The 62142-nt window shown below is 40.8% G+C and overlaps 2 protein-coding genes across 3 annotated transcripts; one reads left to right on the plus strand and one right to left on the minus strand.

Annotated features, from left to right (window-relative positions):
* Positions 1-16305: 16305 nt before the first annotated feature.
* LOC145781055 (uncharacterized) lies at positions 16306-40763 on the plus strand. 2 transcript variants are annotated; one of them, XM_082592776.1, is made up of 17 exons: positions 16306-16583; positions 17235-17454; positions 18340-18450; positions 27455-27524; positions 29066-29189; positions 29981-30030; positions 30523-30684; positions 30919-31001; positions 31352-31449; positions 31803-32065; positions 32789-32917; positions 33318-33518; positions 34358-34588; positions 35281-35493; positions 35973-36076; positions 36379-36534; positions 39974-40763. In XM_082592776.1, the coding sequence occupies exons 1-17, from the start codon at positions 16327-16329 to the stop codon at positions 40238-40240; spliced, it is 2739 nt and encodes a 912-aa protein (XP_082448902.1). In that variant the 5' UTR covers positions 16306-16326; the 3' UTR covers positions 40241-40763. The 2 variants fall into 2 exon arrangements, with proteins under 2 accessions (XP_082448902.1, XP_082448903.1); XM_082592777.1 differs by lacking the exons at positions 16306-16583; positions 29066-29189 and having other exon boundaries at positions 17300-17454.
* A 170-nt stretch (positions 40764-40933) lies between these two features.
* Positions 40934-52680, minus strand: LOC145781057 (NADH-ubiquinone oxidoreductase 49 kDa subunit-like). Its single transcript, XM_082592780.1, has 14 exons — positions 52480-52680; positions 50486-50598; positions 49543-49661; positions 49331-49411; positions 48570-48690; positions 47795-47907; positions 47204-47356; positions 46167-46252; positions 45781-45900; positions 45123-45252; positions 44728-44823; positions 44088-44171; positions 43506-43563; positions 40934-42579 (listed from the first exon to the last, which is right to left on the minus strand). The coding sequence occupies exons 1-14, from the start codon at positions 52575-52577 to the stop codon at positions 42542-42544; spliced, it is 1410 nt and encodes a 469-aa protein (XP_082448906.1). The 5' UTR covers positions 52578-52680; the 3' UTR covers positions 40934-42541.
* Between the last annotated feature and the right edge of the window lie 9462 nt (positions 52681-62142).

The raw sequence follows: 62142 nt of genomic DNA on the forward strand, positions 1-62142 counted from the left end.
ACCTTGCCCAATGCGATTATAGCCTTTTATGAATTAAGTTTGACTTCCCAGTATCGAACCATGACCGGTGGAGAAAGCTGTCACTCCACTAACCGCTACGCCACTCCTTGCCCAATGAGATTGTTGCCTTTCATGAGTTAAGTTAGACTTTCCGTGACATCACTCAGTGTCAAACCCTGGCCGGTGGAATGAGGCGCCACTCCACTAACCGCTACGCCACTCCTTGCCCAATGCCTCGTGCGTGACAGCACCGAGTATCGAACCCGGGTCGGTGGAGTGAGGTGCCACTCCACTAACCGCTACGCCACTCATTGCCCCATGCGATTGTAGCATTTTATGAGTTAAGTTAGACTTTCCGTGACATCACTCAGTATCGAACCCTGGCCGGTGGAGTGAAGCGCCACTCCACTAACCGCTACGCTACTCCTTGCCCAATGCCGAGATTTGCACTCGAGCCTTGACAGCACCGAGATTTGCACCTGGGCCGGTGGAGTGAGGTGCCACTCCACTCCTTGTCTATAACGCGATTGTAGCATTTCGTGAGTTAAGTTACACTTTCCGTGACATCACTCAGTATCGAACCCTGGCCGGTGGAGTGACGCGCCACTCCACTACCGCTACTCCTTGCCCAATCCCTCTTGACAGCACTCAATATCGAACCCGGGTGGGTGGAGTGAGGTGCCACTCCATTAACCGCTACGCCACTCCTTGCCCAATGCGATTATAGCCTTTTATGAGTTAAGTTAGACTTCCCCACTCTTTGCCCAATGCCCCGTGACAGCACCAAGAATCGAACCGGGGCCGGTGGAGTGAAGTGCCACTCCACTAACAGCTACGCCACTCATTGCCCAATGCCCCGTGACAGCACCGAGAATCGAACCGGGGCAGGTGGAGTGAGGTGCCACTCCACTAACAGCTACGCTACTCTTTGCCCAATGCCCCGTGACAGCACTGAGAATCGAACCTGGGCCGGTGGAGTGAGGTGCCGCTTCACTAACCGCTACACCACTCCTTGCCCAATGCGATTGTAGCCTTTTATGAGTTAAGTTAGACTTCCCGTGAAAGCACCGAATATCGAACCCGGGCCGATGGAGTGAGGTGCCACTCCACTAACCGCTACGCGACTTCTTGCCCAATGCCCCGTGACAGCACCGAGAATTGAACCCGGGTCGGTGGTGTGAGGTGCCACTCCACTAACCGCTACACCACTCCTTGCCCAATGCGATTGTAGCCTTTTATGAGTTAAGTTAGACTTTCCGTGATATGACTCAGTATCGAACCCGGGCCGGTGGAGTGAGGTGCCACTCCACTAACCGCTACGCCACTCCTTTCCCAATCCCTCGTGACAGCACTTAGTATCGAACCCGGGTCGGTGGAGTGAGGTGCCACTCCCCTAACCGCTACGCCATTCCTTGCCCAATGCGATTGTAGCCTTTTATGAGTTAAGTTAGACTTCCCAGTATCGAACCTCGGCCATTGGAGTGCCACTCCACTAACCGCTACGCCACTCCTTGCCCAATGCGATTGTAGCCTTTTATGAGTTAAGTTAGACGTTCTGTGACAGCACCGAGTATCGAACCCTGACCGGTGGAGTAAGGTGCCACTCCACTAACCGCTACGCCACTCCTTGCCCAATGCGATTGTACCTTTTTATGAGTTAAGTTCGACTTCCCAGAATCGAACCCTGACCAGTGGAGTGAGCTGTCACTCCACTAACCGCTACGCCACTCCTTGCCCAACGCGATTGTAGCATTTTATGAGTTAAGTTAGACTTTCCGTGACATCACTCAGTATCGAACCCGGGCCGGTGGAGTGAGGTGCCACTCCACTAACCGCTACGCCACTCCTTGCCCAATCCCTCGTGACAGCACGGAGTATCGAACCCGGGTCGGTGGAGTGAGGTGCCACTCCACTAACCGCTACGCCATTCCTTGCCCAATGCGATTGTAGCCTTTTATGAGTTAAGTTAGACTTCCCAGTATCGAACCTCGGCCGTTGGAGTGCCACTCCACTAACCGCTACGCCACTCCATGCCCAATGCGATTGTAGCCTTTTATGAGTTAAGTTAGACGTTCTGTGACAGCACCGAGTATCGAACCCTGACCGGTGGAGTGAGGTTGCACTCCACTAACCGCTACGCCACTCCTTGCCCAATGCGATTGTAGCTTTTTATGAGTTAAGTTCGACTTCCCAGTATCGAACCCTGACCGGTGGAGTGAGCTGTCACTCCACTAACCGCTACGCCACTCCTTGCCCAACGCGATTGTAGCATTTTATGAGTTAAGTTAGACTTTCCCTGAAAGCACCGAATATCGAACCCGGGTCGGTGGAATGAGCTGTCACTCCACTAACCGCTACGCCACTCTTTGCCCAATGCCCCGTGACAGCACCGAGAATTGAACCCGGGCCGGTGGAGTGAGCTGTCACTCCACTAACCGCTACGCCACTCCTTGCCCAATGCGATTGTAGCCTTTTATGAGTTAAGTTAAACTTCCCGTGAAAGCACCGAATATCGAACCCTGGCCGGTGGAGTGAGGCGCCACTCCACTATTCGCTACGCCACTCCTTGCCCAATCCCTTGTGACAGCACCGAATATCGAACCCGGGTGGGTGGAGTGAGGTGCCACTCCACTAACCGCTACGCCACTCCTTGCCCAATGCGATTGTAGCTTTTTATGAGTTAAGTTAGACTTCCCGTAGAAGCACTCAGTATGGAACCTTGGCCGGTGGTGTGAGGTGCCACTCCACTAACCGTTACGCCACTAGGGTTGCCAGATTTTGTTCCTCAAAATAGTGAACATTTTGAAAGCGCGCGACCGCATCCTCAAAGTTCTCAAAGCAGTTGCGTAGCCAGGAATTGTGGAAGGGGGGGGGGGGGGGTTGACGGCCGTCGGATTTCGTCCGCCGGCGTCTTCGCTCAAGACGACACCCAGTGACGGGGGGGTCTGGGGGGCTTCCCCCAGAAAATTTTGAAAAATTACTTTGAATTTGGTGCATTCTGAGAGTATTTTCAACAAAAATGTGGGTATAAATATTCCTGTAAAATGGTGCTGTCTGGTGGCATAGCAAAAGAATAAGATCATGTTTTCTTGGGCATTTTTCGGTAATAGAGCTATGTCTCTATGTTTTCTTGTTGCTAATTCCTGGCTGAGATATTTGAATGTTTGGTATTGGTAAAACTCGCTCTTTTAATGTAGTTTCGTTTAAAATTAGGTAAACTTTGTTTTAAAGACATAGAGACTGAAAGCATCATTCTCAATATAGTGACGTCACACGCGTGCCAAAGGGGGGGTTGTAACCCCCTTCTTGGCCACGCCACTGTCTCAAACACATGCCAAAGCCCAAAATACGCGCAATTGCACCCTTTAACGCATGCCACACGCCTAAATGAGTGCAACCACGCCCAAATATGCAAAGAATTATTGCATAAATAACATGCAAAAATTGTTGCAATACAATATGTGATGTTGTCTGACACAACAATTTGGTTCATAAGTGATACCACAGATGAAAATTAATAAAATTTTACTTTCTTGATCTTCTTTAGCAAGTATGGTGCTCTACTTATCACAGGTTGAATCCAGGTAATTGGCTAGCTAGTATTTTGCAGTGTAGCCTACACAGCATATACCTACTGATGCTAAAATGGCAAGAAAAGAGGCCCACGATTAGAAGCGCGAATTAGAACACTCCTACTTGCTTACGTAACTTAGTTTAGGGGAAGGTGGGGTTAGTTGAGTCATGTTTTACATTTTTCCTTATATTTTTTTACCTATTGTAGATACACCTATGAAACTCTAAGTGAAACAAAGGTAATGAAGTATGCTTGCTACTACCCATTTATCAAAATGTTATCTCATGTTTAATTGCCATTTTTATTACCTTAAACATAGAGCACCATTTGACTCAACCAACCCCGCAGGCAGGGTTAGTTGAGTCAGTGGGTGGGGTTAGTTGAGGCGCAATGGCATTCATGAGAAGCATAACTTTTTGGGTCTATATTGGGCACCGCTCTCATCTGGCACCTCTGATCTATACCATCAATGAACGTTTATTGTATTCAGGAGTGGGGAATAACCTACTTTGTAGCCTACTGTGGGCCACAAAAATTATTAACAATACCAGGCGGGCCACATGGCCTCAAATTCGCCCGTTTTCTCAGTCTTTCCCTGAAAAAAGAGTCTTCACTGCAACCAGACCCAAATTTTCCTCGGTTATTTTACCCGATGTTTCGTTTCTCGTTTCTCTAAGAAAATAAAAATAGGTCTTTACTGCAACCAGGCCCTAATTTCTCTCGATTTCGCCCTACTTCATGCCATTTCTCTAAAAAAAGTTTTCATACCGCCTAGACCCAAATTTCACACATTCTATCGAAATTAGTGACGTAAAATCTAATACTTTTCATGCTTTTTCCGCGGCCACATTGTATTGCTTCACGAACCAAATTTGGCAAAATTGGAAGTATTTCCATTGGTGACACATAAGTGGTCTCTGATCTAGCTGAATTCCGAACAGAAGTTACGCTGGAACAAGTTTGATGTGCAGCACTAATGTTGGGTGTTTCGAAGGTTGCGGACAACTGATCCGTGTGTTCATTGATTTCTGAAGCACAGTTTTCATCTTGAATCCCAACACGTAACTCTAACGGTTTCGCACTTTCGCTCATCTGTCCATATGTTACCCATAACACTGAAAATTTTCTCAACATTGGCATTAGATACAGGGATAGACATTGCATACTGGACAAATTTTAACAATTTAGGTGCAGTTTCTTTCTGAAAGAAGTTAGTCCACTTTTTCCAGCGATGATCTTAACTTATTAGCCACATCCTGGTTTTTTTTTTCGTTGAGACTTTTCGGTCATTTGTCCGAAATGACTTGAAAAAATTCGGTCATTTTTTATTTATTTTGGTCATTTTTTCTGATGAAAATATTTCCTTTTAAGTAGCTGATACAAACCAAAATTTGCACATAATCAATTCGGACATTTTGACCGAATTGACTATATATTTTTTTGGACATTTTGACCGAATTACCTATATTTTTTTCGGACATTTTGCTAAAAAATCGGTCAATGACCGATAAACAACCAAAAAAAAAAAAAAAACCCAGCCCACATCACACATGATTGAGTAGCTGGCCTACACAGTCTATAAACAAACAGTTAAATGGCCAAACTTCTAGGCTGTTAGTTGCTCAGGCTAGTGGCTTTCAGTTTGTCAGCTACCTAGGCTGTACAGTGTACACTCTCCACTGTTGGACTTCGTGCTGGCCAAGCCTGGCTTTGACGAAATTACACTGGGGTAGCATATTAGGGGTTTTTCCTCAAAGCACCAGACTCATGTGCTTTTACTCTCTAAGCAGCAGAAGTGGATAGTCACTTGTTAATCCATAGCTATTGGCTAAAATATATTGCCAGAATTGTAGACAAAAATTAATTGTCAAAATAGTGAACATGTTCACTATCACTATTAGCAAAATAGTTTACAGTGAACATTTACTTAAAATAGTGATTTGTTCACTAAAATAGTGAACATCTGGCAACCCTAAACGCCACACCTTGCCCAATGCGATTGTAGCCTTTTATGAGTTAAGTTAGACTTTCCGTGACATCACTCAGTATCGAACCAGGGTTAGTGGAGTGAGGTGCCACTCCACTAACCGCTACGCCACTCCTTGCCCAATGCGATTGTAGCCTTTTATGAGTTAAGTTAGACTTCCCGTGACAGCATCGAGTATCGAACCCTGACCGGTGGAGTGAGGTACCACTCCACTAACCGCTACGCCACTCCTTGCCCAACGCGATTGTAGCATTTCATGAGTTAAGTTAGACTTTCCGTGAAAGCACCGAATATCGAACCCTGGCCGGTGGAGTGAGGCGCCACTCCACTATTCGCTACGCCACTCCTTGCCCAATCCCTTGTGACAGCACCGAATATCGAACTCGGGTGGGTGGAGTGAGGTGCCACTCCACTAACCGCTACGCCACTCCTTGCCCAATGCGATTGTAGTTTTTTATGAGTTAAGTTAGACTTCCCGTAGAAGCACTCAGTATGGAACCTTGGCCGGTGGTGTGAGGTGCCACTCCACTAACCGTTACGCCACTAGGGTTGCCAGATTTTGTTCCTCAAAATAGTGAACATTTTGAAAGCGCGCGACCGCATCCTCAAAGTTCTCAAAGCAGTTGCGTAGCCAGGAATTGTGGAAGGGGGGGGGGGGGGTTGACGGCCGTCGGATTTCGTCCGCCGGCGTCTTCGCTCAAGACGACACCCAGTGACGGGGGGTCTGGGGGGCTTCCCCCAGAAAATTTTGAAAAATTACTTTGAATTTGGTGCATTCTGAGAGTATTTTCAACAAAAATGTGGGTATAAATATTCCTGTAAAATGGTGCTGTCTGGTGGCATAGCAAAAGAATAAGATCATGTTTTCTTGGGCATTTTTCGGTAATAGAGCTATGTCTCTATGTTTTCTTGTTGCTAATTCCTGGCTGAGATATTTGAATGTTTGGTATTGGTAAAACTCGCTCTTTTAATGTAGTTTCGTTTAAAATTAGGTAAACTTTGTTTTAAAGACATAGAGACTGAAAGCATCATTCTCAATATAGTGACGTCACACGCGTGCCAAAGGGGGGGTTGTAACCCCCTTCTTGGCCACGCCACTGTCTCAAACACATGCCAAAGCCCAAAATACGCGCAATTGCACCCTTTAACGCATGCCACACGCCTAAATGAGTGCAACCACGCCCAAATATGCAAAGAATTATTGCATAAATAACATGCAAAAATTGTTGCAATACAATATGTGATGTTGTCTGACACAACAATTTGGTTCATAAGTGATACCACAGATGAAAATTAATAAAATTTTACTTTCTTGATCTTCTTTAGCAAGTATGGTGCTCTACTTATCACAGGTTGAATCCAGGTAATTGGCTAGCTAGTATTTTGCAGTGTAGCCTACACAGCATATACCTACTGATGCTAAAATGGCAAGAAAAGAGGCCCACGATTAGAAGCGCGAATTAGAACACTCCTACTTGCTTACGTAACTTAGTTTAGGGGAAGGTGGGGTTAGTTGAGTCATGTTTTACATTTTTCCTTATATTTTTTTACCTATTGTAGATACACCTATGAAACTCTAAGTGAAACAAAGGTAATGAAGTATGCTTGCTACTACCCATTTATCAAAATGTTATCTCATGTTTAATTGCCATTTTTATTACCTTAAACATAGAGCACCATTTGACTCAACCAACCCCGCAGGCAGGGTTAGTTGAGTCAGTGGGTGGGGTTAGTTGAGGCGCAATGGCATTCATGAGAAGCATAACTTTTTGGGTCTATATTGGGCACCGCTCTCATCTGGCACCTCTGATCTATACCATCAATGAACGTTTATTGTATTCAGGAGTGGGGAATAACCTACTTTGTAGCCTACTGTGGGCCACAAAAATTATTAACAATACCAGGCGGGCCACATGGCCTCAAATTCGCCCGTTTTCTCAGTCTTTCCCTGAAAAAAGAGTCTTCACTGCAACCAGACCCAAATTTTCCTCGGTTATTTTACCCGATGTTTCGTTTCTCGTTTCTCTAAGAAAATAAAAATAGGTCTTTACTGCAACCAGGCCCTAATTTCTCTCGATTTCGCCCTACTTCATGCCATTTCTCTAAAAAAAGTTTTCATACCGCCTAGACCCAAATTTCACACATTCTATCGAAATTAGTGACGTAAAATCTAATACTTTTCATGCTTTTTCCGCGGCCACATTGTATTGCTTCACGAACCAAATTTGGCAAAATTGGAAGTATTTCCATTGGTGACACATAAGTGGTCTCTGATCTAGCTGAATTCCGAACAGAAGTTACGCTGGAACAAGTTTGATGTGCAGCACTAATGTTGGGTGTTTCGAAGGTTGCGGACAACTGATCCGTGTGTTCATTGATTTCTGAAGCACAGTTTTCATCATGAATCCCAACACGTAACTCTAACGGTTTCGCACTTTCGCTCATCTGTCCATATGTTACCCATAACACTGAAAATTTTCTCAACATTGGCATTAGATACAGGGATAGACATTGCATACTGGACAAATTTTAACAATTTAGGTGCAGTTTCTTTCTGAAAGAAGTTAGTCCACTTTTTCCAGCGATGATCTTAACTTATTAGCCACATCCTGGTTTTTTTTTTCGTTGAGACTTTTCGGTCATTTGTCCGAAATGACTTGAAAAAATTCGGTCATTTTTTATTTATTTTGGTCATTTTTTCTGATGAAAATATTTCCTTTTAAGTAGCTGATACAAACCAAAATTTGCACATAATCAGTTCGGACATTTTGACCGAATTGACTATATATTTTTTTGGACATTTTGACCGAATTACCTATATTTTTTTCGGACATTTTGCTAAAAAATCGGTCAATGACCGATAAACAACCAAAAAAAAAAAAAACCCAGCCCACATCACACATGATTGAGTAGCTGGCCTACACAGTCTATAAACAAACAGTTAAATGGCCAAACTTCTAGGCTGTTAGTTGCTCAGGCTAGTGGCTTTCAGTTTGTCAGCTACCTAGGCTGTACAGTGTACACTCTCCACTGTTGGACTTCGTGCTGGCCAAGCCTGGCTTTGACGAAATTACACTGGGGTAGCATATTAGGGGTTTTTCCTCAAAGCACCAGACTCATGTGCTTTTACTCTCTAAGCAGCAGAAGTGGATAGTCACTTGTTAATCCATAGCTATTGGCTAAAATATATTGCCAGAATTGTAGACAAAAATTAATTGTCAAAATAGTGAACATGTTCACTATCACTATTAGCAAAATAGTTTACAGTGAACATTTACTTAAAATAGTGATTTGTTCACTAAAATAGTGAACATCTGGCAACCCTATACGCCACACCTTGCCCAATGCGATTGTAGCCTTTTATGAGTTAAGTTAGACTTTCCGTGACATCACTCAGTATCGAACCAGGGTTAGTGGAGTGAGGTGCCACTCCACTAACCGCTACGCCACTCCTTGCCCAATGCGATTGTAGCCTTTTATGAGTTAAGTTAGACTTCCCGTGACAGCATCGAGTATCGAACCCTGACCGGTGGAGTGAGGTGCCACTCCACTAACCGCTACGCCACTCCTTGCCCAATGCCCGTGACAGCACCGAGTATCGAACCCGGGTGGTTGGAGTGAGGTGCCACTCCACTAACCGCTGCGCCACACCTTGCCCAATGCAATTCTATAGCCTTTTATGAGTTAAGTTAGACTTCCCAGCATCGAACCCTGACTGGTTGAGAGAGCTGTCACTCCACTAACCGCTTCGCCACTCCTTGCCCAATGCGATTGTAGCCTCTCCTAAGTTTGTTTGTTTGTTTGTTTATCTTTATCCTGCATTGCGGGAAAGCGGACTTGAGCGCTACGCATCGGTGTACGCCTTCCGACATACACCTGACCCACGCTGCAGCCGACGGCAATGTCAGTTTCCGGTTGTCTACTCTACTTATGATTTAAATTTGGTACTACCCATTACTCGAAATCGATCACTAGGTGGAGGCAATTATCGTTAAGTTTCTTGCCCAGAGAAACAACAGCAAGTGCGGGTGGCTGGAGTCGAACATGCAGGCTCTCGACTGCGAGCCCAACGCGCTAACCACTCAGCCACGGCTGCCGACTTAAGTTAGGCTTTCCGTGACATCACTCAGTATCAAACCCTGGCCGGTGGAGTGAGGCGCCACTCCACTAACCGCTACGCCACTCCTTGCTCAATGCGATTGTAGCTTTTTATGAGTTAAGTTAGACTTCCCAGTATGGAACCCAGGCTGTTGGAGTGCCACTCCACTAACCGCTACGCCATTCCATGCCCAATGCGATTATTGCCTTTTATGAGTTAGCTAAACTTCCCGTGACAGCACTCAGTATCAAGCCCTGGTCGGTGGAGTGAGGCGCCACTCCACTAACCGCTACGCCACTCCTTGCTCAATGCGATTTTAGCCTTTTATGAGTTAAGTTCGACTTCCCAGTATCGAACCCGGGCTGTTGGAGTGCCACTCCACTAACCGCTACGCCACTCCTTGCCCAATGCCCGGTGACAGCACCGAGAATCGAACCCGGGTCGGTGGAGTGAGGTGCCACTCCACTAACCGCTACGCCATTCTATGCCCAATGCGATTAATGTCGTTTTTGAGTTAAGTTAGACTTCCCGTGAAAGAACCGAGTATCGAACCCGGGTCGGTGGAGTGAGGTGCCACTCCACTAACCGCTACGCCACTCCTTGTCCAATGCGATTGTAGCCTTTTATGAGTTAAGTTAGACTTCCCGTGACAGCACCGAGTATCGAACCAGGGCCGCTGGAGTGAGGTGCCACTCCACTAACCGCTACGCCACTCCTTGCCCAATGCAATTGTGGCCTTTTATGAGTTAAGTTAGACTTCCCGTGACAGCACTCAGTATGGGACCTTGGCCGGCGGTGTGAGGTGCCACTCCACTAACCGCTACGCCACTCCTTGCCCAATACGATTGTCTGTCATTGTGGTACGAAGCAACGTTTTTACTTACCTCATGGCGCTAAAACTTCGTTCAGCATGACCGAGATTAGCGCGATTGTTCGATAAACACACAAACGTTTGTGTATTTCCGAAAGATAGTTTTTGTTGCCCAAAAAACAATCATTCGAAACCTTAACGTTTCAGAAGAATATAATTTTGCGCAAAATCCTTTGAAATTTAATGTAAATTTCAATACGGTTGTCCCCTCTTATCAAGCCTACATTGGACCGGACAATTTTGCACTTTATTGAACGTGGGGAATTTTCTACCACTCCTATACCTTCAGTAATTGAGGAATGGACCAAATTAGCCTTAATAAGCGAGTGGACCTATTAACCGTGGGCTTCGTCGTCGTCGTCGTGTAAGCCTCTGGGGCCGAGGATCTATCCCTTAACCACCCCAGATTCACGATGTTCCCGTACTACACCGGAAAGCTACTAGAGAGCAGCCAATTTTTGGCTTCATCAGCTAAGACGCGCAGACCTTCCACTCCGTTAGGTGGCTTGAAGGTGGTAGCCACAGTCATTGATAAAGTGGTTTACGTCTGTTCCTCGGCACCACATTCACAGGAGGAGGAAGAGGCCATTCACCATTGATGCATGGTTGAGCGGAAAAGCCCGACGCCCGCACGAAGCCTGTTGAGGCGCACCCATGCCTGTCTTTTTAGTGTCACTACATCAAGCTCCACAAATAATGTCATATCTGGAGTTGCAAATATTAGGCTGCTATATAAGCTACAGTAGGCTAGAACATTTTATCAAATTACGCTCACGCAAAAAAAGATAAGATTTTGTTACTGTGCACAACTAATAACACATGAATTTTTATGCAACTTACAATTTTTCAACTGATGTAATTTTACGGCCTTCTGTTTGGAATCTTTCACCCAACCATTTGTAGATTTTTACTCAGATTTGTGACTGTTTTTTGCAGGTCAGCAAGGGGAGCAGCTGCCTACCTGGCTCGAACGCCTAAAAACAACAGTGCTTGACAAATAGGTATTTTGAAGTACCGGTTTGAATCAGGCAATTATACTTCTCACAAGGCCTATGTTCGCTTGTAGGAAAATGATACACAAACACAAATACAATTTTTTACTAGAGTAGAATAATTTTCAGAATTTAAAATTGGAAAATACACAAAGTGTGCCCTCTGTTACCTTTAATGATACATTGACAACGTTCTAGGCATCAAAACAACATGAAAAGAAAAAGGCGAAAATCAAGTAGCGTAAGCCCACACCCTTCGCTCTATTGTAGATTAGATGTCGCAAATGGCAAACCAATACGCAGAACTTGTCCGCAGTGTTGTCAGATTGGGCGATTTATCTGCAATTGGGCTACTTTTAGTTGGGCTTGGCGCCAAAAAATGTTGGTTTGCGACTTGCGCTTTTTTGGGCTACTTTCAGTCTCTGATTTGGCGCGAGACGGCGCTTAAATTTGGCAGAATTTTAAGTTGTTTGACAGTGAATTTTGAGTTGGCAGAACTGAATAATTGGTAGAATCCGACCAGCCTTTGAAAATGTTGGTAAAGTTTCGGTTTATTACAGAAAAAATGACGTTATTTTTTTGATTCGGCATAAGGATTATTTTTACTGCTGACCATTAGCAGCTTTGACTGTTGTTACAGCAATGCTGTATTCATTTTCATCCGGGAGAATGGAAGGGCTGACTGGCGAGTGGCGAAAGCGAAATTGCACTTGTATCGAATATCGGAAATTATAGGGTAGTTATGATCTTGGTTTAGTACCGTACCATAATTTTTGAAGCTTTTATTGGTGTCTAAGTTATAAATTAAAGTGGGAAAAATTGAATGTCAGTGGAGAAACTTACTGAATGTAAACTGGTCTTCCTTGTATGATTACAAAGGGAAATGATAGATTCTTGTATTTTTTGTACCAAGGTGTACGAGTTTAGAAATGCTGCAGGGGAGTATAAATTTAGAGAAGTTGCTCAATTGGCACTAACAATGTAGCCTATAGGGGAAGGGAAGGTAATTGGATACGGAAGGTAATTTGATACACCCCCCCTACAGAAATGTACAAAAAATATTAGTCAAAAATATTGTCATTAGGTGGAAGATCTGTGAAAATAATGCCTACAAAAATTGCACCATGCAGCTAACTCGTGCTTTTATGGCATAAAATTGTAAAAGTGTGTTTTTTGAGTATTTTCGTAAAATTTTTAACTCATGATTATTTTCGTCTACAAAATTAAAGAAAAGCTCCTGAAAGATGAAACCAAACTCATTTGACAGTTCATTGATAAGGCTTCAAGGGCTTGTCACGTTTTTTCTGCAATCTGCATCCAAGCATACAAAAATCAGAACTTTATAACTTTTTTTGAAAAAGGTAAATTGATACATGTGGAGAAGGTAAATTGATACAGTATATTAAACTCTTTTTTGTGACTGTAATAAATGTTGTCATTGATCTAGTTGATTTAAATAAGTTATTCTTTATTAACAAGACCTGCTACTTTGGGAAACAACAATTATATGGGCTTTCGTAGGCTTACACGCTATCTGCTTTCAAAAAATGAGAAAAGCGCAAAGCACCCCCCTTGAATAAGAACTCCAGCCAATGATCTTTTCCATGTCCATCCCGCTGCAGAAGCTTCGCCGCACACATGGTTCTCAACAGTCATCCTTGCACCCAAGCACGCCAACCACATAATAAATTTTCATTTATTGCTTTGTTGTCAAAAGGGATTTCTGTATTAGTTTTACTGTATCAAATTACCTTCCGGGTGTATCAATTTACCTTCCGTGGAAGGTAAACTGATACATTTGAGTGACGTTTTTAAAATTTCAATTAAAAAAAAAGTAACAAAAATAGAAAAGTGAAAATGCTTTTAAAAAGTGTGTAAGGGATCAGACTTTCATTTCAGCTTAAAATCAATAGTTTATGTCACGTAATTTTCAGTTAACAGGCAAAAATGTTAAAAGTGTATCAAATTACCTTCCCTTCCCCTACCAATCAGCAATGCATTACGGTAGTTGAGCGAGCCTTTTCGAGAGTTTCTGCAATCAAAACCAAACTACGAAATCGTATCGGACTTCAACTTTTGTCAGCGATTGTGAGGATCAGAACTTTGCTGCAACAATTGGAAAACTGCTGTTTGATCCCCGGTCATCAATGCGGAAGCATGACAGCTCTATATATGAAAATGAAGCTTCAGCAGTTGATGATAAAATTTTGTTGGGTTTTGGTTCTTGGTAGTTCATCTGAGTTGACGGGCTTATGCTATGCATTAGCATCTACTATGGAACCATTTGTATCTTGAATTTGAAAATAGGAATTTGTATGAAGTCTGTATAGCATTGGCTCGTCTAAGTTTTTTTCTATTGAACAATGCTTGATTCAATATTGAACATTGTACTTATTGTATGTTGTATTAATGTATGTATTTTGTATCTACACAATCAGCATGATGGACAAAGATGTTGCTTTGTCCATGACTCTTGGGGGCATGCCCAAAAACCCCCCTAGAAAGCCTGCGCCTTCGTTGCTCAACCGTCGACGTCGCGACGGCAAATTGGGCTACTTTTAAGTTGCTTTGGCGCATTTTTGGGCTCTTTTTTTAAAAAAAATCTGGCAACACTGCTTGTCCGCAGTAGGAAAAGTATGTTAGGTTTGACCATAAGATATCTATGGTTTGACAATGTGGTAGAATCTGTGAGAATGAACGCCTGAGGGATTTCTCTTCCAACGAAAAGTATCCGAAGTCGTTTTGCGCCGTGAACGATACTTCAAAGGGTTGCCTCATCTGGAAAGCTTCAGGCTGAATCAAATTTGGTAGTTTGCAAATCCAGCGTGAAACATATGAAGGTAAGATGGATTGTTACAAGATGGCTACGTAACAGAAGGCTTAGCTCGGCTTCTACCATGTTAGTGAGTAGCATACGGTAGGCTATGTTTAAACTTTTCGAAACAAAATTTTTTACAAAGATATTCTGTGCAAAGCAAGATTTGTTTATATCACTCATTAATACATCTTTATAGCTTCTTGACGGCGAGCCTCAAAAGCAGATAGATATCTGGCAAATATAGCCAACACATAGTGTTGACTACTGTGATAAACATATCACTCGTTTAGTGCCACAGACCGTGACAAAAAACAGGACCGAGTATTCTTTATAGAGATTGTTGCCGCAGGACAAGATGTTTTATTGGTTTCAACCGAATGGTAGCCAGGCGTCACTAAAGCACACGCACGAATCTATCGCTTTCCAAATGCTATTATTCCACGAAACTACTCTTCTACGTGATCGCAATTCAAAACAAACTGCTCAAAACAACTTTTTTAAAAGATAACCTGCCAATAGTTGGACTTAACACTGACAGGCCATAGCCTACTCATAGTAAAATGGATCAGTTTTGTAGTCAGGCATGTTTTTCTGAAACTGAAGCTGAATTCCTGCAACAGTGACTCAAAATCAAAAGCTCGTCGCGTGCTTCAGAGCTTGTGGTAATTGTGACGTCATTATTGATTCGTCGTTGTCATTCGAAGTCACATGACGCTTTTGCATGTTGTTAGTCTGCTGATTTCAAATTTGTTTATGATTGATTATACATGACGCGTGATAAAGCGATGAGCCCGCGTTCAATCTTCGCGTTTCTATAGTTTAGTTCGCTCATTGTTTTGTCAGCACCAGATGTTGCTGTATTTCTCGGCAGTCGAGTGTAGCAGGAACTCAGCGATAGACACGTGTTTCGCCCATGAGGCTGGGCTCATCAGCACCGCACCACTAGTTCCTGCCACATAATTCTCAACCGCTGCTTTTAATTGTTTTGTTACTGCGATCTGAGGAACTTGCTGATTGTTAGGTTCATTCAAGACAGAAGGAACTGGAGAAAAAAAGAGGCAGCTCGGGAGTTAATTGTTGAGATATAGAAATAGCTACCCAGACAACAAAATTTGTTACTTTTACATTGGTTCAACGTTTATAGACGCATGAGGTTATTCAACGTCGATAAGTACTCGGCTCAATGTAAAAATCAAGGATTCTGCTGTCTGGGTGGGTATTGGCCCAACGGCGGATATAACAACATTGTTCAGAAAACGCTTTGCGTTCATTTTAGTTAGTCAGAAAATGCGCTGCATTCAAATTACGTCTCTAGGCAGCTGTTCAGACAGCAAATCAATATGAAAATCAGTTGATTCGCTGTCTGGTTGAGAAGTTGTTGTTGCCTACTACAACTTGTAGGAATGTAGGCGTGGATTGTGGTGAGGCTATCACAGAACTGCAATTTCATGTGAGCTAGCAACACGATGCCTGGTGCACAGAACACGCCGATGTTAGAGAGCATTCAAGCACTTACTTTAAAAATTTAAAAACTTCATAAAATATTTTCTTTAATCAAGTAATTTTACACCTAAAGTGAAACCTTATTGGTTAGTTATCCCTGTCGTGCAGTTGCGTAGGAAGTACTCCAACTATCTAATTGTTCACATTTTATGTTAATTCAATAACGTTAAATTAATGTTAAAGATGGACAGATCTGAAGGCTGTGTGAGATTGAGAGGGGCGGCTCAAACGGGGCGAACATTTCAAAAAAGCGGTTATTTTAACTGAACGAGGCAATGATGGAATTTTGTATGTTACAAACGAAAATTTCGAACAACGATTATACTTTTATCTACTTACATCATCACGACTGGAGGGCATCTTTGGTTCCTGGCGGCAAAAGGCCAAGGCTGTGCCGCTGCCACAGCCGGGTAGCTTGCAGCTGAGTTGTTGTGTACAAATAGTTGTGTATTTTCAGAATGAGCGTTACAACATTAGACACAATGGCTGCCAGCGATATGGATTTTTCTCGAACGATCGCTCCTTCTTCTGATATTGTAAGTGGTTCAATTTCGTCCCTAAGTCTTTCATCAGATTTTCGGAAGGATGTTATAGTGTTCAAAGATGAGGATTTAACGGATCAGTTTCTGTTAGGAGAAGGTGGATTTGGCACAGTATATCGATACCGCTGGATAAGCTCCGAAAAGCCGTTACAGTTTGTAGCGGAGAAGCAATTTGTAACAACCGAGCGCTTGAGGAAGTAAGTTTCAGTAGTAACTTAAAAAATTTGCTCTTCGACTAATTTTGTTTCAAACTAGATTTAATTTGGTTGGCGCGAAAATGTCTTTGCTCTCCAAGCCTAAGTATAAATGTTAAAATCGATTACCAGCTGATCCCCAGTAGTTGGAGGGGGTACAAAGGGTATTTTGGACCCTGGATCGGAACGATTTCAGGCGCTCAGAATCTTTTCAAGGACCTACAGATGAAAAAGCCCACAGATTGTTTATTATGTTTGGCTCTATTGTGATGTGATAATGCATTCAGTTGATGTTCTTATGTCCGTTACGGATTTTTTAGGGACGTCTTTTTTTTTGATGAAAATCGCCACTTTTTTCTTTACGAAATTATTATTGATTCCCCTTTCCTTGAGACAATGTGTTTTATCCTTTTTCAAAAGTGTTACATTTGGCTCCGTCCTCTCGTTGTAGCCTTCTTCTGTGCGTACCATCTACCATGCATGTTCCAGGCTTAGGCGTTCATGCAAAGTTTCTTTCCAGTTATGCCGATATTTGACTATTAAAAGTTGTTGCGGTTGGAACGTGAAGATGATCCTTGAGGTTGTTGAGATTATCAACTTACCGAGCCCAAATTATTCTTTTAACGGCCGCTCTGATCTCCATTTTATTTTCAGAGAATCCGAGAAGGCATTGCAACAGGAGGCGAGCATACTTGGGTCGCTTGATCACCCCAACATTATAAAGCTTCTAGGGGTCATGTACAGGGAGAACAACTTCAGCCTCATCATGGAGTACGTGGAGTATGGCTCGTGCTGTGACTTCTTTAGAATTACTTTAAAAGATCTGCTACAAGACGAGATGAAATGGCCTTTCAAGTATCAAATTTCACTACAGGTATGTATTTCCTTTGTGTCGTGTTTCCCGAAGTCATGCCAAAAAGCAGAACTAGCTGATCTAGTGAATTTTACTTTTATTTTGTACGTTGTTTCTAGTTAGACGTATCGTAGTGGGAAATATTTTCTTTGTCAAAACGAAATCTTCTCAAAGAAATTCAATTCAACTAAAAGGAAAAACAAACAAAATTTAGACAAATAAGTTTCCCGTCAAAACGACACAGTTTTGTCACAAACATCCATTTTCCAGAATCAATGACAAGTTTACATTTCAATTCCTTCAAGTTTACAACGAAACGAAATTGCTTTCTGTTGAATGAACTTTTCTGTTTAGTTTTTTCAAGCAAATCAGTTCTTTTTACATTGATTCATCGTATGCAGATGATAAATCAATATAAGAAAGGACTGCGTTGTTGACCAAGTCGAATAATCCAAATGAGTGACACTGCGACACAATTTTCTATCTTGCAAGTTGTTGATCTGTTTGTGCATTTTGTTAGAACTTTGTTTAAATAATAATGCATAGCCTCCGACAAACGAAAGGACTGGCTGCCCCTACTAGCCTTCCAGTGTAGTCCGGGAACATCGTGAATCTGGGATGGTAAAAGGACAGACCCTCGGCCCCAGAAGCTCAAACGAAAGGACAAAATTTAAATTCAAACCACAGCGATTTTAAACAGCTTTTCTGACTAAAATTTCAACTTTGAATCACAATAGGTGTTTTTATTCACTCAATTAGTGATTTAAATTGGTGTGTCATGAAAAGCCGAGAAGCCTTGAGGTGCGTACGCTGTGTAGACGCGCTTTCATTTCATCACGCACACAATACAAAGCGTAGCACCATTGTCAAATACAATTGTTTTGTTACAATGGCCATTATTCGTAGGTAAGCAATGCTATGGACTACCTACACAAGTGCCCTCAATGCCGTCAAACAATTCTTCATTTGGATTTGAAGTCAAGAAATGTGCTTTTGGACAAAGGATTGAACGTGAAGGTAAATATTGCCTGCTGTACATTTGTGAATGCTCACTACTGAATAGCTGAGTGTGCAGAGTTTATCAGGATGTATTACAAGGTGACCATCATCATCATCATTTTCAACCTGTGGTAGCCCACTACTGAGTGAAGGCCTTCCTCTTTTCTTGTCAATCCAGTCGATCGTGTGTCTTATGTACCAGTTTGTTGTTCTACGTTCTTTGTCAATCTCGTCTCTCCATCTCAGTTTTGCCTTTCCTCAGAGGTAGCCTTTCCTCAGAGGTAGCCTTTCCTCAGAGGTAGCCTTTGTCAAACGTGGTGCGACTATTACACTGACGTTGGTTGATTGTAATTGTGGAAACCATTGTCTAGAACTGGAAAAGCTTCTTTTGAAGCCTTATTCTGTAGTTTCGAATACTTGTAGAGGCTTTGAACCACTGACGCAGGCCCGGTCACCGAGATTGACAGAGTGAAGTTTCCGCTTGTTATTGAATTATTCCATGCAAAAGATGAGGCTGGTTATGGAGATCTCTTTGAAATGCGCTGTAAGCGCACACCCCGAGAATCGAACTATCGTCCCGTGATCTTGTCACTTAACCACCGTTTGATCAAGTCTTGTTTGTGTAATACTTGAACTGGACGTGTCAATTACATAAAATTGACTTTATTGATGTAAAAAAATTGACCAAACAATAAAAACTTGACTTTTTATTGACCCATCAAATTAAGATTTTTAAACCTACTCCTTGTGTCCAGAACAATTACTTAAAACCCACCGCAATAAGGTACTCAAAAAACTTGACTTTGCTGACTTTACTTGCCCTAGTAATAATAAATAAAATTAATTATAGATCGTTGTAATTCACGAACTCGGATGCTTACAAGTTTATTTTGAACCTGCATCCAATGAACTTGATTTCGTCAGGGAGTGTAACTTGTCTTAATTTCGATAAATTTAAAACAGTGTTGATTTCCTAATTGCATTATTACTTCTAATAGTTTCGTATTTATGAAAACTCATTGAGATTGAGAATCAATATGTTTATCCTTGCTGTGGGATTCGAATGTCGAGCACAAACCGTGTCAATCGTTGTGACGTTTCGAGGAAACGTGACGTTGTTGAGCCTGATATTTGGCGGGAAATTTGCTGGTGTGACTTCACAATGCCTCTTCACCTACAGTACATAAAGCAGTGTTTCTTGGACAGATTACAAAAAGTTTCCACATTTTGCGTTGTTTCAACCTTGGTAGTCGTGGTAGGAGTTGCGTTCACAGACAAGGTAAACATGTTTACTCTCAAGACGATGGCGGTGGAAAAGTGGTCGCCATTCAGCAAACGAATTCCGCAATAACCCTGATGCAAAACGTCAGCAGGCGTCGAATCAACGTAAAAGAGACATGGTTTGGTGACTGGAATGTCATGTATTCATAGTGATCCTTCCCATCTCACCAGAATCAGGCTCTCTCAACATAAGTTGTGGTTACGTAATCCTTTAGACACGACAAACAATATGGCGCTTTGCCTTCCTTCCCAGCTGTTGGTACTGGGATTGTTTGTTGCCCAGATAAAGTTAAAGCACAAAAGTTCAACTTGATTTGATTGTTTACTGTAATTTGTTATTTAATAAAATCGTTTTTTTTTGGCAGATACAGTAGAAAATTTAACTTTATTTTGAAACTTTCATATGAACTTATAATAACTTCGACTACCGGTACTTTCATGGTGTGCTTGTCAGTCCAGCTTGCTGTCAGTCTGTACCACACTGCGAAAGAAAAGGTACATCTCGCATGGCAAAGCCCTTCATTTTTACATGTCAAAAGACGGATTTTGCTGTCTGGAATGTTATGGCCGCGGTGACATGCGCCAAAGGACCTGTCAATGCTTTTATGTTTAATTTTAGTCCGCCACACAGAGTTACTTACATTTCACTTAAGACAAATTGTTTAATCAGATTCTAGATATTTTTTTGAAAACCAGAAATGTTTTTCTTAAGTATTTCTTGTCGTATCCACATGCTCTTGAGCGGTGTCGAGCCAGCGTCCTTTTGAATGTGGAACAATGGCTCTCACCCGCAGCCGGCAATTGAGTTCCCAATTGTAATGAAGCCATGGATGAGCTACACCAAGGGTCACCAACCTTTTTTGCAACAAAATTAGTCGAACAACGCTACTGCCAGGCCAAGCTCCTTTTACAACACTTTTGACTTTTTTAACAATGCCTAATAAACGAGGCCACTTGTTTTGCGCACTTACAGCGAGGCGAGCGGTTTCATCAGAATATTCATCGCCAAGCAAGATTGGAGTTGTCACTTCGCTTTACAAAGGATATCTTGCAATTAACAGTTTCAATAAACAAGGAAATGCTTGACACATCGCAATACAGGTAACAATGGTGGACCAGTAAATGTAAATGTAAACATATCAGCGAAAAATAGGCTCCAGTTACAGGGAGAAAGAAACTAGGCACCATGAAACCATAATGAAACGAACGCTTGTGGAAATTACCGAAAAAACGTTTCTATCGTAACCCATGAACAGCGTTCCCTCTAAAAAAGTTATGAGTTGGTTTTTCATCCTTTTTGTCAGAGTCTATAAAACCGTATTTCTTTGATTATCAGACGACCGTCACTTGCGGTGCTTATCAGCATGGCAAGAATTGTTGATTAACAACATTTTGCAGCCTACTAAGCTAAATTATTTCATAATACAACCAGAAAAAGTCTTTAAATTTATATACTGTGTGATATTTTGCCAGTTTATTACAAATTAAGTTGGCACACTGACTTATTTTGCCAACAAAAACTTGCATAAAGGAACACTGCTCGTGAAAGACAATAACGGTGAAACGCACACTAGTGTTTATATGACATTTACAAACTTAAAATAAGCAACTCTATGCTCACAGACAATTTCGAAAACAGACGTTTTAATAAACCACTGGGACAGTGCAGGCCCGTAGTTGCCGGGGGGGGGGGGGCTTGGGGGGAAATGCCCCCCCAAGCTCAAAGCTTTTAGTTATTTCCTTGTAGAAACATAAGCATTTTAAAACGTTTGTCTGACAATCTGCTGCGTTTGGGACGCATAATGTCCTTTCCAAGCGAAAACATGCGTTCCACAGCCGCGCTGGATGGTATTGGTGTGTTGTATTTCAAAAACATGCCTTGAAAACGTTTACTCTGAAAGGTATCACTATTCTAAGCGTGCTGTGATGGTTTAGCATATAGAGCCTAAATCTTTTAGTGAGGTCCACTGCACCAACATCGCTCTTTTCAGGGGCACAGAGCTCTTGAAATAAAGTGTCTTCAACCTCTATGATGACATTCATTAATTTTTCGCTTTCTCTCTCTGATCCCTCGTGCTCGATACTGATCCCTCGTGCTCTTTGTTTCAAAGTTCTAAAAATCCACATTTTCAACTGCTTAAAACTTTTATTTTTTGTCCTGAAAACACCAGGAATGGCATTTTAGAGCTTATAAAAGTGCAAAATTTTCTGGAAGGGCATGCCCCCAGACCCCCTAGGAGGCTCACGCCTTCGGCGCTTGTCCGTTCCTGTCACTTTATGACGTCATATTTAACATCACCATTTACAGCACCCCCATGGCCAAAAGTCACGAGCCGCCACTGGTGCATAGTTTTTACTTCCCAATAGCTTTTGAGCCCCCCCCCAAGCTAAAATGTATAACTACGGGCCTGGGACAGTGTGGCATGTGGCTGGACATCGCATTGGAATAACTTTAAGCAACCCCTATCTAGAACTACAATCTGTTTGGTCGGTCGGTGGAATCGTATGCAAAGCGAAAATATGCTTCCCGGAAAGTATTTTTGCCTTCGTGATCTTTAACTGTTCAAGAAAAGTAATTTTGCTTATACTTGTACGCTGATACCTTCCGCGGCCGCACATAACAACGTGGTGAGCCGCATGCGGCCTGCGGGCCGACAGTTGGTGACCCCTGGCCTACTATATTAATTGTCGCATGTTTTGCTTCATTGCTTGCTTTGTTGAGAGTCCACTAAAAACAGGGCTTCCCAAACTGGGGGTCGCGGCCCCGCAAGGGGTCGCATATCGAACTTCAGGGGTCGCAGTGAGTACACCAATTTTACATAAAGTAGTGCGTATTATCCTATGGTACTTTTCAGACGTTTATTTTATAACGCAGTTGTTGATACTGATATAACTGTTCAAAACATTATTTTTACTGAGTTGTAAATTCTGCGTAAATAGGCCTCTAGCCCTGGTAGTGGGCTAGCTTGAGGACTGCATGCTAGTATAGCTATATATTGAAAAAGTAAAACCAATCGAATCAATCGAAAGCTGGTAAAAAAATCGAACGATAACGATAATTTCGTCAATTTTTGCATGGAAGTGGAGCTATTTAGGAAGGATTGTGTTGGCATATGTCTACAGAGGGAGCTTCTGCAATGACAGGACATACACCTGGGTTTCATGCAAAAGTGCGATTTGCGAGTAATACGCCTACACATATTGTTTTTACACACTATAGGCTATGACCTATGATTCATTGCGAGACTTTAATAGCTAAAAAGAATATATCCTTATCGAAATGCTATTGTGCAAGATGCTATGAAAATATTAACTTTGAGTCGCGCCCTCAATACCCATATTTTTGCAAGTTTATATGGTGAAATGTAATGAGAGTTCAGTTTAAATCCCTTTTACTGCATTAATTGTGAAGTAAGATGGCTCTCAAAAACAAAACTTTAAAAATTCTATTAACGCTGAAAAATGAAGTCGTGGTTTTCCAACGGAAAAAAAGTCAAACTTGGTCCATCATTTCTGCAATGACATCTGACTTTCAAAATTATGCTATTTGTGAGATTTGCTTGAAAAATGGAAAGAACTTAATTTATCCATCTAATGAAAAAACACCAACGTTTTTACATTGAAATCAAGAAATCAAAAACTTGAAGCGTTCGTTAAAAATTTAAACATCTAGAAAAAAGAAGTTGAAAATGATTCATTTGAAATTTTTTCATCTACTGTAGAGTTTTTGACTAACAGTGATGTGGAACCAAATGTTTAAGCCTGTGGTTATCGACCACTTGTCAAATCTGTTGAAACAGTTTTAAAAGTATTTTCTTCCAGAATTAAACAATGCCAAATTAGATTGGATCCAAAACCTATTTGTAATTGCCTACAAAAACAAAATACCGAGCTCCTCTCTTCCAAATCTCAGGAATAACATGCTGACCTATTTACCGACTCTACGTTGCGGCTTGAATATTCTGGAAAAAGTTTCACACTTTTTGGCTGGTTAAAGCGGAGTATCTATAGGCCTAATTATCTCACTCAGCAGTGAATGCACTCCTGCCGTTTGTGTTCACGCGTCTGTGCGAGTCAACGTTATCAAAGTTGACGACAATGGCAAGAAAATACCGTTCCAGACTAAGCGACATTGAAACCGCCTTGAGACCAGCAGTAACAAACATTGAGCAACGACTGGATTTGCTTTGCAGCAGAAAGCAGTCGCACTCATCGCACTGAATAAATGTGTTTTCGGTTGTGTTTTGATTCCAATAGGCTACGTGTAAAGTAGAAGGTTTCGAGTATCGGTAGCTTGATGCTACTTTAGTTTCGTTCAAATTAAGCCTTTTAATAAATATCACAAAAGTACATTTCGCACTGTTTATCATGTTAACTGTAAAGGGTCGCGGAAAATTTTAGGAGATTAAAAGGGGTCGCGAGCAAAAAAGTTTGGGAAGCCCTGCACTAAAATATATGTTGTTCGTTTCAATAAATAAGCTCGTAAACGGTTAATGAGTGTTTTAAACCACTTATGACGTTCTTGTGAACACTAATGCCTTCCAGAGGGTGCTGCTGATACGTGAGTTAAGTTTACTGTCTTAGCGTCATAGAAAATTTGCGTATTGTCACTGTAAAGTATGCCCACAGCCAGGGCCATGTTAACCGCCCCCAGTACCCCCACCGGGGGCCTCATGGCTGATTAAGGGCCCACTCATTAAAGTATGTTTAATATTTTTTGACTGTTTAATTAATAAAAAAGCTGCTACCAAAGCTCGATACTCAATAACTTACATCATGCAAGGCCACATTTACTGCTTTTCAAATTCTAAACTGGGGCCCCACTCATATTTAGTTTTTTGCAGCGTTTTTCGGCTTGTAACCGATATCATTTTATACAATTTTTTTCCATTTTTGCAAAATTTTCTTGCTTGCGTTGCTCGCTCAACCGCATTTGATTTACTTACCCAGCTACTTTTGCGCGTGCATAGTTGGAACAGTGGATTAAGGGAGTGAAACATTTTTTTTGTGTCTCACAAAAAAAACTAACAGAGTGATGTAATATTTTGAAGTAAACACTGCTCACCTAAATAACCTAGTTAGTTAACAATTAAATTGATAAATTTCAGTGTTAATCGAGATAAGTTATGAAGTTAAATGTGTCGTGAAAATGATCAAAACAAGTTGCCCTTTTTCAAATTTTTCTGGGAGGCAAACCTCCCACACCCCCTTTCAATCTTAAATTTTTCGCAAATTAAATTTGCATTGTTCACTTCTCTCATAAACCTTGCATTGTTAGAACTCTGATCCTTCAACTTCTTTCCCGACCCGCTGCTGCATTGTCGGCATTAGAATTGTTTACTCTTTGTTGAAATGATCAATTTTTTTCTGCATTGACGGAATTTGCGGTCCTAAACGCTTTCCCGTCCTATTTTTAAGCGCCATCACTAACATAGGGCCCTACTAGTGGATTTCGGGGGTGAGGGCAATGTGGCGCGCGCATTGCCTGCCCACAGCTATTCACACCACGCCCACGACGAAACCATCTGCGTAGATCATTTCATTTTACGGCAAGGTCACCCACTTCACGATGCTCCTGCTGTTTCAGGGCGGGTGTAGCGAGCTACACGCTCCCTTGTTGTTTGCACTGTTTACTTTCAATCATAGCCTTGGAGATAGGGTTGCAAGGGGCAGTTGCACCCTGAAACTCTATCTCCTGCAACCCCATCTCCTTCAACTTCATCTCCTGAAACCTCAAAAAACGTCTCAAATTTGGGCAGGATGTCCAGTTATTTGGAAAAATTGTAAATTGTTACGTTTCAAAATATATATTTTCAAAGACAATATTTGGGAAATTTTGTTTGCACCCCCAAAATGTTTTATTCTTCTGCAGCTATGCTTTCAATGTTACTTGTGTTTACTGGAAGGTTGTATACTCCTCAACGTTGTATGCTAATTTATTGTTTATGTTCTTACAATTACATGTTACTATTGTTCATGCAACGAGAAATGAATCGTTCACTGTCTTCATTGTGTTAACTCTGCGAATGTAATTGTGGAGTTTCCAACAGGCAATGTTGCCAAACCTCAAAAACAAACTTGATGATAAAACAACTTGTAATTTTTACATGGTTTCCAAGTTAGGTCAGTTTGTTTTTTCAACAGACGGCGTAGCGCGAATTGACAGCGATTGCCGCCACTGTTTCGCTTGTGAGGCTACTTTAAGATCATGTTGATTGACTTTATCACGAAGATTCACCTTGGTCAAAGCACAGAACGTTAAATTTCTTGTCGGTTGAAGAAGGTGTTTACTCTGCTTCTCTTGGCAGATGTGATGAAATCCATGTGTACTTTCACCAGGGTATTATCCAATCATATCCAAGTCAAACACTGCTCAGCTAGTAAAATCCTTCCTTATTATACTGATTTGAATTCCACGTCTGCAGACGTTGCTAGTTGGTTGTGGCACTAATGACCAGTTCATAACCAGATTAAACATTTTTAAGACAGTGTCTTAGTCTCTGAGTAACAGGGAAGGTTGGAACAAAAACATAAGAGCGTTGAAAACTTTATCCATTCGCGAAAGTTTAATTTGTTTGAACTTATCTTCATCGAAAACGTTTGTCTCAGCGCTGTCTGTTTATCTCTTTCAACGAGGCAAGAATCCGATGGAGATAAATGACGAATCAAGGGGTGAATCAAGCACGGAATGGCCCGTTTCGGTGAGTCCGATTCGGTGAGTCCGTTTCGGTGAGTCCGTTTCGGTGAGTCCGTTTCGGTGAGTCCGTTTCGGTGAGTCCGTTTCGGTGAGTCCGATTCGGTGAGTCCGATCCCTATTCGGTGATTTTTTCAATTTTTTTTTTTTAATTATCGGGTACCGTAACCTAATTGTCATTGCCGTTTTAGGGTTAGGGGTTAGAGGTTAGGAACTCACCGAATCGGACTCATCGAATAGTAACAGACCCAATCAAGCAAGCACGTTAGGACTTAGGAAAGAGATTCCAACAAAACAATCATGTACAGGCCTAAAGTGGTTCTCAACCTTTTTGTTGGCTTTGAAGCGGACTCTGACCCCTAAAGAAATTTTATCTGAAATTGTGATATATCGCGTCCCCCAATGGAATCAAATGTTTCCTAATTTTCGGAGCGACACACTTAGAAAAAGTTGTTGAACTCGCGACACACTTATGACGATTGATGACATTGGCGAAATTATGTTATGAGCCATATGTTGGCACACAGGATCAAAAAACAATAATCTATACGTTGACTTTCATGGACCCCCGGTTGAGAAGCACTGGTCTATATCAATCCGACCTTGTAAATACACTATGAATTAAGCTACATTGTTGTGTTTCAAGAAAGTGATTGCCTCCTCTCCCTGGGTCCGCTACTGTGGCAAATTCATGCAAAACTCAGCTTCTAGTTTTGATTCTAAATTCATCGACTAGAGCTGGCTATTAATAATTGCGTCGGTCCAACGTGTTCGAATGTTGAATTGATGCAAATGTAGTATTCATCTGTAGATACATGCTTACACAATAATCTGAATGAAAACAAGTGTTGTGGTATTGATAATAATAATCATGGTTTCTTCGGCAATGGTGATGAAAGTGATGATGTCGGTGACAGAGATGATAATAATGACGGTGATATTGATGATGATGATGATGATGATGATGACCAAGGCTGGTTTGTTGTTATATTGTACTTGGTTGGTAACAAAACTTTTTGTCATTCAATAAATTCCGTTTTATTTTAGTTGTGCGACTTTGGACTAACCCAATTGAAGACTCTAAGCCGAATCACTCAACAAGCTTCAAGAGCCGCAGGTAAAAATCTTTTGATGATGAATGAAAATTAGCATAAGATCCATTCGATAGGGAAACCCTATTGTGAAACCTTCTCTCAGAAGAATACCTTTCACAGTTGTTTACTGACTATGACTGGAAAGTAATTCCCCTCTTGATTTCTATACAACTGAGTATCATATTTCAAGAATTCCATTAACATTCTTTTGATAACTTCTTAACGTTGCATTTGCATTGATTCAATGTTCAGTGTACCAACTTGTCGACTACCAGCTTGGGAACATTCTGATAGTCACCACTGCAATTCATAGTTATAACTAATATCTTTATTATAATAGTTTCGAACATTTACAATGTTTTTGCTTAATTGTATTGAAAGTTCATTTCAGAATATGTTTAACAACTTCTTTCCTGTCATTGAGTACTTTCATTGAGTACTTTTAAATCTCTATAAATAATATTCTGGGGGAAATTTGCATGTTGTGTATTTATACAATTTAAAGTAAAGAACGAAGGATGAAACAAATATTTGAAGACTATCATAAAACTCAATTAATTCTCAAACATGGTCAGGGGCGTGTAAGTCCGTATAGAACTCGGTTGGTTGAGCGCCTGTGATTTTAAACAGGGAACCTGCACGGTCAAGCGATGCTGGCTCGACTCTCGGACTGTGCGATTGAGCAACGCATCTCAACGATGGTTTTTTATTCAGCGACACTTAGTGGATGGAATAATTCCTTGGCAACAACATTTCGACAATCGGAAACTTTACTCTGTCAATCTCGGTGACCGGCCCTTTGTCAGTGGTTCGAAGCCTCTACAAGTATGAGAAACTCTCAGGGTTCAGCTCTCAAAGAAGCTTTCTCAGTTCTAGGATAAAGATTCAATCATTCAGTTATTGCTGTGAATTGGCGAGGAGTGGCGCGACTGTACATGTTTGCAAACTGTAAACAGTGTTTACCGTTATCACATACTTCTTTTGACGTATAGTGGTTGTGAAAGCAAGTCATATTCAACTTTTGAAAGCTGTTTCCGAAGCTTAATTCTGGAAGTTTCGCATACTTGTAGAGGTTTTGAATCACTGACGCAGGCCCGGTCACCGAGATTGACAGAGTGAAGCTTCCGATTGTGATTGAAGTGTTATCTGTAAACTATTTCATCTATTTGGTGCCGCTGAATGAAGAGATGTGCTTCAAATGCGTTGCTCATGCATACATCTTAAACGCTGAAGTACGGCAGTTTGATCTTTCAGTTTCTTTCATCATCAAGCGATATTGACGATGTAAATGCGATGTCATCTTTTCTCTCATCTTAATCGCATTCAGGTTGCTACATGCTAAAATAGTTGATGTTGTTTGATTTTTAAACTGCTTATTTTTATCACTGTTTCTCGCTAGTCGAGTTTAGCAAAAATTGACAGCGATAGACACTTGTTTTTCGCTCATAAGGCTGAGTGCATCAGTATCGCACCGCTAATTCATGTCATGGTGCTCTCGATCGCTGCTTTTGGTAGGGGAGGAAAACAAGCAACCCCAAATTTGTCGTTGTAATTTCATGTTTAGTTCTGACTTCCACAAATCAGAACCCCGCCTCTGGTGACGTAGCAAGGGGTACGATTACCCATGTAGCCCCCGAGCGCCTTTCTGACCTCAATTGCAGACCCACTACCAAGTGGGACGTATACAGGTGAGGCCAACCCCTTGCTCAAAATATTATGTATTATTTCTATTCACTAATTGTTTCACTTTGAAAACGTCATCTTTTGTTTTGTCACTCATTGTTTGGATGCAAACTTTCAGCCATTCGGGAGGTAGGCATTACGTGCATTATCATTACGTGCATTACCCGTTTCATGCTAAAGACGTACTGTCGTGCTGGAGATCACAACATGGGAGCCTTGAATTTCATACTTCTGGACTAAAGAAGAACCAGACATACCGACATGCTTGCTGCCATTTTCAGCATATATTTGCAAGGGATGACCAGATATCGGCATATCGCATATTAGCTTATTTCTTTGAAATAAATTCATTGCCGGATATAAAACATCAAAACGCACACAACTTAAAATGGTTACAATAATAATATCTAAAAAAGCATGGTATCCTTGTATTAACTTATTGATTGGTTGGTTTTAATCTTTATACTCGGAATGACTGAGTGGGAAAGCTTCTGAAAGGTTATACCTGGTAGTTTCGCATACTTGTAGAGGCTTATTACTATTGTATGTAAACCAGTCACTGTTAAATTTTACCATTCCACGCATGCGAGGAAACACTGGGAATGTTGTTACAAGCACAGTCGCTCCATCGAGCAATAAACCACAGAATGTGATGTAGGCTCTGCTTGACAATGTTTCCTTCACTGACCCAAACATCGTCATACTGCTACGTTAAAGTAAAAGATAATACTGCAATACTGCATTGAAAAGATTTATCCATCCCGAGTGAAAACGCCAACTACATTTTTTCTTTCAGTTATGGAATATTTCTTTGGGAACTTTTGACTGAATTGGAACCATACGAATGTAAATATAGCTTACAATCTGTGATGATATTTGTGATGTTGCTTCATCGTCATTGGTTTCCTAATGCTACAACGCAGTATAACCCTTTCCCTTATTCTCCATGTGCCCAAGGATGGTAATATTGTTATGCAATACGATTTTCAAAGAGTGCTGGTGCGAAATATTACATCAAGTTTATTGTTTTCGTTATTGTCAGACAGTAATGAAGGATAAACTATAGTTTTCTTTTTTGTTTGGGAATACGTTCAGGCCATGGTTTGTTTGAAGGCTACACTTTCTAATCGGTGCCGCAAATTCCATCAAAAAGTTCTGGCGTAGTGGAGAAGAGTTGAAAGAGCGACAATTTAATGGATTTCGTCGATAAACTAATAAGGGACACTTCATCATAATATCATAATAATACCCACGATTTGAAAGAAGCAGTTTCCTAAGATGTTTGTTTAATCATTACGCTAGACATCTTTCTGATATGCCATTAACATTTTTGACCAGCTTACTTCAGTCCTGATCTTCTGAAAGAGCTTCTGAAAGAATTGGCCAACAAGCAACAACGTCCAGACAGAAAAAAGATACCAAGGTCTGCTCCTGAGCCTCTGAAGGATCTCATGATCAAGTGCTGGGACGGAGAAGCTGATGAAAGGCCAGAGTTTAAAGGTTTGGCTGATTGGATTATTGTCAATTATTTTGCCTTCACTGCGCTCGATATCGAAGAATCTAAAAGTATTCACTGTTGATAATCCAAAGTAGGCCTAATGTTTTCATCATGGTTCATTAAATGGGAAAAGTGGTTTGTTTGGAATGTTTCGCTCTAATGTTGTTCCAATCTGATGTTGTCCATCGGGGAACACGCTTGTTGCTTGTTTATTGTTGAAATTCTTTTCCATGCAGAGATCTTACAAAAATTAAACAAAGACAATCCATTTACCGACCGCGAAACGGAAGTATCTGTTCAGTTGGTGCTGCAGAAAGTTGTAAGTGATTATTTCTATTATATTTATAAGCAAAGGCGTAGTCAAGGGGGCAAAGGCATCACTTGACAAAGTTTTGCTGTTGAGTTATAATGAAATTCTCTCAGAATGCAAAATGTTAAGATATTTTTTCAAAATTCTCTGGAGGTGGCCCCTCTGTGGGTGATCCGCCCTCAATGACACGTTGCAAGGCACACTCACATATGCAAAAATGCTTACTCCACCCCAAAAACTTTGTGATGACTACGCTCCTGCTTATGAGCACCTGATGTTCAATTAATGCATTCTTTACAAAGTTCGTTACAAGGACCTGAGTGTAAAGTTTCTTGTCAAATAAAGTTTTCTTGTTACAGTTCTCCCATCTTCTGACTCAGAGCGACAGTCTGATGGTGATGTCTCCTCCTAGAAGAGACCCGTTTCCAGGAACAACAAGAAGCGAAGGCCAATCCCAGTAATGTGAAAATATGATTGTTTGCAACCAAGTATAACCCTGTCTTTGTTTAGTCGAACTTTTATCAGGACACAAGAATATACAACTAAAACTTACTTTGTGCATAGACTTTTTAATTTAACAATTTGAATTTGATAAGGTGTTTACTTTGTTACATAACAAGCTTATAAATTTAAACACATATTCTTAATTATAATTAAGAACAAAGAAAAGATCGAACATTTAGGGTTCCATTGGAGCCTCATCACTTTTTACTTTCAGTAACTTAACTTTAGATTATGAAATAAAAAACTTACCCCACTTTTAGATTGTTTCTGAACTTTGAAACAGCGCTTGATTTTCATCCGCTGTAGGGCAGTACGGAGGCCTAACCAAGCCATCAGACCCTTCGAAGAAAGTGGACACCCCGAAACATCCCCGAAGAAAGTTTTCGGCCGCGACACGCAACAGACAGTGAGAAGCACTCTTAGTAACTTTCCAACTCAGCGCATCGGCGGTGTCTTGATGGAGGAACAGCCGAGCACGTCACGAAGCACCAACTTGACCAGCAAGGATATCATGATCAGTGACGTCACAGAGGAGCAACGATCACATGACGATGATCCTCTGCTCGCCGGTGAGTCACATTGTGGCGAGAACCGTGAAATCGTCGTATCATATGATTTAGCTTCATGATATTGTATGATTGCTGGTGGTGAAAAGACTTCTTTCAATGACAACTGGATAAGATATTACAAAAGTTTGCATTTATTTCATCTCATGAGTTCAAATACATATTTTGCCTTCAACAACTGTTTGAAACCACGCGCTATGATAAACATGACGTTGATATGGCCGCCTAAGTCACTTCACACAGCAATAAAATATCGGTTAAAAAGTTTTACACTGAGTTAAACCTTTACCATAGCCAGCCATGGTTCATAAATTCAACTCATATGGCTTGCAATGGCTGGTGCTATCTTTTTTGTTCCAGACACGTTTATGACAAATGATATTATTCTGTGTTTTAAAAAGCCATTAATGGCCACGTTTGAGCTCTCCATTGGATGGTGTATGTTGTTTTGTCCTTTATGCTGCCAACCATAAATAGTTGGGGCCTCCTCTCTAGCCAGTGGTCAAGGACAGAGGAACGAAAGAGCAAACCTTTGCCAGAAAAGCAGCAAAACCAGTACGCTGCGTTCAAAAAGTTCCCAAGTCTGTTTCAGAAGCCGAGCAGTACACATTGTGACGCAACAAGCTGACGTTGACACTGCACGCGAGAGCGTACAGCTTAGCCAATCAACACACATAAAAGAATGATCGTAAGAAACAACTTTCTAACCTTATCTTACCATCACAGACGTCGTGGATCCAGTTGAGAGCAGAAGAAAGAGAAAGAAACGCTTCATTGCTTTCTTTGTTCTCGTCGGTTTGATTGTGATCGGCGTCGCTGTCTTTCTGTCGGTGTGTTACACACGGGGGTGCTTTGGTGAGTAAGTTAGTCGTCGTGTATTGGGCATACAATTGATAAATCAGGAGATAAACTCGTAAACCTTGACAGCGTTTCCGGTGTCGTGCAGTGCCACAAAGTATTCTTGGTGGCAAAAGAAGCAACCTCCAGCGCAAAGATCTTCATATTATTCTTTCGTAATGATTATGTTGTCTCTGAATTATTCTCTTCATACCCCTGGCTATTCTCTTCATACCCCTGGAATGATTTGCTGCGTGCAATTGATTAAAAATAATACTGGTCTTGGTATATTGTTTCTCAGAGTAATAATTAGGTTTTCAATACAAGTTTTAAGCGTTTTTCAATTCCTTTCTTCCTCATCAAACAAGATATTCCGTTTATTTATTTTCATCAGTTGACATCTTCATAATTCTTTTAGCTTCCTGCCCTTCCCTCGTGAAGAAATCGCACCAGAGCGTCACGTGCAGCTCGTCCAATCAGCAATCGCCGACGCGATCAAGCGTCGGCTCGAAATGTCACGTTACGTGCGACCAAGGATATGGCATCAGAACTGGAAACACCCAACTCACCTGTCAATCCAATGGAGCATGGTCGTCTCTCCAGCCCGACTGCTCACAATGTAAGTTGTCAGCGCTCGGTTATGCTGTTAAGGAAGCCAATCTTCGTGTCCACTTTCAGGCATGCCTAAGTGTCCTTCCACAGATACAGCCGCATGCTCTTGCTGGGTGTCGAACCGACGCCCATTCGAACTTTATGCACAACTTTAAACCCTCACCACTCGGCTAATCATGTTAGTTTTGCGGATAAAACTTAATTTCAACTTTTGTGTGAAGGCTTTTTGGTCACACTTTGATGTCAGTGCCGCAGCTTTCAAGCAAACCCTGCCCCCTCTCCTAGTGTTAACATTTTTATATCAAAAGAGAGGACTGTTCGCCCCTGTTTTCCACATTCTTGCTTCTTAAGAGATAAAATATGACCCAGCAATTGTGACAGTACAAAATCACAGGATCTGTAAGATTCCAATGTGTTGCATTACAAAAAAAAAAAATGAAGAAACGGATCGATACCTTCGAGCTTTGGACATAGCAGGAAAATGTTAAAAGTTTCATGAAAATGTATCCAATCCTCACTAAGAGGAAGGGACATTATGATGATGGTGATGTGTTGCATTTTTATTTTCTAACCCTTTTCAAACATTCTGCTTCGTGAAAGGTTTTTGAAGGTTTTCATAAAAGCACATTGTTCTCTCGTGCCACGTTGTTCTTCCTCATAATGATATTATAGCGACAATCGTAGCATGTTTAGTTTCCTAAGTTATGTTAGTATTTGTGGGTGCAACCACGTGGAGGGAGTTGACACAAAAGCTCAGTTTACGTGTTTAATGAATTTTTGCACAGCAATAAACTTTACTACAAAACATTATTGGATAATTAATCCACAGTCATATTTTTTGTTCAGTGCAATCTTGTAGTGCCCTGCCCCCTCCAGCCAATGGTGGATGGTTTAATTGTACGGACCACTTCTACGAGATGTCAGTCTGCACGTTTGCTTGTCCTGATGGCTCACATCTTCATCTACCGGGTTCTTCCAAACTGAATTTGTCAACGCATGGTGTCACTGACACCACCACAAGCACGTGCACCAGTGGGTCAGTGACGTGGTCCGCACCGGAACCATATTGTGAACAAGGCAAGTTTAACCCCACGATCGCTTTAGACTTCAATATGCATTGTTATAAAAATGGTTTATAATTGTTTGATGATAAAACTATGACACTGGTAACTCCGCTTAATCGGACCACAGGAAAATCAAAACGAACTGGTTCGATTAAGTGGCTGTTGCCATTAGCAAGTTAAGCAAGTAGCGATATATTTCGAGCTGTAAAAGAAGCACATGGAAAGAAAATAAGGAAGCTATTGCAGAAAGTTGGAATTCGGCTCAGACGGCCCAACAAGTGAAACATTGTCCCACTGAACGTGGCCGATTTTGCGTACTCGACTGTAATTCTAACATCAAATACTTCTACGTCACCTGATGAAATATCAACGTTTTGTTAACGCAAATATTGGCCTATTATTATTATACGTTCAAGTTTAGGAAGATCAAGAACAGATGATTTTAAGTTACATCTTTGATAAGATTCCACTAAGTCAGTAACCCAGTGAAGTTTAGCCTACTGCGTGACATGATGGAATTACTTCGACTTGATTGAAACAATTGTTTCGTAAGATTTGGATAATTTAGACTTTTATGACAAGTTTGTTAACTCTTAAACTAAACTTCGTGCGGTACGGTCGCTTCCAGTTTAACATCATGATCAACTAAAGCTAAAGATTACAAGGAACTTTGAGCATTTCAGAACTGATGTATTTGTTGTATAGTGAAGAATTGTCGGCCATTACCAAAGGTTACTGGCGGTCAGTTTGCTTGCAATCACCTCGACCAATCAGCAAGTCTCAACGACGAAGTTTACGTGAACGGTACCAGCTGCCGTTTGAAATGCCAGGCACATTTTGGCACCAAAGGCTCATCCACTTATCAATGCGAGAAGAACGGCTCGTGGAACTACACGTCACCGCCAGTTTGCATGCGCGGTGAGTGTGACGTCAAAGAGACGTTGTTTGTTTTCATAGCGACGGCAATAACTTGGGCTCCGTCCCTCTCTGTTGCCATTTGTCTCGGTCGCTTTGGAAGGAAGAGATCCTTGTATGACGTAGTTTACGACGACGTGAAGCGCTTTTCTTTCTATTTCAGCGAAACTAGCCATTACCGGCTGTCCTGAGAACTTTTGTGTCTCCTCTCTCCTCCTGGGTTGTGCGCCATTACTACTAAGATTATACCCTTGAAGGATGAGTATGTCCAACTTTGAAATAGAAGTAGTTATACAGTAGCAGTAGCCTACGGTAGCATAGACACTACCCAGCCAAATGAACAACAATGAAGCAATTGGATAAATAACATTGTTTTGAAAAGCGTTATTGAGAAATTATGCTTTCAAGTTGACGACGATATTTTCCAACAAAATTTAAGATTTCCGATTAAAAAAAACTCCAATTGTTGCGTCATGTTGCAGAATGCCCGGCTATATCGGACTTCAATGGAAGCTTCAACTGCACACAGTCACTCTTTGTGACGTCAGTGTGCGACTTCAGCTGCAAACCGAACTTCGTTATGTTGGTGAGTAACTTTATAGTTTGGTAGCTTTATGGCTTGGTAACTTTATGGCTTGGTAACTTTATGGCTTGGTAACTTTATGGCTTGGTAACTTTATGGTTTGGCAACTTGGGCCATCCTAGGATTGTAGTTCTTGTTTTTCTTTTTAACTGTAATAAATCATTTTTACGTGTCCTTGCTGAAGATGTTATTAAGATGGCGAAATCAAATGCTGCGATCTTGAAATAAGTTGTCCGTCATATTCATTGGGTGTTATGTGAGTTCAGCTGACGCCCTTTCCTCTTTTAGTTTGTCTCTCATTGCAGGGCCCCCAGAGAATCACATGCATGAACATCGGATCATGGAATTCGGCTCCTCCTCAGTGCGTTTGTCCCTCCTGCAAAACAGGGGAGAACTGCGACCTTCCTCAGACATGGACGGATGCATTGGACGAAATGAACGCTTCCTACAGCACTGGGAAAGTCAGTGAGACTAATAATGATAATGACGATTTTTTGACAATCATCAAAAACAATTCATTTCTTTTGGTTGTCTCAGCATAAAAATAGAATCATTTCATGTGAAGTTATACTGAAATGAGCTTGATTGAAAGACTTAGATGTAATGGCATCACGGTTTATATTAAAACGTAGTTGCCTTGCGTTACTGTATCCAGACATATCCACCTTCTGCATCGTAGTATTTCAAACAATAGGGGAGACTCGGGTAAGTTGGCCCAGCAAAATGTAAACTTGAATTTGTGAGCTAATAACAAAACATATGTTAAAGCGAATGCCATTGAAGAGTAGAGCATTTATCACTTTAGAAGTCGACATATTCTTGCATCAAACCAACATTCTTAGGTATGTAATTTTTCAAGTTTTCCGAAAAAATTAAAATGGGCCATCTTGCCCGCCTGTGCAGGTAATTTGGCCACCTGGTCAACGTGTCAATCTCTCGGTATAATAAACAGTGGAAAATCTCTCTCTCTTCTCAATTTTTCTTTTTAATTATTGCTTGGTTTTATACAGGCATATATACATTGTATGCATTCTTATACCGGTTTGGTTTATAATGTAATCTAATTTAATGCAGTATTTTATCTCAGTAAACGTTTTTTTTACAAGAGTAGGCCTACACCAAATAAACTTTCGAAAATAATGAAGGCTGCATCAAATATTATGTGGCTGAAACGGCATGCTTTTGTATTTCTAACGATAGGCCTACTGATAGGTAGGACCTTGTTTGCAGTACAAACCCCATTTTGCTTGGGTACCAATATCGGAACATTTTTCATGTATCTCCGAAGCGGGGTACGTTTTAGACCGTCGCTTGAGAAGTGGTTGCATATTTTTCTTTGACTCACACCATTCCTCAACATCTTTAGCCCTCTTCATACACCTGCTGAGACATATTTTCGCGATTGGTTTTCTTGATCTCATTACTTGCCATTATTCTATTATTACAATATGGGTTAGGAATAAGTTGTCGCAATCTGTGGCATAAAAACGATGTTAGGAAGTGAATTATTGTTATTGATTGCTGATGTAAAGCCGCGATTTACTTACTTTGGATACTTGATGCTTCAATCTTGAAAAAATAAGTCATCGTATTAATTAGTCCATTATCATTCAATATAATACCTCATGAAGGCAAGTTGGCCATGGTGGCCAACCAGGCCCAGATTAAGGTCAAATGGGGCCCCTGTGCTAATGAATTTTATGAGGGCCCTTACCAGCTTACGTGGAGCGTAATGGAAGTAAGCAGGTTTTGCTTGCAGAGGAAACCGAGACTTGCTTAGGTAAGTTAGATAACTTCGAAATAGCACGTGATCGATGATTAAATAAGCATGTGCAAGTTAAGTCAACAATGTTTACATTATAATGGGTGCAAAATCACACACATTAAATCAACGAAACCGTGCAAGGGAAAACATTGTAGCAAGTGACCACTGTTAGTAGGCTACTGCACACTACACTGCAAATTGCAATGAAAGGTTATTTTGAATTTCTATTCTAAACTGCCTTTTCATTCACTACTAACTACCAATAGGATTTAGAAAACTAACATAAAATTCAGTCGAACCACTTTTTTCTGGCTTTCTTTGCTGCAAAGTCTGTCAAGATAGCATCAAAATGGAGAAGTCGCAGTTTATCAGACTCTATGCTGAGCTCAGATTAGCCAACCGCTCTTGTGTCATTGTAGACCGAAGGACTACGTTTTTGATTCTTTTCAGCTTAGGGAACGTTCAAATATTACGTAACGCTTTTTTTCCGAATTTTTGACCCCCCCCTCCCCCATGTAACGCCAACGTAACGCTTTTTTCAATCCCCCCTCCCCCATGTAACGCTTTTTCACTACAAATTCAGCACAAAAAACTACCATTCCGTACTCGAAAGCGTTACGTAACGTTTTGCTTGAACCCCCTCCCCCCCGAAGTGACGCTAACGTAACGCTTTGCATAAACCCCCCCCTCCCCCTCGAAGGCGTTACGTAATATTTGAACGTCCCCTTAGAGAATGATCTTTCTCCAGAACAGTTAGTGACCATCATACAAAGAAACAATCTAAGAATTGTTTCTACATTAGGGAAAGCAGCTTCAACTTTGTCATTCTTTATTATCTGGTAGCCTAGATGTTTTCATGACTAAAACTTGCTTTATTTCCATAAGCCTTTTTAAGATACAGGTAGAAATTCAAAAGTTTATCAACAAGGCAGAGATCAACATCAGTAGGAAATTCTTTCGCTAAATTTATAGCACTCTGTAAAATCTGTTCCTTTGATGCATGAAGATCAAAAGTTCATCAACAAGACAGAGATCAACATCTGTAGGAAATTCTTTCGCTAAATTCATGACACTCTGTAAAATCTGTTCCTTTGATGCATTTCACGTGAAGGGGGAGATATATTGATAAATGTGTTACTTTTTTTAGACAGAGGGGCCCCACTTTTCTTAATTTTTTTTCTTATAAAATTTTTTCAGGAAAGATTTGTTATTTTATTTATTTCATTTTTAGGAAAAGTGGGGCCCTCTGTCTGCAGGGGCCCCTGTGCTTTAGCACACCCTAGCACAATGGTTAATCCAGGCCTGTGGCCAACGTACCCACCCACGAAATAGGCCAACTTCCCTGCGTGGCAGCCATAATGTAAAAACTAAAATTTATGTCAAACTATCGAGCTTCTAACAACGGCTTCACCGTCAAAGTGAGTCTTAATAACTACCCTAGCGTTGCACTAACTAAATAATAACCTTTCTTATATAGTAAGAAAAAACTCACACGACATGTAAAAAATTCTAAAATTTTAAAAATCACAATTTTTCATACAAAAATCGAGCTCACAAGTTCACATTGCTTGCTAGAGCCTCCCAACCTGGTGATAAGGTAGTTTAAACAGCATTTTCTCGGTATGTGTATGATACGTCACAATAACTATTGTGCTTAAAAATTATTTAGAGTGGGCCAACTTACCTGAGTCTCCCCTAGTTATATTTGAAGCATTTGTATACTGCAAATTCGAGTTGAAACTTTGATTTGTTCATAGCAGGGTTCAAGAATGCACCGCTCTGTCTTTTGAGAACATTTGGTAAACATTAACGATAGTTGCAGTGGTAGCCTATAAAGTATTTAACTATTTATAGCTTTGTTTTTGTACTTTATCAAACCACTACAATATTGATAAGTTACTGTATTTATAGTCCAATAAGAACTTTGATACGACAAAAATGACTTTTTTGACTCATTGTTTCGCAAATTCGAATTGACACAAAACGAACGATTGTAATCGTTGATAAAATGAGACCGAGCCTGTGACTTGTTAACGGTAGCCTACCGCCCTTTCCTTGGCACAAGTGCCGCCTTTTCCTTGGCACAAGAGTGCTGTCGAGGGTTGCTTTGCTAATTATCATGTTTTTGTTCGCAGCCTTTCAGGTACGGCGACCACTCGATCAAATGTTACAAGAGAGTATTTCCCGCGCAATCCCCCAGCAACGTCACTGATGACGTCCCTACGTCGTCATGCGTATGCCGTGACGTTCCCTTGAACGTGATACAACAATGCAACGCGAAACAAAGCTTACAGGCAGTGTGCGAGAGCAGTCTGTCCTCCCTCATATTGAAGTTAGTCTTCAAAGGAACTTACAATTTGCCATGCGACGCGTACCTGATGCCGCCATCTTGTGAGAAGTGACAAGTCGGCCATGTTTGTTTGTTGAAAGAGCTACTATTGTTATGTTGTTTTGTGGTATCATAGCATCACAGGCGTGCGACGCGGTTTGAGATGCAGTGAGGAGGCCACCACTGAATTGGGGGTTTCCAACTAAACTTGACCCAGAGTCACTTCAAATCATGAGACTCCACTTAAACAGGTGAAAAACAACGATTTATTCTCATCTGCACAAATTAAAAGTTATTGGAACACCGGGAGATGGGCTTTTAATTCATATAACTCCATTTTACATAACTTATAAACTTTATTGAGGATATGCGTTATGACAATATGTATTCTGCCCAGAGATACCAGACTTCGATATCCCTGGTTATGCCAACCAACTGCTACAAGTGTAGAATCCAGTCAGTGTGTGGAGGCCAATGGAATGAATTTACATATTCCTTTTATCCTACCCGGGTGGACTGTTAATGTTTATGTCATGGGACCCAGACATCAGTTTTTCTTTTCAGTCCCCACAGTAGCGTCTAAGTTATTGAAAGCCCTTAAAGGGACCACTGGACCGACCATGAAATTTTTTACGATTTGAATGTTGATATGAAGTTGCTTTTGAAAGATTTGCGATGTGGAGTTTTATATATTTATTCTGCTCATGATTTTTCCAAGCACGCACCAACTGCCGTTTGTTTGAGGATTTCCTTCCTTTCCAACCCCTTCTCTTGGGCTTTCACGGATGCCATCCATTATCCCTACCCTGGTTTTAAACCTTTCAACACATCAACTACACACATGCCAAGGAAGGTGACGCACTTGAAACTACCGGTACTTTTTGTTACCACATTGAATGATTTTCTGTATTCTCTACGCGTTTACTCGGTACAGGCCTGCATCATACCGGCCATACCGTACCGGACGCGAAATTTTTTTCCCACGAGATTTTTGTCTCATTGATTCTAGTCACTCTAAAAGTAAGATTTTCCGAAAGTGTTTTGAGAGATTGGTTGATTCAGATTGCGAAATAACTATTTGCCAATGAAATTCTGCAATGATAATAAAATATAAGCTTTCCCTAACCCTACTTTTTTTTAAAAGCTCTTGTGCACCGCAAAAATTAATTTAAAGAAAAAAAAAGTTTGACTTCGACGGGCGTCGAACCCTCGTTCTCACGATCACTAGGCAGAGGATGAAACCACTGAACCAACCGTGCCAACGAGAAAATGTTGCATTCACACGGTTTTAATACAAACTTTTACCAAAATATGCAAATGAGACAGAAATCTCGTGGGAAAAAATATTTCGCGTACCGGCCACTGACATGCGAGCATGGTATGTTCAATGTGACGCATTGAACTCACGTGAGACCTCAGGATTTGCAGAAACCTATCCAAAATTACAGGTCCCATCAACTCAGTAAAATGCCCCTCGCGTTGGTGTAAGTTTAAAGGAGCCTACAAAATTAACATTTCATCAAAATATTATGCATTATGTCAACCAGCTAAGAATGGCACAGCATGTCTTATGCATTGTTATGCTTGGTTGAGTTTTGAAATGAACGTTTTATTGATCAATGTAAACATTTCACCGGTCTCCCTTAACTCGGTGCTTGTTAATAAACTGGATTGTAGGTTTATTTCATGTGAATTGTTTGTTTTAGACACAGCGGGGCCACTGGCAGTGAAGCAAATATTGTAAGAGGGGTATAGACAATGGGACTGAATAATTCCACCAAGTGTTGGTGACAGTTTCACGTATTGTGAGCTAGAGGGCGCCCCGATGGCCTTCCCAGTTCCACACTCGCACGTCTTGGCAATAACTGTTTCACGTTTGCTGAATAGGCTTGCACTATTTTGCACAGTTTATCGCAATAAAAGTGTTTTCTTTCGGAATCGCAAAAGTTTGTCGTCAGCAAATCGAGTGGATTATAAGTTTCACTACAGTACACCAGGGCAAATTTTATGAATCGGAAACTTTGCTTGGTCTCTTGAGAGTACATTTCAAAGGGACTGGGGCCTCTCCAAATATCACAATGCCCCAGGGATAGAATTGCTATATAGGCCGGTGGTAAACGTCGAAATGGTGATGAAAGAGGCTTATAATAATTGAACAGTCCCTTCTGTGGTGTAAGAAGGCGAGAAGCATTTCAAGGAGAAAAGTATTCCACTGTATATTTCAACTTGTATCGAGCAAACATTTGCGTCATTTATGTCTATTCAACGTCATAAAAAGATGGGTAACAAAGAATTGCTACGTCATAGTAAATCCACAACCACAAGCGATGAAGATAAAACAAGTCCGGAAGGTGGATGGTAGAAATGGCGCCATCTATCGATCCACTTCGCCGAATACAATATCCAATGTTCCTGTGGGAACAACACAATAAAGGATGACGAAGTTGGTAGAAGCTTGCTAGATAGAAAATCATTATTTTGTTGTCTGCAGACGTTGAATCAATGTAAAACACGACTGATTTTCTATCTGGGTTAAGACGGAATAGACAGCGCTTTAGACCTCTGTGATTTGTCCAAACGAGAGGTATCCACCACACAATTACTTTACCAGAGACAGAATGTTACGAATGTCGTCATAGTGCGATAAAGCTTTCGTGCCAACTTTCTAATTTCAGCCTAAACCACGCCACGGTATTTGGGAAAACATCTTAATAAAAAGTCCGCCCCGTTAGCTCAGTGGTTACGCGCCCGGCTCAAGATCACGTGACGCTGGTTTGATTCTCGGGGTGTGCGCTTGAGCAATGCATTTCAGGACTGCTCGCCATTCAGGGGCAACCTAGTGAATGGAATAATTCCCCGGCAACAACACTTCAACAATCGGAAACATCACACTGTCAATCTCGGTAACCGGCCATTTGTCAAGAGCCTCTACAAGTATGCGAAACTACCAGGAATAACCTATCAAGGCTTTGTTAGTCCGAGGATAAAGATTCAAAACCAAACCAATCTTTGACATGAGCGAAATATTTTGGTCCGGCTATCAAAGTCGATGAAGTCAAGTACCCCTCTGACCTCTGTAGTTGAAATGTCGTTTAAATTATTCCATCGACTAGATGCTGCTGAACGAGTTGCTCAGGCCAAGAGCCGAACCAGCAATACTTGATCTTATTGCTAGGTTCGCAGACAAGCGTTTATTTAGTGGACAATTGGGATAAATTTCTTGCAAGTGACCATTAAAAACGAAAACATCAGACTTCCGGGCACTGCGAAGGTCAAAATGAAGACAATAAACTTTAAAAACACAGATCGGCAGCCCTTTTGGTAAACAACGACCTTACCTATGAGAGCCACCACGTCTGGAAGTTGCATACCGGGTGCAACGTGCTCCAACACGGCCTGGAAGAAAGTGTCGATTAGTGAACGACGTCACGCAAACGTCAACATGACGTCATAACACAGGTGATTACACGAGACGAAGTTGACAAAATAAAAAGAAATTTATTCACCAATTCAACGAGGCGAATGGTGGCAACAATGGCATTGTAGCTTCTTTTTTAAAAATCGAGCAGGCATATGCCAAGTGGGGAAAGTTACGACACAGCCTCGTATTGGTGGCGGAAATCTATCAATCGCCGGTAAGACGTGCGTACCTCCCGGCCCCGCAGTTGCACTGTCATGAGTTAACAAACAAACAAACAAACCATCTGTGACGTCACACAAAGCATGACGGCCTACTATGCAAGCCGCTGAATGAATATTCAACTTGAAAGAATCTATCGTTGCTACTCTGCTCATGAAAGATGTGACAAAATCGTGGACCATTGTGGCGTCATATTGCCATGGTGTGTCTTGTTCGCAATAGACTAACAAGTTACGATTACATTATCAACGCATCATGATACGATATAGACAGCACGTACCAAGTGGGCAAATCCAGGGGCTTTGATCTTGCATCTATATGGCTTGCCTGTCCCGTCCGACACCAGGTACACACCGAACTCACCCTGCGAAGGAGGAGGCTAATCAATGGTGCGTGGTTCTACCCCAGACAGCAAATCTTCACATTTACACACATTACACAATTTTTGTACATTGGTTCAAAATCCGCAGACGTTGAATCAACGTAAAAAAAAGCTGATTTGCCGCCTGGATCACACTGAACTGCCATTTTGTACATAAATCATACATTAGAATTATCACCGACGACTTATTGTTAATGCGCCGTGAGAACACAAACCCTATCCGCTATTGGGTTGGTGTTGAAAAAATGGTGAATTGTTGACGAATAATGCTCATAAGACGTAAAAGCCTTCACTCTCCCAGTACAGTTCAATCTATGACACGCCAAACAATGAGAAAAATTATTTTTCTTTTGCGTGAACAAGTTCGCCTTGCTTAACGTTACCTCTATATAAAATTTCATTCCAACTCTACTATTTTATAGAAAAAAAAAATTACCAAATAAAAAACTTTTCACTCACAGTAAGTCATTATATACTTTGCAAGGTTAGAATTGGAAAGTTCACAGTGATCTAAGGTTAGAAATAAGCAATGCCTCACCTTCGGTGCCTCAACAGCAGTGTAAGTAGCGCCAGGTGGGACTTGGTAGCCTTCGGTGAATAATTTAAAGTGGTGAATTACAGACTCCATGGAATCCTGGAAAACATGGAAGTTGATCTGTCTGTACTTGAAATCACAGCAACCCGAACGTTCCATTTAGATCCATTCAAACAGCAGAGTAATTGTAACCAAGCGGTGAATTATATCATTTTACATCAATTCAAGCAACATTTCTAAGATGGAAAACGACCAGTTACAACTTGTGATATGTCAAGCACAAGAATGAACAGGAAAATGGTAGCAAAATATTGAAGAGATGAAAAACGTGCAGAAACAGTTCTTTGAGGTGTAAGTCCATATGTGGCAGTCACTAAATTCAATCAACATGCTCCCACCTTCATTTGTGCGCGTGATGGGGGGGTTATCTTTTGATCGTCAGTTTTTATCTCCCCCGGTGGCATCTTATTGAGGCATTGATGGATGATGCGGAGAGACTGACGCATCTCTTCCACTCTGCACAGATACCTGAAGAGGAAGATATTCGGTCAAAAAAATAACAGCATGCGATCTGTAGCTTAACCATGACAAGATCATTCCCTACAGCTCCCACTTATGATATCAATGACGTCAACACGATGGCTTCAGAATGAGAAGTAGATAAAAAATTATTAAAACAGCACAGGCAAACCCCACTAACCATGTTTAAATAATTCCAAGAAGATGCGATGTGAACAAGTCTTAGAGTTATAGTTTCAAGGGTTTCAACTTCGGCATTTTTCAAACTTTTCAAAGCAGGTTTAATCATAAAAGATCTATCGTAAGTCAGTTTCAAATAACTCTTTCACTCTCACTCCATTTACCTTTAACGAAGCCTGGCTATCACCCAATGCACGAACACAGCACAAATCCTTCTCTAGGCCATCAAAGTTCAGAGATGAAAAGAAATACATGACAGCAAGTGAGTCTTGCAGCCGCGACATAAAGACCCGAAGACAATCGCTGACAACCACAGTGACGCGATGCATGCACACAGTGGGGTACAATAGAACTAACCTGTCATAGGTGTCACCACGGGAGCCAACGGGTACATCGAAATCAACCTGGTCATAGACTTCATAAGGCTGGGTCTTCCTCAGGTCCCACTTTATCCCGGAACCCCTCAGGACCACTCCACTGTGCAAACATAAAAACAAATCGAATGATGCAGTTGACACCTAATAATCAGCATTGATGTACGATGTCGTATCATTTTCACAATTATCCCTTACAACCTCCAGTATAAAATACAACTGCATGAAATCGGTTGCATCAGTTCAGTAGGCAATAGAAGGGCCGTAGCCATTTTTCTTCTTTATTTTTCCGGCGACCAAGCGTGGCCTACCAGAGCTTCTTTTCCGCTTGTATCTCAAGCACAAGCCATCAACCCCCCGCAAACCCACCTGCACCCCCAGGCCAGGGCCTGTTCAGCAGTGATGGTGCCAATGTCCACAGTTCGAGTCCTCCATATTCGGTTGTTCGTCAGCATCTACAAAGTTTAAGAAGACTATAAACATCTTGCTTGGATCAGCAGATGATTTGTGAGGTCACAAAACGTTTATGGAAACTCTATCGGAGTTAAAGTCTGAACTAAAAAAAGCAAACACACGGCAACAACAACGGCGATTAGTTTGAACATTTACTCCCTCTTACTGTTTGCGTTTGGTTGTGATGAAACATTGAAACTAGGCTAAGTGATAACTTCTGTCAGGCCCAAGACAGTTGTTCAGCTCCAACTATCAACGGCGACAATAGACTTTAGTAATTAAATTATTATACAGATACCAACACCTTCCTCGGTAACGGGGACATCACCGGATTAAAACTGGACTACTACTACTACTACAACAGCAAACTGACGTATGATTCGAAAAAGCGAAAAATGATTTATATTTCGTAAATGATAGAAAAATAAAAGATAGCATTAATGAAAGAAAGAGTATTGAGAGAGAGTGAACTGGCAATCCTGAGAAGAACGGAAAGGTCAATGGTGAGAGCAATGTGTGGGGTGAAAACGAGAAGGGAAAAAAGGACTGAAGAATTGTTGGATATGCTAGAGATGAGAGAGACCATAGACCAACTGGCAAGGGCAAATGGAGTAAGATGGTATGGACATGTGATAAGGAGGGAGGAAGGAAGTTTTCTTAGAAAGGCACTAGATCTAAAGGTGGATGGGAAGAGGAAACGCGGTCGTCCAAGAAGAACGTGGAAACAACAAGTGAAGGATGAATTTAAAAAAGTCGGACTGAAGGAGGAAGATGCAAGGGACAGGGTGAAATGGAGAAAAGGGATTAAAACAATTGCTGCGCGGAAACAATCGGCCACCCCCACTAGTGGGGAACAAACCGACGATGGATTATGATGATGATGAATAGATTTTAATGTTCGGGGGGGGGGGGGGGGAGAGTAAAATGAGAATGACGACAAATTTCATACTCACCTCTTCCAGTTCATCAATGCGGGCCGAGAATCGAATGGCCCAATCATAGACGTCATCTAGTAGCCCCATGGGAAGATCTTGACTGACCCCACCAGGTCTAACGTAGGCAGCGTGCATACGAGCACCGGAAACCCGTTCATAGAACTCCATCATCTGAACATAAGAACTTATTGTCAACAAAGAATTGCTTTCATGGATTTGAAGTTTTATAAAACAAAATGATAGAATCGTTTATCTCGCGTATGCATATTGCATAGCACAATTTGGAACCTGTTGTGCATGAGTACACTGTAGTATTATTTAAGAGTTAAGTGAGGCTTCCCGTGACGCACCGAGTATTGAACGCAAACCGGTGGAGTGAGGCACCACTCCACTGACCGCTACGCCACTCGATGATTGATAATTTATTAGCAGTGATGAAAACATTTTGTGGAAATTACTGAATTTTACTTAAGGTGGCTTTTAATCAAAACAACTGTCAAGAAAATAAAACTTTTTTACCGATACAATAATCATTTCAATGTACAGTCACAGGCTTCAATTTCTTCAAACAAACAACAAATCACTGTCGAAAATCTTTATCCAACATACCTTTTCTCTTTCCTCCATCAGCCAGAAGAACGGAGTCATGGCTCCAACATCCAGAGCATGAGTCGTCACTCCCATGATGTGGTTCAGGATCCGCGTTTGTTCGGCAAAGAAAACTAAAGTTAGAAAGAAAATTATATTTGTCTGATTTGAAAGGATGACCGGTTAATACAATTTGGGTAGAGACTAGAGTGGCTACTCTTGTTAACCGCAACGAACATAACTAAGCAACAACACATTTCACATTATTAAAACAAAATTGCAAACGTTTTCGACTATGCATACAGCCTTTATCAGGAGTTTGAAAGCAAAACAGTTTTTACATTGTATAAGAAATGCTATTTGTTTCTATAATGTGGAATGTTGTGTTGTTGCTTAGTGATGCCTGCTTATGGATAAGTGGCCAACATAAGTAAATAATAAGTAAGTAGGTATAAAGCTAAGTATTATAAACTTATACAGTAGATTGTAATTTGTTCCGGCACCTTCATAATATTAACCTCGCTTTCAACACCACGCAGTAGCTGTATGTCACAAAAAACATGTGGGTTGCACAATGATGTTTAAACAGCTGCAGTAAGGTTGAAAACTTCAACATGGGTATTGGGTAGCCTAGTTAAATTTGTTTAACATCAAAACTTGTGGTAACACGCAAGCGCTAAAATCGTAACTAAGTTTCACATTTACTGATATAGCCAGTGAAGCCAGCGAAGCCAAACCAGAGAATCCAAGTATAACCAAGTTACTGTAACCGCCATGGGTCCAACAATCAACATACCTCTGATCCATTGTGCTCTGGGTGGCGCTGTAATACCAAGAAGCCTTTCAATCGCCAAGGAGAAAGCTTGTTCATTAATCATCATGGAGACGTAGTCCAGTCGGTCGAAATAGGGTAAAGCCTGTACGAGACATTAGATCAAAATAACTAGATTGCAACATACACAAATCAATCTGGTGAGTAGATGGGCATTGGGCAACAGAAATATATGTAGCAATTTCACTGCCGATGACAAAATTTGTGTCTATCGTTCAAAGCCTTGGCAAGTAAGAAAAAGTTCCAGAGTAACCACCATTAAACTCTCTCAGTCCAAAGATAAACACTTCCGTAAAGATCATTGTCTGGATTTTCTCTGTTTTCTAAGAGTATTTTACTTGACACAATGTGAGCCTATGCACAGGGAACATACACAACGAAAATAAATTTACAGATTGCCGTTTTCATGCATCTCCAACATAACAAATATCAAACAAATATCGTCTTGGTTTGCTTTCTCACCCAACCTCTTTAAAAAAATTGTTTCAAAATTTATTAAAAATACAACTTTTTGAACTAATTGTTAAGGGAAAAAGAGGTGAAGGACTGTCCTGTTTGTATCACTTATCGCACAAAGTGTTGTTTTGATAATGTGTTTTATGATTTGACAAAGTGTCATCTGTATCGCCAGTTTAATTATCACCACTAAAAAGGTGGTTATCCTTCCTTCCTTTCATTGGTCGGCCACACAAGTGTTCAACTAGGATACGCTACATTCACCGCACCTGAGTGTATGTCTTGTATTCTATGAGCTTCTCTGTAGCTCGGTGAAGTAAACCAATATGGGGGTCGGCACGGATCACAACCTGGAAAAAGTGCAAGCAAGTGATATAAAGATACAGAAAAACAGAAGACAGATAACAGATTATAATTTATATATGTTCCGATTCTTGCACCATCACATTCGCGATTCTATTTACTTAAAATACGTTGGTACCTCCCCTGACATCTCAAGGATCAGCCGGAGAACTCCATGAGCCGCTGGATGTTGAGGTCCAAAATTGACAACCATTGTATCCAGGTTGTTTACTTCATCCCTTTTTTCCTTGATTGGAGCTGAACGAAAACATCAAAAGATGTGAATAATAAGTTAAACCATTAAATGACAAAGCTAGAAACTTACTTGCTACAGCCATCAATGTACCGTATGTTAACTTCGTACTACGTAATTCATAAAGGGCCAAACTCCATTTTTTCAAATTTTATTTTTTTGTGCTTTTCTGATTTCTTTCAATGTCTTCTAAATGATACGGGCAAAGTTTTCAAGCCTAAACACGAAAAATAACCCCTCTCATTATTTCCATTGATTTTAAGAAGGTCACTACTAAAGCAATTGGGCTTCAGGCCCCTAAGCTATCAGCGGCTATGGCCGCCAAGAAGTGGTGAAATGGCCTTCGAAACTACCATGCTGGTAGGCCATGTTTGATCGTGGGCTTCCACAAGCCAACATTTCTTTACTACCATTTGTATATGAAGATGATGAGAAAATATTGCCGATAAAAGATTTGTAAAAAGTCTGAGAGTTGATATATAAAACCTCGTGACTAGCTGTACATCTACTTGGGAAGCAGTGCATTTAAGTATATGCAACTGCAAGTATGTTTCAGGGTCTTGTTTGGGATATTTTTACCTGAGTGAACGCAAAACACAATATTAAATAAAAAAATTAAAACCATGAGTTTTTAACAGACTTTTTATTTTAAGCGCCAGGCGTGAGAGTTACACCTCCAGGAAGAAGCTAAGGTAGGGCATGCTTGGTCGTCGAAACATAACGGAGCTTAGAGGCCTGGGCTTCAACTTTTCAATGGTTTTTCCATAGAATCATCACAGAGTGCAACTTTCAAGCATAAATCTTCTTATAATATGTAAAGAGTACTCACCAACAAGATATTTTTGATCAGGACTACCAAACTGTGGCAACTGAGGATGCACTATCTGAAGAGGGGCAAATTGTTCAAGATATTCTGTATTAGGCTTCCATGCCTTGGCAGTCCTGGCAGACATACAAAGTTGTTTTAATATTATAATTAAATTTTATAATGGTTTACCTTACCTCAGCAATATCATAACACACACCCAAATGTAAAGAAAAAAAGATAATGAAGTAACAGATTTGCTATGCAACATATGCAAGCAGCAAATGAATATGCAATTGCTGCATCTGTTGCTCCGGTTAAGCTTTACATGTGTATTCACTTCTTTAGTAGAGAGTTTGCTTTGTTGAACCATAAACAGACAAAACAAAATAATTGGAATGGGTTTAAAATTATATATGCATTACTCACAAAAATATAACATATATAATTAAAAATTAAAATAAACTCTAACGTTTTCGACACATACTTGTGTCCTCATCAGAAATTGCAACTGCAATATACATAAAATGAAAATTATAAGATAAATCTGACTAACAGTAGGCTGCCGTGCTCTGAACTGGAAAGCACAAACTCAATCAAGTAATTCAAGAATGATTACAAATAAATAACACAACGCCAAACAGATCACATGAAGTGTAAAATACAAGCATGTGACAACAATTAGAACACACACTAAGGGATATTAGCAAATAACTGTCAAAAAATTTACTCGTAATCATTCTTGAATCACTTGTTCAGTTTGTGCTTTTCACTTCGGAACGTCGGTACGGTTATAATGCATAGTCAGATTTATCTTATAATTTTTATTTTATGTATACTGCAGAGTGCAGATTTGTAATTCCTGACGAGAACATTTAAGTACATGTCGAAAACGTTTGTGTAATACATTATGTAAAATCCGTTAAAGGTACATGGTGTATGTTCAAGACGCAGTTAGCATATAGGAATCAAATTAATCAATGAAGTTCATTTGGCATAGCTTCACATTCATGCAGAGATGTACGTATGCGCCACAATATCTACGCCGCATACATGCGCATAGACTTTTTGTTTACGCTAACGCTTGCGATCGCATTTTTTGGATAGTTTGCGCTTGAGGCTACGCCGTAAAGTTTTTGCGTTTTTTTAGCGCATAGCGTCAACGCATCCTTTTTAATGCCTTTTTTTCGCTGCAACACGCCAATACCTTCCAGCACTGCAGTTGAAAGAATGTTTTCAATGGGCAAAGACATATGGCAACCAAAACACAGCAAATTGTCAGATGAACACTTTTAGATGCTTGTGTTTCTTCGTGGAAATTGAAAATAAAACTTGTTTGTTTCGAGTGGTTTATACCGTGTGGATGTTTGGCACCTAGCAAACAAACTTAGTTTACGCTAGTGTATGCGCTGACGCCGCCAACATTTTTTACAAGTTGCGCTGACGCATACCGTACGGTTTTTCGAACGTTTGCGTTAACGCTGACGCCGTCAATATTTTTTGTATGCGCAACCGTACATCACTGCATTCATGTCAATGTACACTAACAGAAAATATATATTATTTTTGTTCATATAGAAGCTGTAGCACCGAAAAAAAACAGGTGGTTATCTAAGTCAAGGTGCCCAGTGCCCACACATAGGATATTTCACAATATACATTATACAGTAAACAGTTGAATTAATAGTACAGAAAAAAAACTAGTTACAAACAATAAGAAAGCAATAGTAATAAAAAAATGGCACATAAATGGATCGGACAATAGTTCTATTTATAATATCAGTTCAAAATGAAAACTTCAAGAATAGTTGAAGTTTTCGAATTTACATACCAGTAACTCTAACTCAAAGTAATTATATACAACATATACCATACCGTACATAATAATGGTGAATATAGCCTCTGCCTTTATCATAGGGTATAAAGTTATTTGAAATGATGACAACATAGTATGACACATATGACACCAAACTCCATTGAAAAACATTGTTTCTATGCAATTTGTCAACACAACAAACCGTTTGCTTATGGTTGTCACAGGTGGTGTGTTTTGTTGAATGAAAGGTCCATTGTAGAAAGAAGCTAGGCGAGATGCTCCACGAAATAATCTTGTCATGTTGACCAAAATTACTCTTCAATGCATTAACATACTAAACATCAACACTAACACATAGGTGTCTCACTGCATGTAAGCTAGTCCTCTGCAGTAACATGTACCGGTACCTGTCGAAACATGACACTTCATCAAAACATTGGCAATTTAACGATATTTATCAACACATTATAAAGACACAAGCTATAGACCTAGTTATGGTACTACATATGGTTACTAGGAAGTTCAGTTTATTGTTTTGCTAGCGATAAACAAGAAGTACATACCAATTGCATGTTAGGTAGGCCTATCATATCATATATATAATACGTACAGTCGTACAGTACCATTGCGTAACCTACCGGTACTGTATATGGCCTCTGATTCTGACGGTATAGAATAGATTTTGTAGCAACAAGCAAAAAATAAAACGTGATTATGCTCGACCGTTAATCTGGTTTTTCTACAAACTTGTATGATATTCAATACATCAGTATTTTGTATATTGTTTGATGTAGCGTGTTAGTCTGATATTTTGAGTGATGACTGTTAAAAATTTGAATTCTATGGACTTCGTGCCTGATTGCAAATAAATAAATAAAAATAAAGATAGCAGCTGTTACTTTATCAGGGAATTACTGCAAAAAAAAACACAAACTTCAAGGTCATTCAAAAAATTATCAATTCTAAGAAGTTGTAGGTAGAATACATACGAAATTTTTACACAGAGTTAATTAGAGACTTAAAGTTGCCAGATAAAACTTCAGTTTTCTCGACCAGCAACTGGAGTCTGGAGAAAAGAAATTGCAAAGCTGTTCCAGACCAGAGTAAGGTGGCCACTAGCCAACTGGTATCCTGTTCAATCTTCTGCACAGAGAAATGAACTATACCTGTATGATTTTTCGTTTGTTTCTTGGCAAAGCCGGTGTTCCAGACGGTTGTTCGCCTGGTCAAACGTCATATAAAAACCGTTCAAGTCTACTGAATATTACGTCATGGAAATTCCTAAAACATGAGCCAAAATTGCACCATCGATCGCAAGACTTGTGTCAAACCTGTTTAAACCTGTTTCAGTTGAAACCGGTTTAAACATGAAATATTGCGTCACACGAACTGCTCTCGTGCCTTTGAGTTATCACAAATTTTTCTGATTCATTCTCGAAGTTGTTTGTTGAAAGTCGGTCGCACATTTAACTGGTTTATTTGGTGCTTGCTAGCTGGACAAATTCTCCGTCTTTTATCCAAGTAATCTGCATCGTAGTGACAGTTTTAGAGGTGTATCGCGTTGCACCCCATTTCGATAGCCGCGGGCTAATTTTACAGAAATACACTGTTTGAAAAGAAGTTCAAGTGTGTGTTTCTTCGGTCATTATATACAGACGAACGGATTCGGGAACTTTATGTTAAAATTTTCCCACGAAGAGATTATGGTTTACCGCTGTGACCATAAAAAATAAAAGACGAGTTCTTGTTAGCTGGTGGGCCAAGAAGCACTTGAAAGCACAAAACAAGAAAAATAAAAGACGAGTTCTTGTCAGTTGGTAGGTCAAGAAGAAATTAAAGCAAGAAAAATAAAAAACGATTTTGTTAGCTGGTAGGCCAAGAAGCACTTGAAGGCATAAAAATAAACGACGTGTTTGTTGTCAGCTAGTGCAGAAGAACTACTTAGAAGTACAAGAAATAATAAAAGAAGATTTGTTGGTTGGTAGTCTACACTCTTACAGAAGCAAAGAAAAGTAAAGACAATTCTTCTCAGTTTGGTACAGAAGAAAAATAACTTTGACATTCATTGGCAAGAAAGAAGATTAACCACAATCCATCTGTGCTTGTAGATTCAAGTGGAAGAATCCAAGCAAGTTTTGTGGACTTTAGGACTTCATACCCGTACAGCTACGGTATCGTGCATTTAAATTCTTTTTTGTATTTTTACGGTCTTTGCAGTTAAGTTTTTTATAACTACTGTAGCCTAATAAATTTGTGTGTTTGTGTAACTTAATTTTTTTAATTGTTAAATTTAGCCCCAACATTTAATATGTCTACACTCGGTGATGACAGGGACTCGACCGCTGTCGACTCGACTGAGTTTAAGCCTGATGATGTTCTTTGCGGTCGGGCAGGCCATTCTGGGGAGGGACCCATTAACGATGAGGCTAAGTTAGTTCGAGAGGCCCGGCATCTTAGACGGGATATTTTGACTCAAATTGGGAAACTTTCTGTAGCCCTAGGTTCTTTGAGTGATAAGCAGGAACTGTTAATTTTTAGATCTAAGTTATCTACTTTAGAAGAGGAATTACGGCATTTCCATGCTCTTTTGACTAAAATCTTTAACTCTGCAATCTTGGCAGAACTTCGTGATAGGGTAGATCCCGAATTTAACTCGTTAAAAAATAACTTTGAACAAAAAGAAAGTGAGTTCTCAGATATGTTGGATGCTGACATACATCCTGAGGATAGCGCCTCAAATGTAAGCACTGGGATGTCTAGGACTTCGTCTCGGATAGTGGCACAAATTAACCTGCAGCTAAGACGAGAGGAGCTCCAGATACAAGCTGAGGCCATTCGAGCTGAGGCTGCCGCGAGAGCTGAGGCCATACGAACTGAGGCTGCCGCGAGAGCTGAGGCCATTCGAGCTGAGGCAGCCGCGAGAGCTGCTGAGTTCGCACTCAAAGACGCTCAGTTGAGGGCTGAACAACGTAAAGAGGTAGTTTTAGCTGAATATCGATCAGAGGTGGGCTCTCGGCGTAGCTCTAAGAAGGGCTCTTCTAGGCATTCCAGAAATGAACATCAATCGCAGTTTAATTTACATAACCTTTTCCAAACGCCCGTTCAGCCTGTGAGTGGATCAGGGCAATCCACACGTTTTCCAGCTGTTTCAGGAGGTCTCGGGGCCGCGGCTAAGGGTCTTCCGAATGCTGTAGAGCCAAGGTCTGCGAATTACAACCGAACTCCTCCCCCAGAGCGTACAGGTCACGGGGCCGCCATTAGTAGTAATGCTTTGCCCCCTTTACAGTTTTCTGCGCCGCTAGGTTTTGATCGCCCAGCTACACGTAATTTTGGTGGTTGTGAGAGGCGTATCGCGTCTCCTGATTTTAACGTTTGTGAGGATCGTGATCGGGCTGTGCACGTGACTGAGCCCACTCAGCCCCTTAAGGGATATAGCTTGTCTTCTCCCGCTAAATCGAGTTCTCAACAGCAGGATTGCTTTTTTGAATACCAAAATAGTAGGACGTTTTTCGATAAGGCGGCCTTGATTGGTTACGATGGTAATAATATGCCATTTATCTTCTTTAAAAATCGTGTTACGGCCTTAATGGCAGCTTCACCCTTTAAGGGGACTTGTTTGACTTTGTTACAAGCAGCTTGTGTTAAAACAGCTGCGCAAACGATTGCTAATTTGGTTTCTGACACCCCTGGCTTGTCAGAGGAAGACAGGATAGAAATGTCGTTAGCTCGCTTGTCCCAGCGTTTTGGGGTTCGTGGAGGTCTTTTCGCAGAACCAGAAATTAGAAAGTATCGCTATGGTAGCAAATTGACTTCGACCTCTTCCAGTGATCTGAAAGAGTTTAAAGATGAATTATCGCAGTGTTTGCTTTATGCGCAAGCTTATGGTCAGCGTGATAAATTAGAAGGACGTTTTGTTTTGGATTTGGCTAAGCGACTCCCGTTTGACGCTAAGCAGCGTTATCTTGACTTTTTAGGTGATCAGTATGGTGGCACTGATGAGCCTACCTTTCAGAGTTTGTTTGAATTTGTAGTACGGGAGGAAACGCGTAAGTCGACTGATTTTAGCATTATGCTAATGGGCGATTCTGGTGAGTCGCAGCAATTTAAAAAGTTTGGCAAAGGAAAATTGCCTTCATGTCCGGTTAGGCAGACGTCCGTAAAACCCCATGATGATGTGATGTCAGGGAGTTCGCAGTACTCGACTGTTGTTGGCGCACCGCGCGGTGGTGAAGCCAGACGTAAAAACCTACCGGCATGTATTTGTTGTTCGTCACGTGGTCAAGTTGAATATCATTTTTTGTCTAATTGTAAAGAATTTTTGCGCTTGACACCTAAAGATCGGAGAGATGTCATTGTGAAAGCTGGCAAATGCTTGAATTGTTTGCGCCAGCATATGGTTAGGGATTGCGTTCATGCAAATAACTGTCGTAAGTGTGGGCCTAACAACGATAGGAAACACTATTTTCTTCTGCATGATTTTTATGTGACGTCACGTGATTCTCTGGATTCGGTTGGGAAAGATGATGCTCGTGCCAGAGTTCCTGTGCGTAATGTTAAGATTGGAAATGTTAAAGCAGCCTTTAACCGCGTTACTGCTGCTCGTGTTTTGAATCCAATGACTGGCAAATCGAAGTTGGTGTATTGTCAGCATGATCCTGGTTCGCAGTTGACGTTTGTTTCGAGTGATTTGGTGTGTGAACTTGATCTTAAACCGTACGATAAAGCGTCGTTTAAAATGGATACCCTGGCTGGTCAGAAAGCTACTTGTGCTGACCTTGTTAAACTCAACATCCAGTCGTTAGAGACAGATGAACTGTTTTGTGATATAACCTCGGTGGTTAACCCAGCTTGGGCTGATGATGTTAAAACTTTACCGCATAAACAAGATTTAAATGGTTTCCGTCATTTTCATGACGTGAATATGTTTCATTTGAATGATTGTAGTACTGTAGATGTACTGATTGGCAACGACAACGCTTATTTGATGTGTGCAAAAAAAGAGCGTGTTGGTGAAAATCGTAGTGAACCACATGCTTTGCTCACTCCTCTCGGCTGGTTGGCTTGTGGTGGTAAGTCACCCTTAGATGAAAGCGTTGCTAAAGTGTGCAGAGTGCAGACGTCTTCAGAGTCGGATGTCATCTCTGGCTTTTAGCGTAAAATTGAGTCTCGTGATATGGAAATAGCAGACCTGAATAAAGTCATTCAGGATTTGACGTTGCAAAATGAAACCTGTGAATTGTCTCGCAATGATAATTTGGCTAGAGAACTTGTCGAACCGAATATTGAGTTGAAAGATGGTCGATTTGAGATACCTGTTCCGTTGAAGGAAGATATTGATCTACCTAACAATTTTGTGTTGGCGTCAGATAGAGCTGCTGCTTTAAGAAAGAAAGCTTTAAAACAACCTGAACTTCGTGATTTCCTTACTGACACCATGAAAGATCTTAAATCAAATGGCTATATTGAGCGTACTGGTGAAGCAGGAAATGTCAAGGGATTTGAATGGTATTTACCATACTTTGTTACGTCACAATTAAAAAAACGCATTGTTTACGATGGCAAGTCTGAATTTCGAGGAACTTGTGTTAATGATGTAATGTTTTCGGGTCCTGACTTGTTAAACCCTCTGGTAGATGTCTTGGCTAGATTTCGGCTTGGTAGATTTGGTCTCATGGCTGATGTGACTAAATGCTTCTTTCAAATAAAGTTACCCGAGTTGATAGAATCAGCTGAATTTCACAACGCCCTGAGACAGAGAGAGATAAACTGGGAATTTATACCTCCGTATGCTCCGGCGCAAGGTGGCGCCTGGGAGGCAATGGTTAAACAATTTAAAATTGCATTTTTTCACATTTTGGACTCTTCAATTCGTAAGCCCAATTTTATTGAACTGCTTACGTACACAGGCAGTGCCGTTCGGATCGTGAACGAACGCCCTTTGGTACCTTTGAGTGACGACCCTAGGGATTTTACTGTCATCACCCCTGCCTCACTTTTGACCCCATACTTAGACCCATACTGTGCTGTTGGGCAACCACATGATCGTGACCAATTAAGAAGGGATTATCGGTTCAATTTGTCACTTTCTCAGCAGTTTTGGAGTAAATGGATCGATTTTTACTTGCCAGGTCTTCTGGGCCGGAAAAAATGGCTAAAAATGGCCGAGAATTTGGAGCCTGGTCAACTTGTAGTGGTAGGTTCTCTCCAGGACATTGGTAAACGTGGGAAGTATCAACTTGGGAGGGTGCATGAGGTAGTTCCACAAATTAGGAAAGGGAAGCCTGTGGTTCGTAGAGCTAAAGTTGCCGTCTGCAACTATGATGAGAGTACGGGGAAAGTGAAAGTAGACTATGTGTTGAGGGATATTTCGTGCCTCGCCCCCGTAAAGAACACCTAAGTGTTAGGGTTTGAGCCTGGTTTTGTCTGCGGTGGCCGACCCTTGTCTGAGCCCAGAACAGTCGGTTATTATCGCAACCATTGTATATAGCGTCATTTTTTGCGTGTACCTAATACCTATGGTACCAATTTCATGTATCGTCGTATTTATTCTTATTGTTGTTCATTCTTTGCATGCCCTTTGTATTTGCGTATTAACTTAAACGTGAGTGATTCAAACAATTTGTGTATCATGTGTTTTTATTCATTGGCTCACAATTGTCGTCAATTCTTTTTTAGTTATGCCATGTCAGACTGTCATAACTAGGGGCCGCTATGTTCCAGACGGTTGTTCGCCTGGTCAAACGTCATATAAAAACCGTTCAAGTCTACTGAATATTACGTCATGGAAATTCCTAAAACATGAGCCAAAATTGCACCATCGATCGCAAGACTTGTGTCAAACCTGTTTAAACCTGTTTCAGTTGAAACCGGTTTAAACATGAAATATTGCGTCACACGAACTGCTCTCGTGCCTTTGAGTTATCACAAATTTTTCTGATTCATTCTCGAAGTTGTTTGTTGAAAGTCGGTCGCACATTTAACTGGTTTATTTGGTGCTTGCTAGCTGGACAAATTCTCCGTCTTTTATCCAAGTAATCTGTATCGTAGTGACAGTTTTAGAGGTGTATCGCGTTGCACCCCATTTCGATAGCCGCGGGCTAATTTTACAGAAATACACTGTTTGAAAAGAAGTTCAAGTGTGTGTTTCTTCGGTCATTATATACAGACGAACGGATTCGGGAACTTTATGTTAAAATTTTCCCACGAAGAGATTATGGTTTACCGCTGTGACCAGCCGGATGCTTCGAAACAATGAGTTATAGCCTATTTTGTTGTATTTGTAGATAAAATTAGTTATAAGTGATTGAAAAGGAACATAACAACGTGCACAGAGTAGATTGAGTAGGCTTATCATGGGACAAAATAAATAGATTATTAAATAGCCTACGCTGGAAAATTCAACTTTACTCCATTGGTGTCATGAAAAGTATCAGAGATTTTATTACTGTACCCCGGTACCCTATTTTAGGCTATTCTCATTATAATACAGTAATGATTTATCCTCGGACTGGGAAAGCTTTTTGTAGAGTTTAATCCTGGCAGTTTAGCATACTTGTAGACTGTAGAAGCTTTGAATCACTGACGCAGGCCCGGTCACCGAGATTGACAGAGTGAAGTTTCCGACTGTTGAAGTCTTGTTGACGGGAAATTTTTCCATTTATTAGATTGCGCTGAATGGAGAGCAGTCCTTAACGTGCGTTGCTCAAGCGCACACCCCGAGAGTCGAAGCAGCGCCGCTTAATCTTGAAGCTTATTCGTTCACGAAGTCACACGAGCTAACCAACTGAGCTAATGGATCACTACACAACGGATTTCGGAAAACTTAAGTTGTTCAGAAGGTGTGACAATCGTGTCAAGTTGTTTGGTTTTGAATCTACATTTTTGTTGCCCAATGTCAGTGACGATCGGTGAGGGAAAGCAAGGAAAGCAGTGCTTACCTGAGCGAAAACTATGCAAAGTAGGCTATAATGACTGAATTCTAGGTTTAACTTCTTATTATTTTTATCATGTCTATTTTAACTTGAAAATTACTGTATTCGTGACTAGAATTACTCGTAACGCTTGTGAGTAGTCTAAATCCTCACCAAACCGCATGTCTTGCCTATAAATGCCAATTAACGCAAACGCTTCTGTCAGAAACAATCACTGAGGCTCTAGGTAAGCAACTATCAAAGTTGCTTACCCAGATTCAAAAATGTCAAAAAACGCCTTCGTTTTATCCAATCATCACTCGTTTTGCAAAACGTCACCAGCTGCTTAGCCAATCAGATGTGTTATGGTGAGACCAGGTGAGTCTTGCTTTCCCAGTGACGTCAATGCATACATTCGCTAGAGCGGCTAGACTAACTCGTCAGAATGGTGCTCGTCACGGTACAAAGCACAAGCATCATAATGCCGAAATAATTGTTGCTGTTTTTTGATGTCTCCTCGCCATGTACTGTACTTTAGCCTACTAGCTTTCATAGTCATGCCTTTGCCCTTTTTACAGCGTTGATGTAACGTTACTTCGCCAATGAACGTTCAGGTGCGGCTGCAATATTTAGTTTGTTAAGCTTCTATACGCAGGAGGCAAACTTATCCAGCTTTTTGTACAAATTGCTTGCGCTTGTAATGTTTAGGCCTAAGTGTTAGTTTTTGTAGTGTAGGCCTAACTGAATATCTGAGAATGAACATTCATGATGAATTAAATATTTAGACAACTATTATTCCATGTCTAACACTGGATTTTGGTCCTGCAACGTTAAAATTAAGATTGTTCATGACTTCTAAACATTAAATGGATGTATGATCACGACATAGGCAAAGCACAATTTGACAGATTTTTATGTTTGATTTGTTTTGAAAATGCTCTCAGAGCGCACCAAATTGGAAGTGTTTTTCAAAAATTTCTGGGGGAGGCCCCCCAGACCCCCCGCTGGAAGTGTTGCCTTCGGCAACACGCCTTCGGGCTTCGCCCGACGGGTACGCCCTTCGTGCCTAGGCCTACTACCTTGCTGCAGCATATTTACAAGTTGCTTTCCCAACGGTTTAAGCCACCGAACGTCACTGCCCAATGTTAATTTTGCATGTGTTGTTTTTGCTTTGATAAAAATAAAAAAGCAAACTGACGACAATAACATTTTTAGTCATGCTTGAGTGCTTTGCTGATTCTGGTTTATTTGCCTGAAAAAATCGGCGCAAACAAAGCCAGTGATTCAAAATAAATCAGGTCAGCAGGTATCCAAGAAGCCCGCAGAAACGCTGGTTGACTGCTTTTTGATATCATTAGCGGCATCTTACCCTTTATTAGCCAGCAGGCCAACTTATCTCAACGTTAATTTTTGAACCGCCAAGGTTTTTCTAACCGAGTCTTCACAGTTAGCCTTCTACTCCAAGGCTATCTAATAAAAGCTTGGCCTCACCAATCAACAGTTCAGTTTTCTCACATGGTTGGCCCATAGTAAAGTTTCACTAGAAGTACATCGGGATTTTACATGTCAACAACAAAAAGGAAGCGATAGGCCTTATTAAGTCACCAATTCAGCTTTCATTGTTAGTGTTAGACTTCTGAGCAGACCAGCTTAATCCAGATGCAAGTTCTTTATTGTTTGGTTAATTTCAGTCCAGTTTTTGGTTCTTTGATAAGACAGCAAGTTTTGTGCAAAGGCTTTGTTTACTTGAGGAAGAAAAAACACAGCTTTAACTGTCCGGTGTTATGAGTGGGTACGTTTACGTTCTGAATTTTGATAACGTGTTCTTCTTGAAAAACGCTTGAAAGATTGTTGTTAAGTTGATGCATCAATTTGACAAGTTCTGCTTTGTTAATATCTTCCCTTTTTAGGAATTGTTAGTCTCCGAACCTGCAAGTTTCGGAATGTCTAACGTT

The sequence above is a fragment of the Aplidium turbinatum genome, chromosome 12, assembly GCF_918807975.1.
Source record: "Aplidium turbinatum chromosome 12, kaAplTurb1.1, whole genome shotgun sequence".
NCBI lineage: Eukaryota > Metazoa > Chordata > Ascidiacea > Aplousobranchia > Polyclinidae > Aplidium > Aplidium turbinatum.

Bases quoted from the DNA above. Each gene is read 5' to 3' on its own strand.
- LOC145781055 (XM_082592776.1), top strand. From the start codon at position 16,327: ATGGCTGCCAGCGATATGGATTTTTCTCGAACGATCGCTCCTTCTTCT. The intron at 27,525-29,065 runs GTAAAAATCTTT...TTTCATGTTTAG, and splicing joins ACAAGCTTCAAGAGCCGCAG to TTCTGACTTCCACAAATCAG. The intron at 32,918-33,317 runs GTGAGTAAGTTA...TAATTCTTTTAG, and splicing joins TTACACACGGGGGTGCTTTG to CTTCCTGCCCTTCCCTCGTG.
- LOC145781057 (XM_082592780.1), bottom strand. From the start codon at position 52,577: ATGACAAGATTATTTCGTGGAGCATCTCGCCTAGCTTCTTTCTACAAT. The intron at 45,253-45,780 runs GTTAGTTCTATT...CTTCCTCTTCAG, and splicing joins CGTGGTGACACCTATGACAG to GTATCTGTGCAGAGTGGAAG. The intron at 43,564-44,087 runs GTACGTGCTGTC...ACTTTCTTCCAG, and splicing joins CCCCTGGATTTGCCCACTTG to GCCGTGTTGGAGCACGTTGC.